Here is a 71,844-nt window from a genome sequence, read left to right as displayed (position 1 = left end):
GTACACCGGACAGTGTCCGGTGCACCAGAGGACTCCAACTTCAAACTCGCCACCTTCGGGAAATTCCAGAGGCACGCGCGCTATAATTCACCGGACTGTCCGGTGTGCACCGGACTGTCCGGTGCGCCAAGGAAGGACGGTCTCCGGAACTCGCCAGCCTCGGGTTTTCACTTCAGGTGTTCCGCTAAAATTCACCGGACTGTCCGGTGTACACCGGACTGTCCGGTGCATCCTCGGAGCAACGGCTACTTCGCGCCAACGGCTACCTGCAACGGCATTTAATGCGAGCGCAGCGCGCGCAGAAGTCAGAGTCGCCCATGCCGGCGCACCGGACAGCAAACAGTACCTGTCCGGTGTGCACCGGACACCCAGGCGGGCCCACAAGTCAGAAGCTCCAACGGTCAGAATCCAACGGCAATGATGACGTGGCAGGGGCACCGGACTGTCCGGTGTGCACCGGACTGTCCGGTGTGCACCGGACTGTCCGGTGCGCCATCAAACAGACGACCTCCTCCAACGGTCAAGTTGGTGGTTGGGGCTATAAATACCCCAACCACCCCACCATTCATTGCATCCAAGTTTTCCACTTCCCAACCACTACAAGAGCTCTAGCATTCAATTCTAGACACACCAAAGAGATCAAATCCTCTCCAATTCCACTCAAGCCTTTAGTGACTAGCGAGAGAGATTTGCCGTGTTCTTTTGAGCTCTTGCGCTTGGATCGCTTTCTTTCTTTCTCACTTGTTCTTGTGATCAAAACTCAATTGTAACCAAGGCAAGAGGCACCAATTGTGTGGTGGCCCTTGCGGGGAAGTTTTGTTCCCGTTTGATTGAGAAGAAGAGAAAGCTCACTCGATCCGTGGATCGTTTGAGAGAGGGAAGGGTTGAAAGAGACCCGGCCTTTGTGGCCTCCTCAACGGGGAGTAGGTTTGCAAGAACCGAACCTCGGTAAAACAAATCTCCGTGTCTCACTTGTTTATTCGCTTGGGATTTGTTCTCTGCCCTCTCTCGCGGACTCGTTTCTTTATTACTAACGCTAACCCCGGCTTGTAGTTGTGTTTATATTTGTAAATTTCAGTTTCGCCCTATTCACCCCCCCTCTAGGCGACTATCACAACACTGGAGCGGCCCAAGGCGAGGTACTTGGCCTGATGTAACCCTTCTCTAACATCTCATCTATCTGCTTCTTGAGTTCCACCAATTCTGGTCCAGACACTCGATAGGCTCTTTTGGAAATAGGGGCGGTACCAGGGATAAGCTCTATGGCAAATTCGACTTTTCTCTCGGGTGGCATGCCCGTTAGCTCCTCGGGAAACACATCCGGAAAGTCCGACACAACCTTGATAGCCTCGAGCGGGTTGGGCTCCTTACTATCAACTGAAATCTGGTGACAGACTCCCTCCGCTGATTTAGGCATCCTTAGCTCGGCCACTACCTCTTCTCCTGACGGGGACTTCAATGTTACGGTCCTCTTGTCACAACTAACATTTGCTTCATACTTCATTAACCAATTCATCCCTAGAATAACATCTATCCCAGGGGTGTCTATTACTATTAGATCACTGGGGAACCCTATCCCCCTTATTTCCACCATTATATTTGAGCATATTTTATCTGTTTGCACCTTGCCACCAACCGAATTAATCCTCATGGGCGGCATCATTGCCTCTACTGAGATGTTATGCAATTCTACCCATGTTGCAGTGGCAAATGAATGAGTTGCACCAGTATCAAATAGCACTTTTGCGGGATGAGATTCGACTGAGAACATACCTACTGCCACATCTGGTGCATCCTAGATTGCTTCGGCCTCCAAGTGGTTCACTTTTCCACGGTTGTACGCTTGACTACGATTGCCTGCTGTCGGCTGCAGTACACCTTGCCTTGTTGGAGCATTGGGGTTGGTCTGCTGCTGCGCCAATTTCTTTGGGCACTGCATCGCCCAGTGGCCTTGATCTCCACAGTGAAAACATCCTCTGCCTCCTCCTTGTGCTGGGGCTGCTTGGTTGCTCTGATTTGTTGCGGGGGCAGGAAGGCGAGGTGCCTGGTTGTTCTGCTTCTGATACTGATTACCTCCCTGCTGGCGGTGCTGACGATACTGTTGCTGCTGCTGTGGGTACTGCCTCTGAAACTGCTGCTGATGCGGACGCTGATTCTGATTCTGGTATCCCTGTGGATGACCAGGTCTGCCTTGCTGAGATGAACTGCCTGAGAAACGGGGACGGCTGATGCTTCCGGACTGGGGTCCACTCATCTTGCGCTTCCGATCTTCCATATCCTTACGCTTCTTCTCAGTCATAACTGCCCTATCGATCAGGTGCTGGAAGGTGGGGAAGGTGTGATTCATCAGCTGGTAATGCAGGGGATCCACCAAACCCCTCATGAACCTGTACTGCCTTTTAACATCGGTGTTGACATCCTCAGGTGCATAACGAGACAGCTGCAGAAACTTGTCTCTGTATTCACTAACAGACAGGGGTCCCTGCTTCAGAGCCAGAAACTCCTCCTTCTTCACGATCATCAGTCCCTCTGGCACATGGTACCTGCGGAAACTCTCGTTGAATTCTTCCCAGGTGATGGCTTCGGGGTCAGCATGTGTGGCGAGGTAGGACTCCCACCAGGACTGGGCTGCTCCCCTTAGCTGACGGGGACCATACAGAACCTTCTCCCTGTCGTCACATTGGGCGGTGCGCAGTTCCCTTTCCACTGCGCGCAACCAGTCTTCTGCATCCATGGGGTCAGCAGAATGGGCGAAGGTAGGAGGGAGCCCTCTCATGAACTCACCACGCTTATCCTGTGGCATCTGGGGCATCTGCACTTGCAATTGGGGTTGGGGTTGCTGTTGAGCCTGCTGCATGGCTGCCAGAGTCTGCCCAATGGCCTGCACTGCCTGAGTCTGCATCAAGAACATCTGCTCCACTGTCATTGGGGGTGGTGGGGGAGGCTGCCTCTGATGTTCCTCCTGCTGGTCGTGCTGCTCCTGCTGAGCACGCCTGTTGCATCGGCGCCTGTTGTCAGACATCTGTGGAAGACATTCGTACATCAGCATTGATCTTACAATCCTTCAGCATAAGAAAAGGGAAAACAGAATTCTTCATGACACTGAGTGAATAAAGAGCTTCACTGATCCTCATTATGATTCAACACAGCTTCTCAGATAGAAAGGAAAGTAGAAGTAAATGGTTTCCCAACTAAATAACTGACTTCATTAACATTACTAGCTAAGCCAAACTGCAGGGGAAACCCACAGGTTGGCAACAGTCATTACAAAGATTCGAATCCAGCACAAGTTCATCATAACAAGCATGGAAGCAACTGATAAGCAAACTAAGCTAAATGGAAGCAACTGATAAGCAAACTAAACTGACTACCTAAGACTGAGACATCTGACTTAAGATTTATTACAAACTCCGACGCTAACGATCTAAGGATCCAGATCTATCCTGGTCTTACAGGCAGGGGAACCATAAGTGTGGTGACCACGTGGCGGCGAGCGGTATGGGTGCTGAGTCCCAGTAGGAGCGGGGGAACCACCCTCCTGGTGATGGCGCTCTGCCAGCTCAGCACGCAACTCCGCAATCTCCGTTCGAGCCCTGCTTAGCTCGTCCAGAGAGTGATCCAGCTCAGTGTTAAGCACTGCGACTAGGTTGACTGTGCTGCTCAACCTAGGGTTAGCCTCACCAACAGGTGAGACAACCACACTCTCTGTGCTGCCAGTAGGGCGGCGGGGGTAGTACCGAAGGTTAAGACCGTCGGCCACCCCACCGAACAAAGAACAGTACTGGGAGAGTGCACGCCGTGCTGCATCCTGCATAACCGCCTCTGCAGTGTCCCTCTCGGAGATGGAGTAGTGCTCCGAAACGGCCTCCGCACCCCGGAGATCATCCTCCGGACGGCGAACTAGGCAGGTAGCCTCCCAGCGGTCCGGGTACCTCCCGCGACTGTGCTGGTAGACTACACAACGATACTCGATCGACCAGGTGTGCCGGTCGAAAGCCTGGCGCAGCAAGGTGTCGAGTGCGTCGTGGAAGTGACAACCGCGAGCGGCGTCACGGGTGATGGGTCGGGCGACCCATCCTTCCGCCTCCTGCGGCTCAGAGGACTCCGTGCTGTGGTCTGAGTCGTCGTCGTCGGGGTCTCCTCCAGGACCTCCTCCAGTAGCTCCTCCAACAGCCGGGATGTCCCGCGGTGGTGCAGGGGGCGCCTCCAGCTGGGCAACAGAGGAACGAGGCCTCACGGACTCCACCTCCTGCTGGGGTGGGGAGGAAGAGCCCTGCTGCTCTCGGTGCTGGCGCCGGCGTTCCTGCTCCTCACGCAGGCGGTGGTGCAGTCTCTCCAGGTGACTCGACTGACCGGACACGGTGCGGTGCAGAGGACGCTCCGCAAGTCGAGATGGCAGGAAAGGAATCACCGACTTACGTGCAGTGTGTCTAAGACGAGCCATCTACAAAAGACACTGTAAGCATAAGAGTAAGAGCAGAACTAATATGACAAGTGAATAAACCATAGACAGAACAAGATAAAAATTTTAACAAGGTATAATATAGTATATATATATGTAGTAAAACATAGGGTTGGTCGAGGTGACCGACTTTTGAAGTAACATCAGATGTCAAGGTGAGAGGGAAGGTCAATAGTCCTTAGTACGACCAGTGCTACTCTAGGTCAGCGGTCCTACAGTCAGCATGGCTCTGATACCACTTATGTCACACCCGGTTTCGGAAGGCAAACCGAATGCGAACTATGTACGTGCCAGGATCAGAACTCACGTACACAGCGATTACATAAATGAACATCATCACACAATGCTCGAATAATAACATAAAAGAGTATTAACTTATTACATCACAGAGTCATAGACATCCACATAGACATTGTCTTAACAGGTAAATCAAAGTACTAGCGAAACCCAGTAAAGATGAGGCCTTCACAGGCAGCTGACTGGGGGTTGCCGCCAACCCACACCTAGAATTCGTCGTAGTCTTGAAACTCTTGGAAGTCTCCTTCCACGGCTTCACCTTCTCCTGAGCAGTGGTTACAGTGCGGGCAACCTGGTGTTTTGTGGTAAAGCAAGGATGAGTACACATCAACGTACTCAGCAAATGTCCCATTTGGCTGAAGTGGACTAGCTTTATGTGGGGTTAGGCTCAAGCAGTTGCTTTTAGTTGGTCAGGTATTTATCATTAGTAGAAGCTAGATTTTAGCATTAACCAACCCGTAAACCATTTCCTCATCGAGGAACAACATCATCATAGTCGAACCAAAACCATAACATAATCCTTGTATCTCGAACCATCTGCATCTCTAATCAAAGAGGATCCCAAGGCTGCTCTTAACCGTGAGCACGGCTGATATATCAGTTTCACTACCCTCTGCAGAGGTTGCACACTTTACCCATGAGTCATGATTCCCTTTCTACCCGGGGAGAGCTAATCCCCATTGACCACTACCTAGGTGGTCCGGCAGGGCATCACTACGTAGCTTTTACAAAGATTCCCTAGAGATCGTAGCTGCCCGTTAGGTTTCTCCAGTTTGATAAACACAATACCCCTCCCCGCAGGAGAGTGACTAACAAAGAGCAAAACGAAAGAACCTCGGCACTCAGCCTCGGCAGAGCAAGCACTGTGCCTGGACCCCATTGATGGCACGACGGCTAAGCAACTACACCTCTAGTTCCTCTAATTAATTAGCTAAGGGCATCCCATTTCACCCTCATGGTTGCACTGTTATCCCGGGTGGTCTCTCAACGAACAAGTCCTTACGGAGAGGTACTCAGGAAACAGCCTGAGCCCCCTAGAGCATCACAAGATCATCAACATCATCAGGATAACAATATCATAAATAGTCACATCATGTTCATTGATTAAGTTGAGGCAATAGCAGAGTGCTAACCATAACAACCCATAAGGTCATCAAGGATAAAGTAAAATGTAAAGCTAGTCAATCCTTAGGTTTCAAGTAAGTAATGCGGGGTAGTAAGTTATAAATGAATAGGACATAATGGGACAGAGGACACCTGCCTTCACCAAACTGCTGATCAGGGACTTCCTCTGCAACCTCCTCGGGAAACACAGACTGCTCGTTGTCTACGTAAAGTAATCATTCACACTATGCACTTGGGAAGATAACAAACAAAAAGCAACATACCAAACATATGCAGCAGAGAGATCACAAGTTCATAGTAGAAAAGGGATAGGCACTCTGGTGTTCCCTAGGTCTGGGGTACAGGACTATACAAAGTGATTCATTATCCACTAATTAGGTCTAAGTCAGTGGTGGGATTAAATTATTACCTGGTTTTAAGTTCCTAAACTTAGGTGTTTAAGTCCATAAACTTAAGTACTCCAACTTTTATTAAAATCTACCAATTTCTAATTATCTCAAATAGGGTTCCAATAACCTTAATCCTACCCTAATGATTAACCATTAATTGGTACATGGAAACAGCAGGGAAACATTGTTTAAATAGATAGACAAAAACATCATGAGCATTTTGCAATTTGAAGCACCTAATTTGGAGTCCATATGACAAAGTTATGAATTTTACAAGTTTAGGGGTTAAAAATATACCCTAAATACCTATTTTGAATTAAATAAAAGGTCTGAGGACCTAACTGAGAGAAACCAGGGACGGCGGGTTTAAATTCCAGAAAACCGGGGGTCTCTTTAAGAAAACGCGCGGGCGAAGGGGTATCGGGCTCCTACGGCCGTCAGATCTCAGGCGGACGGCCAGGATTAGATCCGCGGGCGGGCGCGCGAGCGCGCGGCGGCCTGGGCGGCTGACAGGCAGGGCCGGGCGGGCAGCGCGGGCGCGGCGGCTGACAGGCGTGGCCGGGTGGGCAGCGCGGGCGCGGGCGAGCTGACAGGCGGGGCCCAAACGGCAGGGAGGCGGGGTGTGGGGGAAGCGGGCCTGGGCCGCTGGATCTCCGGCGGACGGCCAGGATTGGGCTTGGCCTAATTAAAACGGGGCCGCCCGATCTGGGACGGACGGCGGGGATCGGGTGGCCGGCCTTGGTTTCTCCTACGGCTAGCTGGGGCGGCGGCGCTCGTCCCCGCGGCGGAGGGCTCGCCGGAGACGAGGGGCGCGGGCGCTCGGCGGGTCTCTGGGGCGACCTGAGCGGCCGGGAAGGTTGGGGAGGGCACAGGGAATCGCCCGGTGGGGGCTGGGTCGGGGCAGGGACACCGGAGGGGGGCGGTTCACGGCGGAGCAGCTCGGCGGCGGCATAAAACAACTCCGGCGAGGAATTAAGCGCAGCAGAAGGCAATACACGGGTTTGGAGGGGGGCGGGAAGGTTCTTTACCTCAAGGCGGGCTCCGGGGACTCCTCGGCGGCGGCAATGGCGCGACGGTGGCCCGGGGCGACGGTGGCGGACCTCCGCGGCTGCACAGAGGACGTCGGGTGAGCGCGGGCAGAGAGAAATAGGGAGGGGGAGGGGAATTGGGGCGCGTCCCGGGTTGCGGACGTCGAGGCGGAGCTCACCGTGGCAAAGGGCACGGCGGAGCTCCAACGGCGACGGGGAAACGAGCTCGGGACGGCGGGGGTTTATGGCGGCGGCGCTCGGGCGTGCGCGCGGCGAGGGGGAGGTGGAAGAGGGGTCTGCGGGTGCGCAAATGAGGGAGGGGGAGAGGGCGAGTGGGGTCCTGGGCTCAAGTGGCCAGGGGCGGGGCGGTTGCGAGCTCCACGCGCGACGTGGGCGCGGAGAAGGCGGCCGCGCGTAGCTCGGGCGGCGGTTACGCGAGGACGACGGGGCTGACAGGCCGGGCCCGCGAGCAGAGAGAGAGGGGAAAGCGGGGGCGGGCGCGCGGAAGGCGGCCGCGCTGACGAGCGGGCCCGCCAGGGCAGAGAGAGCGGGGGGGGAGAGCGCGCGCGCGGGGGATGGGCCTAGCTGGACCGAAAGGCTGAGGGGGCGGCGGGGTTGGGCTTCTTTCCTTTTCTTTTTTATTCTGAAATTTGTTTTCTCTTTTCTTTTTATTTTCTCTATTTGATTCAAATCCAAATAAGCCACAAATTCAAATTAGACTTTCCAAGAATTATGCACCAAGCAAAAGTGAAATCTAGGGTTCAACATGATGCAACAATTCATACTCCCTTAGGGTTTAACCTATTAAACTATAATTACAAATAAAATAAGAACTTTTCTCCTATAGAAATGAGAAAGAAAAGAATGAGGAAGGATGAGAAAAGGGAAGTAACACCTGAATTTGTGAATATGAGCAAAGAAATTTTATACCCCCAAATTCAGGGTGTTACAGTCACTCGTATGGACTGATTCCTGACTTAATTGTACCCATCAGGCCTCTGCAGCTTTATGTTGATGGGGGTTACCAGCTGAGAATTAGGCGTCTTGAGGGTACCCCTAATTATGGTCCCCGACAAATACTTATCTTGGATTGTTTCGTAAGCGAAAATGAAGGGAGACTTAACAGAATTCTCCACTTCATTTTAAGCACACCAAAAGATCGCTCTATAACATTGTGTAGCGACGAGTGTGCATAGTTGAATACTTCTTTGCTCCCAATAGGTTGCCTCGCATTTTGCCATTCTGCAATGTGGTACTTCTGACCCTTAGAAGGTGCAAGGTACCCCTTTCTATTTGGATAACCTGAATCCACAAGATAGTATTTACCTGCACAAATAGAATTATACAGCTCAATAATTAAGACATAAATGAATATCGTATGTATCAAAAGTCAGCATACTTATTTACCTTCCGGTGGATGGGGGAACCTGTCCGCATAAGTTATCAAAGTATCTTGTAATACTGATAGTCGCCTAGAGGGGGGTGAATAGGGCGAAACTGAAATTTACAAATATAAACACAACTACAAGCCGGGTTAGCGTTAGAAATAAAAACGAGTCCGCGAGAGAGGGCGCAAAACAAATCCCAAGCGAATAAGCAAGTGAGACACGGAGATTTGTTTTACCGAGGTTCGGTTCTTGCAAACCTACTCCCCGTTGAGGAGGCCACAAAGGCCGGGTCTCTTTCAACCCTTCCCTCTCTCAAACGGTCCCTCGGACCGAGTGAGCTTCTCTTCTCAAATCAAAGCCGGGAATAAAACTTCCCCGCAAGGGCCACCACACAATTGGTGCCTCTTGCCTTGATTACAATGGAGTTGTGATCTCAAGAACAAGTGAGAAAGAAAAGAAGCAATCCAAGCGCAAGAGCTCAAATGAACACGGCAAATCACTCTCACTAGTCACTAGGGTTTTGTGTGGAATTGGAGAGGATTTGATCTCTTTGAATGTGTCTAGAATTGAATGCCTAGCTCTTGTAAGTGGTTGAGAAGTGGGAAAACTTGGATGCAATGAATGGTGGGGTGGTTGGGGTATTTATAGCCCCAACCACCAAACTTGACCGTTGGCTGGAGGCGTCTGCTCGATGGCGCACCGGACAGTCCGGTGCACACCGGACAGTCCGGTGCCCCTGCCACGTCATCACTGCCGTTGGATTCTGACCGTTGGAGCTTCTGACTTCTGGGCCCTCCTGGGTGTCCGGTGCACACCGGACATGTACTGTTTGATGTCCGGTGCACCGGTATGGGCATGTCTGACGTCTGCGCGCGCTGTGCGCGCATTAAATGCACCGCAGGGAGCCGTTGGCGCCGAAAAGAGCCGTTGCTCCGCTGGTACACCAGACAGTCTGGTGCACACCGGACAGTCCGGTGAATTTTAGCGGAGCGGCTGCCACGCGAACCCGAGGCTGGCGAGTTCCGGAGACCGCGCTTCCTTGGAGCACCGGACATGTCCGGTGCACACCGGACAGTCCGGTGATTTATAGCGCGCCGGCTTCCGAGAAATCCCGAGAGTGAAGAGTTTAAGTCTGAGTCCCCTGGTGCACCGGACAGGTACTGTTCACTGTCCGGTGGCACACCGGACAGTCCGGTGCGCCAGACCAGGGGTGCCTTCGGTTGCCCCTTTGCTCCTTTGTTGAATCCAAAACTTGGTCTTTTTATTGGCTGAGTGTGAACGTTTTACACCTGTATAATCTATACACTTGGGCAAACTAGTTAGTCCAAGGGTTTGTGTTGGGCAATTCAACCACCAAAATTATTTAGGAACTAGGTGTGAGCCTAATTCCCTTTCAATCTCCCCCTTTTTGGTGATTGATGCCAACACAAACCAAAGCAAACAGAGATGTGCATAATTGAACTAGTTTGCATAATGTAAGTGTAAAGGTTGCTTGGAATTGAGCCAATATAACTACTTACAAGATATGCATGGAATGTTTCTTTCTTATTTAGTATTTTGGACCACGTTTGCACCACATGTTTTGTTTTTGCCAATTCTTTTGTAAATCCTTTTCAAAGATCTTTTGCAAATAGTCAAATGTAAATGAATAGGAATAGGAGTTTTGCAAAGCATTTTCAAGATTTGAAATTTTCTCCCCCTGTTTCAAATGCTTTTCCTTTGACTAAACAAAACTTCCCCTAAAGGAGATCCACCTCTTAGTGTTCAAGAAGGTTTTGATATATCATTTTTGAAATACTACTTTCTCCCCCTTTTGAACACAATAGGATATCAATTGATAAATACTTTTGGAAAGCATTAAGTTTTTGAAATTGGTGGTGATGCGGTCCTTTTGCTTTGGGCTCATTTCTCCCCCTTTTTGGCATGAATCGCCAAAAACGGAATCATTAGAGCCCTTTTCTTGGAGCGATGGCGAAGGATGAGTTACGGAGTGGAAGCCTTTGTCTTCGCCGAAGACTCCAATTCCCTTTCAATATACCTGTGACTAGGTTTGAGATAGACTTGAAAACACATTAGTCATAGTATATAAAAGAGATATGATCAAAGGTATTCAAATGAGCTATGTGTGCAAGCTAGCAAAAGAAATTTCTAGAATCAAGAATATTGAGCTCATGCCTAAGTCTGGTAAAAGATTGTTCATCAAGAGGCTTGGTAAAGATATCGGCTAATTGATCTTTAGTGTTAATGTAAGAAATCTCGATATCTCCCTTTTGTTGGTGATCCCTAAGAAAATGATACCGGATGGCTATGTGTTTAGTGCGGCTATGCTCGACGGGGTTGTCGGCCATTTTGATTGCACTCTCATTATCACATAGCAAAGGGACTTTGGTTAATTTGTAACCGTAGTCCCGCAGGGTTTGCCTCATCCAAAGCAATTGCGCGCAACAATGACCTGCGGCAATGTACTCGGCTTCGGCGGTGGAAAGAGCGACCGAATTTTGCTTCTTTGAAGCCCATGACACCAAGGATCTTCCCAAGAACTGGCAAGTCCCCGATGTGCTCTTCCTATTAATCTTACACCCTGCCCAATCGGCATCCGAATAACCAATCAAATCAAATGTGGATCCCCGAGGGTACCAAAGCCCAAACTTAGGAGTGTAAGCCAAATATCTCAAGATTCGTTTTACGGCCGTAAGGTGTGATTCCTTAGGGTCGGATTGGAATCTTGCACACATGCATACGGAAAGCATGATGTCCGGTCGAGATGCACATAAATAAAGCAATGAACCAATCATCGACCGGTATACCTTTTGATCGACGGATTTACCTCCCGTGTCGAGGTCGAGATGCCCATTGGTTCCCATGGGTGTCTTGATGGGCTTGGCATCCTTCATTCCAAACTTGGTTAGAATGTCTTGAGTGTACTTCGTTTGGCAAATGAAGGTGCCCTCTTGGAGTTGCTTGACTTGGAATCCTAGAAAATACTTCAACTCCCGCATCATCGACATCTCGAATTTTTGTGTCATGATCCTACTAAACTCTTCACATGTAGACTCGTTAGTAGACCCAAATATAATATCATCAACATAAATTTGGCATACAAACAAGTCATTTTCAAGAGTTTTAGTAAAGAGTGTAGGATCGGCCTTGCCGACTTTGAAGCCATTAGAAATAAGGAAATCTCTTAGGCATTCATACCATGCTCTTGGGGCTTGCTTGAGCCCATAAAGCGCCTTAGAGAGCCTATAGACATGATTAGGGTACTCACTGTCTTCAAAGCCGGGAGGTTGCTCAACATAAACCTCTTCCTTGATTGGTCCATTGAGGAAGGCACTTTTCACGTCCATTTGATAAAGCTTAAAGCCATGGTAAGTAGCATAGGCTAATAATATGCGAATTGACTCAAGCCTAGCTACGGGTGCATAGGTTTCACCAAAATCCAAACCTTCGACTTGTGAATACCCCTTGGCCACGAGTCGAGCTTTGTTCCTTGTCACCACACCATGCTCGTCTTGTTTGTTGCGGAAGACCCATTTGGTTCCTACAACATTTTGGTTAGGACGTGGAACTAAATGCCATACCTCATTCCTAGTGAAGTTGTTGAGCTCCTCTTGCATCGCCACCACCCAATCCGAATCTTGAAGTGCTTCCTCTACCCTGTGTGGCTCAATAGAGGAAACAAAAGAGTAATGTTCACAAAAATGAGCAACACGAGATCTAGTAGTTACCCCCTTATGAATGTCGCCGAGGATGGTGTCGACGGGGTGATCTCTTTGTATTGCTTGGTGAACTCTTGGGTGTGGCGGCCTTGGTTCTTCCTCATCCTCCTTTTCTTGATCAATTGCATCTCCCCCTTGATCATTGCCATCATCTTGAGGTGGCTCATCTTCTTGATTTTGCCCTTCATCAACTTGAGCTTCATCCTCATTTTGAGTTGGTGGAGATGCTTGCATGGAGGAGGATGGTTGATCTTGTGCACTTGGAGGCTCTTCGGATTCCTTAGGACACACATCCCCAATGGACATGTTCCTTAGCGCTATGCATGGAGCCTCTTCATCACCTATCTCATCAAGATCAACTTGCTCTACTTGAGAGCCGTTAGTTTCATCAAACACAACGTCACATGAGACTTCAACTAGTCCAGTGGACTTGTTAAAGACCCTATATGCCCTTGTGTTTGAGTCATAACCAAGTAAAAAGCCTTCTACAGTCTTAGGAGCAAATTTAGATTTTCTACCTCTTTTAACAAGAATAAAGCATTTGCTACCAAAGACTCTAAAATATGAGATGTTGGGCTTTTTACCGATTAGGAGTTCATATGATGTCTTCTTGAGGATTCGGTGTAGATATAATCGGTTGATGGCGTAGCAGGCGGTGTTGACCGCTTCGGCCCAAAACCGGTCCGGTGTCTTGTACTCATCAAGCATGGTTCTTGCCATGTCCAATAGAGTTCGATTCTTCCTCTCCACTACACCATTTTGTTGAGGTGTGTAGGGAGAAGAGAACTCATGCTTGATGCCCTCCTCCTCAAGGAAGCCTTCGATTTGAGAGTTCTTGAACTCCGTCCCGTTGTCGCTTCTTATTTTCTTGATCCTTAAGCCGAACTCATTTTGAGCTCGTCTCAAGAATCCCTTTAAGGTCTCTTGGGTTTGAGATTTTTCCTGTAAAAAGAATACCCAAGTGAAGCGAGAATAATCATCCACAATAACAAGACAATACTTACTCCCGCCGATGCTTATGTAAGCAATCGGGCCGAATAGATCCATGTGGAGTAGCTCAAGCGGCCTGTCAGTCGTCATGATGTTCTTGTGTGGATGATGGACTCCAACTTGCTTCCCTGCCTGGCATGCGCTACAAATCCTGTCTTTCTCAAAATGAACATTTGTTAATCCTAAAATGTGCTCTCCCTTTAGAAGCTTATGAAGATTCTTCATCCCAACATGGGCTAGTCGGCGGTGCCAGAGCCAACCCATGTTAGTCTTAGCAATTAAGCATGTGTCAAGTTCAGCTCTATCAAAATCTACTAAGTACAGCTGACCCTCTAACACACCCTTAAATGCTATTGAATCATCACTTCTTCTAAAGACAGTGACACCTACATCAGTAAAAAGACAGTTGTAGCCCATTTGACATAATTGGGAAACAGAAAGCAAGTTGTAATCTAAAGAATCAACAAGAAAAACATTGGAAATAGAATGGTCAGGAGATATAGCAATTTTACCCAATCCTTTGACCAAACCTTGATTTCCATCCCCGAATGTGATAGCTCGTTGGGGATCTTGGTTTCTCTCATATGAGGAGAACATCCTTTTCTCCCCGGTCATGTGGTTTGTGCACCCGCTGTCGAGTATCCAACTTGAGCCCCCGGATGCATAAACCTACAAAACAATTTTAGTTCTTGACTTTAGGTACCCAAACTGTTTTGGGTCCTTTGGCATTAGAAACAAGAACTTTGGGTACCCAAACACAAGTCTTGGAACCCTTGTGTTTGCCCCCAACAAACTTGGCAACCACTTTGCCGGATTTGTTAGTAAGCACATAAGAAGCATCAAAAGCTTTAAATGAAATGCTATGTTCATTTGATGCATTTGGAGTTTTCTTCTTAGGCAACTTGGCACGGGTTGGTTGCCTAGAGCTAGATGTCTCACCCTTATACATAAAAGCATGATTAGGGCCAGAGTGAGACTTCCTAGAATGAATTCTCCTAATTTTGCTCTCAGGATAGCCGGCAGGGTATAAAATGTAGCCCTCGTTATCCTGAGGCATGGGAGCCTTGCCCTTAACAAAGTTAGACAAGTTCTTAGGAGGGGCATTAATTTTGACATTGTCTCCCCTTTGGAAGCCAATGCCATCCTTAATGCCAGGGCGTCTCCCATTATAAAGCATGCTACGAGCAAATTTAAATTTCTCATTTTCTAAGTTGTGCTCGGCAATTTTAGCATCTAGTTTAGCTATATGATCATTTTGTTGCTTAATTAAAATCATGTGATCATGAATAGCATTAATATCAACATTTCTACATCTAGTACAAATAGTGACATGTTCAATGGTAGATGTAGATGGTTTGCATGAATTAAGTTCAACAATCTTAGCACGAAGTATATCATTCTTATCTCTAAGATCGGCAATTGTAACTTTGCAAACATCAAAATCTTTGGCCTTAGTAATTAAATTTTCATTCTCTAATCTAAGGCTAGCAAGAGATACATTCAATTCATCAATCTTAGAAAGCGAGTCAACATTATCATCTCTAAGATTGGGAATTGAGACATTACAAACATGTGAATCAACCTTAGCATTTAAAATAGCATTTTCATTTCTAAGGTTGTCAATCATCTCACGACAAGTGCTTAGCTCACTAGATAATTTTTCACATTTCTCAATTTCAAGAGCATAAGCCTTTTTAACCTTAACATGTTTTTTGTTTTCTTTAATTAGACAATCCTCTTGGGAATCCAAAAGGTCATCCTTTTCATGAATAGCACTAACCAATTCATTCAATTTTTCTTTTTGAGCTATGTTAAGGTTGGCAAAAAGGGAACGCAAATTATCTTCCTCATCACTAGCATTGTCATCACTAGAGGATTCATATTTAGTGGAGGATTTAGATTTAACCTTCTTTTTGCCGTCCTTTGCCATGAGACACTTGTGGCCGACGTTGGGGAAGAGGAGTCCCTTGGTGACGGCGATGTTGGCGGCGTCCTCGTCGTCGGAGGAGTCGCTTGAGCTCTCGTTGGAATCCCATTCCCGACAAACATGGGCATCGCCGCCCTTCTTCTTGTAGTACCTTTTCTTCTCCTTTCTTCTCCCCTTCTTGTCGTCGCCTCGGTCACTGTCACTAGATATAGGACATTTAGCAATAAAATGACCGGGCTTACCACATTTGTAGCAAACCTTCTTGGAGCGGGACTTGTAGTCTTTCCCCCTCCTTTGTTTGAGGATTTGGCGGAAGCTCTTGATGACGAGCGCCATCTCCTCATTGTCAAGCTTGGAGGCGTCTATTGGTTGTCGACTTGGTGTAGACTCCTCCTTCTTCTCCTCTGTTGCCTTGAATGCAACGGGTTGGGCTTCGGATGAGTCGCCAAGCTCGTTGATTTTCCTCGAGCCTTCTATCATGCACTCAAAACTTACAAAATGCCCGATAACTTCCTCGGGGGTCATTTTAGTATATCTAGGATTACCACGAATCAATTGAACTTGAGTGGGATTAAGAAAAATGAGAGATCTTAAAATAACATTTACCACTTCGTGGTCATCCCACTTCTTGCTCCCGAGGTTGCGCACTTGGTTCACCAAAGTCTTGAGCCGGTTGTACATGTGTTGTGGCTCCTCCCCTTTGCGAAGCCAGAACCGACCGAGCTCCCCCTCGATCGTTTCCCACTTGGTGATCTTGGTGAGCTCATCTCCTTCGTGCGCGGTTTTGAGCACATCCCAAATCTCCTTAGCGCTCTTCAACCCTTGTACTTTGTTATACTCCTCTCTACTTAGAGAGGCGAGGAGTATTGTCGTTGCTTGTGAGTTGAAGTGCTCGATTTGGGCCACCTCATCCTCATCATAGTTCTCATCCCCTACCGACGGTACCTGTGCACCAAACTCAACAACATCCCATATACTTTTGTGGAGCGAGATTAGATGAAATCGCATTAAATCGCTCCACCTAGCGTAATCTTCACCATCAAAAGTTGGTGGTTTGCCTAATGGGACGGAAAGTAAAGGTGTATGTTTGGAAATGCGAGGGTAGCGTAGGGGGATCTTACTATACTTCTTGCGCTCTTGGCGCTTAGAAGTGACGGAGGGCGCATCGGAGTCGGAGGTCGATGTTGATGAAGTGTCGGTCTCGTAGTAGACCACCTTCCTCATCCTCTTGTGCTTGTCGCCTTTCCGATGCGGCTTGTGGGAAGAAGATTTTTCCTTCTTCTCTTTGTGGTGAGAAGAAGATTTCTTCTCCTTCCCTTTGTTGGAGGAGCTCTTCTTCTTCTCCCTCCTTTTGGTGCGGGATTCTTCCGATGAAGTGCTCCCTTGGCTTGTAGTGGGCTTTTCGCCGGTCTCCATCTCCTTCTTGGCGTGATCTCCCGACATCACTTCGAGCGGTTAGGCTCTAATGAAGCACCGGGCTCCGATACCAATTGATAGTCGCCTAGAGGGGGGTGAATAGGGCGAAACTGAAATTTACAAATATAAACACAACTACAAGCCGGGTTAGCGTTAGAAATAAAAACGAGTCCGCGAGAGAGGGCGCAAAACAAATCCCAAGCGAATAAGCAAGTGAGACACGGAGATTTGTTTTACCGAGGTTCGGTTCTTGCAAACCTACTCCCCGTTGAGGAGGCCACAAAGGCCGGGTCTCTTTCAACCCTTCCCTCTCTCAAACGGTCCCTCGGACCGAGTGAGCTTCTCTTCTCAAATCAAAGCCGGGAATAAAACTTCCCCGCAAGGGCCACCACACAATTGGTGCCTCTTGCCTTGATTACAATGGAGTTGTGATCTCAAGAACAAGTGAGAAAGAAAAGAAGCAATCCAAGCGCAAGAGCTCAAATGAACACGGCAAATCACTCTCACTAGTCACTAGGGTTTTGTGTGGAATTGGAGAGGATTTGATCTCTTTGAATGTGTCTAGAATTGAATGCCTAGCTCTTGTAAGTGGTTGAGAAGTGGGAAAACTTGGATGCAATGAATGGTGGGGTGGTTGGGGTATTTATAGCCCCAACCACCAAACTTGACCGTTGGCTGGAGGCGTCTGCTCGATGGCGCACCGGACAGTCCGGTGCACACCGGACAGTCCGGTGCCCCTGCCACGTCATCACTGCCGTTGGATTCTGACCGTTGGAGCTTCTGACTTCTAGGCCCTCCTGGGTGTCCGGTGCACACCGGACATGTACTGTTTGATGTCCGGTGCACCGGTATGGGCATGTCTGACGTCTGCGCGCGCTGTGCGCGCATTAAATGCACTGCAGGGAGCCGTTGGCGCCGAAAAGAGCCGTTGCTCCGCTGGTACACCGGACAGTCCGGTGCACACCGGACAGTCCGGTGAATTTTAGCGGAGCGGCTGCCACGCGAACCCGAGGCTGGCGAGTTCCGGAGACCGCGCTTCCTTGGAGCACCGGACATGTCCGGTGCACACCGGACAGTCCGGTGATTTATAGCGCGCCGGCTTCCGAGAAATCCCGAGAGTGAAGAGTTTAAGTCTGAGTCCCCTGGTGCACCGGACAGGTACTGTTCACTGTCCGGTGGCACACCGGACAGTCCGGTGCGCCAGACCAGGGGTGCCTTCGGTTGCCCCTTTGCTCCTTTGTTGAATCCAAAACTTGGTCTTTTTATTGGCTGAGTGTGAACCTTTTACACCTGTATAATCTATACACTTGGGCAAACTAGTTAGTCCAAGGGTTTGTGTTGGGCAATTCAACCACCAAAATTATTTAGGAACTAGGTGTGAGCCTAATTCCCTTTCAAATACTCTAGTGTCATGTACTGAACCTGGCCAACCTGTGACAACAAATGTGAACCTCATATCGAAGTCACAAACGGCCATTACATTCTGTGATGCGTAACCGTGGCGACCAATATATTTGGGTTGCTCCGAGGCCGATACAGACACTGGAAAGTGAGTACCATTAATTGCTCCTATGCAATCCTTGAAGTGGGGCCAAAATCTCCCCTCTCGCAAACGAGGATGAATCTCTATGAAATTTGAGTCTTTGGGCTTGATTACGTCAGCTGACATCTTATGTAGGGCATTAAGTACTTCACTAAACTTGCGACTAATAGTTTCCAATGAGTGACCAAACTTATTCCTTATCTGCCTAAATGATTGTGGACCCCCACATGCCCACAAGAAAATACCTAGAGCTTCCATAGTACTGACACCACGGCTTGGAAGAAGACCATAACTTTCTACCAAAGTATCATGCAATCGTCTAAAAACAGTACGTCGCATGCGAAACATGTCAAAGCAATCGTTACTATTCTCCAAAGTTCGCTCAACCCATTGAATACCTGTTTCAACCATTGTTCTTCTAGTAACCTCACTGGAAGGCCTGCCCCAAATGTCTACAGCATATACGACAACAAGAAATTCTGCATCTCCGTCGTCAGTGTCATGATCATATGTGTGTGCAGCAGGGTCACCCATCTGCATGCACACAAACAGCAGGCACATATTCATGTATAGGCACAATATATAACACACATTCATGTACCATAGGTGACACAAAGTTCACAGATTTACTTGTTCACAAACATACAACTCTGATTATTCAAATACATGTTCAACTCGAATAATTGCAAAATTGTTCAACTGGAAAATTATGTGTACGACATGTTTATTTTGTAACACGACAAGACTGATAACAGTGAGACGACTAACATGAACAGCAACATAATAGCGAACATGACCCTCTGTTGTCGGACGACCACCACTAAGTCAACTTTTTAACATGTATCTCGAAAGCACTGCGCAGCCAAGCGTTCCTTCCTTCTTTGGTCTTCAGTGTTGCAAATACATCTCTAAACTTTTTCTCAATCAACAAATGAGTGGCAAACAAATGAAGGTCGCTGCCTTCAGCTGCACCATCATCGATCACTTGTTGCAACTACACATTAACCTCGACACGGACAGGGTCGGTATCAGCAGAGGTGATGGACTTGTTAGTGGTCATTGAACGCGACTCAAAAGCCTCGACTAGGTGTTTCATGTACTCTTCTCTCATATCTTTTTTCTTCTTTGGTTTTGGAGAATCATGACGCACCTTACACGCTTCTCAGTCGCATTTGAGCATGGGTCAGGTGTGCTATTTTCACCCCCATCTAAAGTGGCTTCGACATGATCATCGGATGATGAATTTGCATCCTCGACGCTAGGAACAAGGGTTGTTTGATTTGTGCAGACAATGGGTCCAAACATAACCTTTAGCTCGTCCTCATTCTCTAGGGGGCAGTTTTGAACATAATACACCCTGACATTGCCTGCAGCAACATGGTTTTTCCTACTTTGAGAAGGCCATTACTATTGTTAATCTAAAAAATGTAAAAAAGTCTACTTACTTCATTTTGCTTAGCCCACCACTCATCTGGAGCACTGATTGAACCAGTATGAGGGTCTCGACCAAGACCTGTAGCCCTTTCATTAAGAGTTTTCCACTGTGTGAACATTCTCTTTAAGTTGTCCCACCTATTCTTCATTTGATCCCTGGTGTAAGTGCGCCCAGTGCGTTCCTTAAACTTTCTTATGAGGTTAGCATACCCTTCCGCATTTAGAAATTGTTGTGGCCTGTTCCGTGCATTGACCTCTTCTACACAAATTTCTGTGTAAATTTTTGTTGCTCTACTATCCCACTTTGCAATCACTTTGCCAGACTTGTCCATCTAGTGCAAAACATGTGTAGACAATTTGAAAATACGTACTGAAGTGAACTTACTAAGAAAACAAAATGAACAAGTACGGGACCATAATAACATAAGGTAGTATCATAAGGAGTCAGATTAAGTTTGTCATAATTACATATATAGACTGAAGAAATAGAAGTGCTGCTGGACACATGATCAGGGTACAGTATAGAACTGCTCATTAAGCAAAAGGCGGATCTATCCCTGTTAAACTACCATCTTCTTCAAAGGTTCACCATGGTCAAAGTTAAACCTCATTGTCACTAAAAGAAGGCATCTGGTCCGAGTCATATTCTAGACCCCAGAAGTTTTCAAAGTGCTCCGCAAAGTCCCAATCTGGAGTAAGGTAGTCGTCAGCTGGGGGTGGTGAGGACAAGGTTGACGGTTCGTAGCTGCTGTCACCCGGGTTGCTAACGCTGTTCACGTTGTCCAAATTCTCTTGCAACACCAGAGAGTCTTGCTCAAGCATGCAAGCAATGTCCTCCAATGCTACACAAAGTTTGGTTGCGTCAAATGAGGTCAACCCCCGTCCCGGACGGATTGTTTCCCGGGCTACGGAAAATATCTTGTCCGCAATCTCTTGCATCCTTCCAATTGCCTTGTCGGCTACGGAGTCTGTTGAATCCATCTGATGTGGATTTAGTTGGTTAGTGTACTAGACAAGGGGAGTATCTACTAACTTCCATGTTATGACATGAATTGCGTGGAAACATGGACAGACTGAGGTGCTAGCAACTAACATTCAGGTACTGACATAGACAAACTTTGAAATAAACCCAGATAAAAAATTAGGGATAAAACACATCAATGGTATCCCTTTCACCGACAAGAAAATTTGGTAACACCTCATCTATGCTCAAAGTTTTGTAACCAACAAATACATATTGACATTACCTTTCCTGCAGGGGATCTTGGAACCGAACAGGAAGAACCCGAGTTGATGGGAAAATCTGAAGTATACATTACACAACAAAATCGTTAGTACGTCGCTCGAAACAAAAGTATGTAGTGAATAAACTGGACATGATGACATTGTACTTAAATGCAGTAATTGAAACGAATTACTACCTCGGCTGCTAACAAACAAATGTATGCTTCAATTAACAAAGAAACAAATCTATGCTTCAATACAGGGGGATACTTAACCACTGCAGAGGAGATTGTGAGAGGGGCGGGATGGAGGATACAATCGGCTGCTAACAAACAAATCATTACATGGGGGACAATCGGATCCGTACTAGGTTGAGACGAGAGAGATCCAAACGACGGCGTCGGCAGAGGAGATTGTGAGAGGGGCGGGATGGAGGAGAGGAAGTACCTGCGAAGACGACGAGAGGCGATGTTGGGACGTGTCGCACCTTGACGATCCGCGGTCAAACCCCTAGAGAACTGAAAGGGTCACGGAACCGTCGAAACGACCTCCGCGGCGGAGGAGAAACAAGAGAGGGTCGCCATGGATGAGAGGAGCTTACCTGCGAAGAGGACGAGCGCAGCGGCGGGAGATGTGATGGGGGATGAGACGAGCGCCGCGGGCGTCGCGAATGAGGCCGGCTATCGGCCAACGACGAGCGCGGGGGCGGGAGATGCGACGGGGAGGAGAGCTGCGGCGGCGAGTTGCGTCGGGGACGAGAGCGTCGTGAGGGACGCGGGTTGCGAACCCTAGCCAAATGTGGTCGAAGCGCGGCGCGCAAAAGCGGGTCCAGAATTTAGGCGTTTGGGAGACGCTTCGGCTTCTGGCGGCCAGAATTCGGCCAGAAGCTGAACCAAACGGCACCGAAGTCTTGGGAACAGGTCGGGAAACGCATGGGTTTTGTGGTCCGAGATTGCTGACCGGGATCCACGTGTTTGATGTTTCCTTTTGTTGAACATTGTGACATAGCTAAAGTTCAACAGAAAAATCCTGATTGGTACATTTATCAAAAAAAATATTTTCCTTTAAACAAACAATCGGATATTTAATGCTCCATCCGTTCGATTGATTAGGACGTATAAATTCTTTGGCACCGTCTTTAAAGCAAAACTTTCATCATTTAAACCTTTCAAAGATATAATCAATAAATAAAAATAATACCATCTTAAATTACTTTTATATAAATCCAAATATATAGCATACATACACTAAAAATATATTCTTGTACTAAATTATTAGTCAAAGATTTAAAACAATGATTTTTAAAAATACATGCACGACTGAACCAATGGGATGGAAGGAGTAATTACCCTCTCTATTTAAAAAAGAGAGTGCAATTTTTGTTTTTAAGGAATCTATACATTAATTATAAAATATTTTTTATGGTAACCTATTTGAAGATATAAATGTTGATGTAATTTTCTATAATTTAGTTAACACTTTAGAAGTTGAGCTGGTTTAAATTTAGAGTTATAGTTTTAATTCTCTATAATTTAGTTAACTATATTAAATCTTATCCGTCATATCCATTATGTACCGTGCAATCTTACTTGGGGAAGACCGTCCTATAGTGTAAAATTGTAGGAATTCTTTAAAAAATAATCTGAGAGTAGGTGATATATTGAGTCTATCTCCAACAGGCTATGTAAACGGTCATGTAAAGCATTATAAATTATACTGTTTGTATATTGTAGTTTAAAATAGTGAGTAAGATATAAAGTGTGATAGTGAGCCTGATGAAGATGAAGATAGTATGAGATTGCATCTAATCATAGATGATGAATCCGTCGAACAGAATTTGGTGCTAGCATATTAGCATCAGATCATGTGGAGCGCTGAGCAGCTAGCTCGTAGTCGATTACTACATCTACATGCGGGGCGGCGAGCACGTACGCGGCGCCGTGTGCATGACCAGTCCACCAGCAGCGTCGGCGCATGCCTTCAGGGCCGGACGGTTAGTAGTCTTCTTCAGTAGCAAACACAGTTTGGTGACGCTGGGCTGCCGGACAGGGCTCTTTGATTTGTTGTTTATGTTGAATTTGTGATTTAAATTCTGAAAAAGCGATCAAGTTGACGAGCGAAGCAGAGGCCTATCACAGGCTTGGGCCAGAGCGTCCCCACGCTACGGATCATTCTCTACTCATCTTAGTGTTTCGTCTCTATAAATACACTTGTAATCCGCAGGAGATCGTCACCTTATTGTAAATCTCATGTGATTTATAACCACCCGAAAAATAGTGATATTGTTGCTGGCCGGCGTCCGTGGTTTTTTCCCATTCGCTTTGGAAGAGTTTTCCACGTTAAATCTGTGTCTTATCTGTGTTTGATCTACTTTGTGTCGTATTAATTCATAACAGTTTTTATATATATATTCTCGTTGTAGAAAAAAACTAAAGTTCCATTAATGTGTCGTATGTTCCAAACTTGCTCAAAAGGTTTGCGGATGGCACTCTAATTCACTATGAACAGCTCATCAAGCTCACACCATCTGTACGAGTCTCTCCGTTGCTTTCTCTATCGTCCCTGACTCCCTGTAACTCGTATCAGCGAAGTGTCATATTTATTTCTCTATCCCCGTAAATCTAGCGAGGATGCATGAGGTCGTCGTCGACAGTGATGTACTCACTAGGGTCATCACCACCGACGAAAACAAGGTGCAGAGGAAGAGAGCAGGCATTGCAGATAGTGGGGGTAGCGACCATTTGGACACTACACTAGCGAGCACGTGATGGAGAGAGATAGTTGGCGGTGCATAGAGTGGGATGGCAGCAGCGTCGAACATGAACTTATGGTAAGGACTTTACTTCCAGCAGGTGAGATGTGAGCTGATTTGATGGTGGACTATCATGAAGTTGGGCCTTACAACCAAGTTGGGCTGAAATATGAAGATAGGTCGGCAAGAATGATGGGCTGATATTAGAAGAAGGGTATTATGGAATTGATGTTAGTACCTCCCAAAGGCTTGTGTCTCATCCACAGGTGCCCACTGGTTTTAGTTTTTGACGTCACGATTTGGGTGTCAAATACAAATTTTATCTCTATAGGTCTACATCCGATCCGCAAAATGATGGATTAGTGCTGTGTGAGACTTTACTAACTTCAAGTCCTTGTTTACACATGATTTTGGTCTAGCTAAAAACCTAGGTCATCTACTAATCTTTACTTCTTTGAAAGGTGGATTCATATTGCATCATATATTATATGCTTCTAAATAATTATATATGTATTTCTCTTGCTATCTATGGTACTTTTGTTTAACTATTTGTCATTGTTGATCACCTAGTGGATATCCAGGGGGTACACGTGCGGGTGTAAAAATCCACCCATTAAGACTGATTTGGTGGTCAGGGATCCCAAGGGGATCCATGGGGAAGGAATCCCCTTGTTATTCAAAATTGAATTGCAAGAGGATTTCTCCCCCTTGGGATCCCTGATCACCAAATCAGCACTTAGGCATTATGGGTGCGGTGTAGCTTAATTAATAATGTGCCAGATAACAGCATGGGTGGATGGTTGCTCCACACTCACACTACACCTACACATTGCCATTCCTATATATCCTCTTCCTACTCACTGCATTCTGTCGCAACATGCAATAGTTCAATTCACGACGATCGCCTCTATCTTGTGAAACATATTTAAGAAAAGCCGGAATGCAATGACTTTCAAGACATCAGCGTTGTCCAAATTATCAGGAATGCAAAGAACTTGAAGACATCAGCATTGGTACTCGACCATGCTAATCGACGTTAGCAACTTCTTCTGCCATTAAATGTGGACGACGATCCTTGAGAATGTAACGGGACGAAAACGTTTTTCTGCTCCAAAAATAGTCCGTATCCTTTTATTTATACTACCAAAACGCCCGTACGTTGATACTATTTATTCTTTTATTTATACTATACTAAAGTGACCCTACATTGATATGATTTCTATCTATGTTTGAATAAGTATAAAATAGAAAGACATATATGTTATGTTGGCTAGGTGAGCGAGTATTTGAAACATAAAGACATATTTGCTCCATTTTTTTTGCAATATGCGCATTTTATAAAAAAATAAAGACTGATAAAATAGAATATTATTTGTCGGTATAATGAGGTATACGGATTGGGAGTAGCCAATCTGGTTATTAAGAACATTTGTTTATTGAGTAAGTAGTTTTTTAAGTTGTTAAATGAAGATGATACATGGCAATGAATTCTAAAAAATAATTAATTATAGTCCAAACCATATATTTAAGTCACGAGAAAATAGAAGACCCACACTTCTAGGTTGGTCTCATGAATATTAAAGAAGAATTATGGGATGGAGGAAGTTTTAAGTAGGCCATAGTCAAACCACCAGGTTCTAAGTCGAGCAGATGGATCATGAATAGACCACTTAAGGCCTTTTTCTAAACCCTTTTAACATTGTGCGTATAAAGAATGCTTTAGTCAAAGATATTATGAATGAAAAATTTACCAAACCTAATTTTTCGCAGAGCTATTGTTGGGATAAAACCTATCGAGTGGCATAATTTGTTAAATTTATTGGTAATTGATTTTTGGGTCGAGAGACAAATTCCTCTAGGAGGCCCACCGAAAATGGAATCTACTCGATTTACTCAATGTGTTGCCTTTTAATAGATACTCCCTCGTTAAATCACATATGTTGCTTTAAAAACTAAAACTCTCTCTCAAAATTATAATTTCTTGTGGTATTTAGGGATGAGTGTTATTCTCGTAGCTAAACGCGGTCGAAAAGGTAGTATAGAATGCTACTTCTGTAATCAAAATGATACTATTCATCATCTATTTATTGATTATAACCTTACTGGAAATATTTAGAGAATTTTTTACTTTGCTTTATAAACAGAGAGAACCAACAATGTTAATTATTAATTATGATTTGGATAGCTAAAATCTAACAAGGGAACATCACATAGGAAAAAAAACTTCTAATTGGGATGGTAACAATGTTTTGGTTTATTTGGCTTTGTCAGAATGATGTCGCCTTTACTTTTAAACTAATGTCATCAATTATGCAGGTTAGAGAACATAGAGAATGACGCAGAAAAGAAGATGCTCACCATAAGATTCGTAGGGGATGTCGATCTTTAGAATGGTGGCTTTAGAGATCTTTGTAAGATATGGTTGAAGTTCGAACGCAAACTAGACTTTATACTCGCCTATAACTCACTGTAAAAAATAAAAACGATGCAATTCACGGAGTGAGTACCTCTCAAATCTCGTACAAAAAAAATGCTCAAAAAGAAGTTTCGAGTCGATGGCAGTGGGTATACCACCGGAGCACGACACGGCCAGCAGACCCTGCCCCGGTTCAACTGCCGTGGCCGTCTCGTCCCCGTCCAGTCCACCTTTCCCTCTTCATCTCCGACTCCGCCGGCGGCGGAACCCCAACCGGCGAGGATGGGGAACATCTTCGTGAAGAAGCCCAAGATCACCGAAGTGGACAGGGCCATCCTCACCCTCAAGACGCAGCGCCGCAAGCTCGCCCAGTTCCAGCAGCAGGTCCGCCTCCCCTTCCGCGGCACCCTGTCCTAACCTGAGCTACGGATGGCCCGACGCCCTCGCCCGTGTCGAGTTCCGGCCGTCTCTCTGCCTCCTCGCTGTGGGATCGTATCAGATTCGGTGTCCGTCTCGCGCCGTCGCGCGGAAGCGGGTGTGTGTGTGTGTGTGGCAATTGGGATCTGGAGTTGGATCGAAGTAACTCGCGAGTTTCTAGTTTTGCAGGGATCGATTAACGTGTATCAATTGGCTGCTTTCGCATAGGGCGCCCTGGTTAGAGTCGTGTCACAGCACCGATCCAGGTCGACATATCTGGCTGGCGATCAGGAGTGGAGAAAAAATCTCTCCTAATTCCATGCTATAGTCCAGTATTCATTGTGAACGTTAGAACTGCTAATTTTGTTCGTCCAAACATCAATACACCAGTTTCTGGCGCGCATTCCGGAAATTGTGTTTGCTTTGGCCACACGTTAGTGTATTCCAATAATCGGTGCTGCATTTTGTTGAATTTGCTCGCTATTAGAGGCATTTTAACTTAATGTACTTTGGATGGTATACTTCGTATTTTGATTCTAGCTTAACACAACCGGTGGTCCTGTCAGCAGGTGCTGACTATTCGGATTAGATGTTTATTATCCTGAGTTCCTCATATTTAATCATTTCAATATCACATTGTTAGCACTACGGAGAGGAGAGGAGGATGGAACAGGTAGCAGCAGCGTGAGGAAGAAGAAATGAGTAGTGATGGGATTATGGGAAGATAAACTGTTGTGTTTGTTCTGAATATCGATACCCTCTCCTCACACTTACATCAATATATAAATGTCTTCCCTTACATGGGCCTGCACAACACTAATTCACCCACGACTGCCCAAACACCTTTGCATTGTGCTTCGTCGTCCTGTCCGAGCTTGTCAGCATCCCAGCAGCACGCAGGCTGTTGCCTCTCCTGCACTTCCAACATTACCATAGCCTTGGATCCTCACACACATCTGCTAAAAGTATCGAAGGAGTGTGTTTATGTATGCTTCTCTTCCCTTCCAGCTTGAGAAGGTAATTGAAGCAGAAAAGGAAGCTGCACGGCAGTTGGTTCAACAGAAGAAGAGAGACAGAGCTTTGATTGCACTGAAGAAGAAGAAAGCTCAGGAAGAGCTGTTGAAACAAGTTGACACATGGCAAATGAATGTTGAACAACAGGTTTGTAGTTCATTCAAATAATTGTTCTTCGATACCAATTAATATTGTCGTGTAGGGCTGGAGTTCTACATTTCTTATTGAAGCTAAGGAGCACAGAGTTTTGTAATTTGATGTATGATAACCTGAAAGTATTTTCGTCTGCTTGGTTTAGCTCTCAGATATTGAACTAGCAAGTAAACAAAAGGCTGTATTTGAAAGCCTGAAGGCTGGAAACGCTGCCCTTAAGTCTATACAGAATGAGATAAACATTGATGATGTCCAAAAGCTGATGGATGACACAGCCGAGGCTAAGGCTTATCAAGATGTAAGTATAATTAACTCTACCTGTACATTCATTCTAATATTTGATCATTTCTATAGGGGTGCTATGCACTTTGGGTTCATCCGCTGTCAATCACTTTGGGATTGTCTCTTCTAAGCACCTTCATTTGCAGCATTTTTATTAAGATACATACAATCGGACGTTGTGAATATCGCCTTTGATTTTTTTCGCCAGCAACTTGTCATACTGTATAGTCATTGTGATAGCAACACGCCAGAATGAAATTATGAGTGCATCCATATCCTGTCTGAAAATATAAGTGTTGCCTATTTCAATCCAGTCACTTGTGGCAACTATGATTGTGTGCCTATTTCCAGATTTTCATCATAAATAGTTTTGAGCATTGTTGTAATGTTGTATGTGGGTAGTAAATGACTAAATATGATTGGGACTGCTATTTATCACCCTTGTGAAAAATGTGACCTGTATACAAGTAGTTCTATATTCTGCTTTTCTTTTAGGGCCTCATAAAAAGCATACCTTCTGTTGAATTGTTGTGATGTTGCCCCAACGGCAAAAGAATGTGCCTATTTTTTATCTGTGACCAATCACTGCCGATTTCAGGAAATAAATGCTGTTCTGGGTGAGCAGCTCTCGGCTGAGGATGAAGAAGCTGTTATGGCTGAGTTTGAAAACCTAGAAGCTCAGGTTTGTCCAATAAAGCATCTGGAGTTCTTTTCTGTTGAGAAGGAACCCAAAATTATGCCATTTATACAAATGAGTCTGAAAATTCAAAATTTCCCCTTATACCAGATCTATGTTTCACTCTTGGTTATAAATCCTCTTGTGATATATAAATATTGTTTTTGCTCGCGCGGAACCCGAAAGAAGGCCCATGAAATCATGAATTATGTGTAACGACCTGATTCCATATGAATGCTAACGTCACAAACACATTTAAAAGCTTCAGAATCTGAAGTGAGATTTAGACGGTTCTGTACTTCTGTTTCCGCCTTGCTAGTTTGAAGTCTTAGTTCTAACATCGCCTTTCTTTGCAGCTTGCCGTCGAGTCTTTGCCAGACACTCCTGTTACTGAAGTAAGACCTGAAGAGAAAATGAAAGCTCCGGCTGACACAGAAGCTGTGCCTGAGGACATAGATGAGGCTATTGAGCTCCCTGATGTGCCTATGAAAGCGCCAGAGAGGCCTGAAGCTCCAGAAAAAACCAAAGGTTTCTGTCTCGCGTAATCACCTCGTTATATATTTTTATTAGGCACCCTTAGTTTTGTATGATATGCTTTTGCAGTCAGTTTTGTTTATATATATGGTGCATTGATGATATGCTTTTTGCCGACAGTTTTGGAGGAGCCACTGCCTGCTTAGTGGATGAAACTGAGATTAGTAGGACACACTTAGTTTGCAGGAATTGTAACATACCCACTATTTCATTGTACTATCTTATTTTCAGCCATATCAGAATTTTATTGTGTACAGCAAGAAAATTTGGTGTTTTTGCACCATCAACTATCACTAGTTTGGATTTCTCAGTGCCAATTTATAGTCACATTCTACGGGTGGGGGGTAAGCATAATATTTTCATTGCGTTTATTTGAAGGCAGAAATGCTGAAGTTTGCAGGCGCATACCTCGTTCCGTATGAACACACGTATGTTTTTGCCAAAGCTGTAAAATATACGCCATTTGTAGGTGCTACTTGTTGCTTGAATTTTTTTATGGGGCGTGTACAATAAAATATTCAAACATGTATGCGGTTCTGGCACTCAATCAGAGCAGTCTGTATCGAGTAAGGTGCTAATTTTTTGCCGTTCTTTTCACCCATCTCTTTGGGTCAATATATGTATCATAGTGCACAATTTCATTTCGTTAAACAAAAAACAAATCTGGTTTGCACCAGGCATGCAGGTCATAGAACCAAAGCATTTTCTGTATATGGATTACAGATTACTTGTGTTCAGAAGCATTTTAGCGAACTTTAAATTCCGCATACGCTCTAGCGTGTTATCTGGATGGAACGGTCCAACCGGGAACGTGTTGCACTTTTGCGAACGATTACGAGTGTACAGATCGGAACTAAGTTGAAGAAAAATATTCAGAAGAAAACCGCAAAATCGTAGGTCACCAAGTACTGTTCTATCTGTCATACGTCATACTAATTACGTTTTTAATATTTGTCGTCCACTAATTCATTTTTAAACTAAAATATGACAAATAAAAAAGAACGGAAGAAATATATGTTAATTGCTGATTGGATATAATACTTTGGGTATATGTTGCAGCTGCTTTTTCTTCAGGTGTTGGATACAAGGAGCTACAAACTGAGTTAGTTTGCATCCGGCTTCGGATATTTCAAATTTGAATTAGAAGTCACTCGAATAATAGAAAACAGTGAATGCAAAAAATAATATTCGCATTATTGAGTATAAGTTGAGGTCTTATTTAGGAACAAAACAGAAATTTCGAACATCATATTCACGAAACATGATCACGAATTTGTAATGTAACTGTTTCTAATTTGTATAAAACACAAACGAAGTAAAAAATTATAAAATTTGTCGAGATGTCATGATATCATATGTAGAGACTGTGATAAAAGTTTGGCAATGTTTTACGTGAAGGATGACATGTCTTTTCATATTTCACCTGGCCACTTGGGAGTTAGGACACTTGTGATCTTTCATTAGTTTAGCTTAATTAAGATAAACCCACTAATGTGAAGATCAAGATGTCTCTTGTATTTATCACTATATAATATTTGCTGCTGAACTCTCGAGATAATTGGTATATTTTGATATCAATGGCTAGATTATATTGGAATTTTACATTTCATGACTAGACTAGATCTGATGTCTCTTTTCTCAGGTACCATATGCTATGGATTATCTTCTAGCTGACTTCAACATCTGCATGGTGTAATGTAAGTTTATAATTAACTTAATATATTTAACTTTGTTTATTTTCTAGCTCTCATAGCAGACGTGATGAGGAAAACACCCAAAACATTTATGTACTGCTCAGAACTATTTTTAATGTTGGTTTTCTCGAATACAATAATTTCTAATGTATTTTTGGGTACTGGATGAAGCAGATGTATGGACCGGGATGTATTATGTTAAGATTTAGATTTTCAAATGATACCTGTAATTTCTTAGGCACAATCACGGAATAGGGAACAGACTGAAACGTTACCACGAAGGAAATGGGCAACTGAAGAGCACTGAAAGAGTGAAAGTTATATGTCAAACTATATGCTGCAATGATTTCGGAGTAAAGTTCTTTTCTCACGTGATTGTCATTTTCCCCCTAAATTATAGGTTGTTTTGGTTTTTGAGATATATAATAAAAAATATGTTTTAGAAAAATCAAAATGACCAATAAATTAGAACGAATCGGTGTATAATCTAAATCTATGGTCCAACAAACTAATTAACCAGTCAGCCAACTGATGAACCAGTGGAACCAGCCTACTACACTGTGGAAAGGATCCAATTAATCCACTTATTAGGTCCGTGCACATTGATTCTGTTGGGGTGATGGTTCTAGTTATTCTGTTACAATTTCATTCATTTCATTAAAGTTCCAATCATTTTGTTATAGTTTCATCCATCCACTTATTCAGTCAATCCATTGCAATTTTGGTCATTCCGTTACGGTTTTAGTCATTTCATTACAGTCTCATGTTACGGTTTCAGTAATTCCATTACAGATTTAGTCATCTCATTATAGTTTCAGTCGTTTCGTTACAGTTTCATTTATTCCATTACAATTCGTGTTACTCATTCTAATACAATATCAGCCGATGATTCCAACAACTGATAGTCACATCGTCCCAACATCAAATGGCCGGATGGCTCATTTTTCTCTTGGTTTGAATTTTCTGTACTATTCCATGGCAATTGTTGAACATATACAACAGCACACCTTTAGCGCTCAATTTACATGTCAAGCAGGCACCAAGAGGCTAGTCATAATAAGCTTACAAGGCAGATACAAAGCTGCATACACAAGTACTAAGCAGCAATATTTTATTAACATTCCAGTGAAGGTTACATTCACAAATCGAGTTGCACAGAACATGGAACTGCATTCTGAAGGAGATATAACCTTACTTCAGAATGGTCCTCCTTCGCACGGCAATGAGCCAACCTTCATGCCTTTTTTCTGAGCGATTGCCTTCAATTCCTCCGACATCGCGCTCTCCTCGATGATCACATGATTCAACCTAGCGGCGCGCTGGGCAAAGAGCTCAACGTTACCTACAGCAATGCCCGGACAGCGGGAGATGTCAAGGATCTCCAGTGACTGCCCACAGTGCCTAAGCAGCGAGAGGAGCGAGCCTCCCGTCAGGCCCCGGCACCCCCTGAGCCTGATGTCGATGAGATTCCGGCAGGATGAAAGCATGGCGCCGATCACCTTGTCGTTCAGTGTCTCATTGTAAGACAGGTTAAGTCGACGGAGCCGCGGCATGCTCTGACTGAGGAATGTCAGCAACCCGGGCTCCCGCTCCACCACGTCGCAACTCACCAAGGCGAGCTCTTCTATGCCGGCTCCGGCGGCTGTGCGTGCCAGGGACCGGAGGCCGTCCCCTGTGATAAGGACGCAGCTCTGGAGGCGAAGTGAAGCTAGGCCATGTGTAGCATTGTGAACTGAGTCAGCTCCAATGGCGAGGAGATGATCGTTGTGCAGGTCAAGCGGGAGGCGAAGGTCCAAGGTGTGCAGACCAGCAGCACGCTGCTGGATGAACCGGTGAAGGGCCTCGCTGCCGCCGCCGTCATAGACCAGGAGGGACGTTAGCGTGCGGCAATGGTCGGCTGCAAGGAGGAGTACACGGTCGGCGACAGCACGGCAAGCACGAAGCTCAAGCGCGAGCAAGCCAGCAAGGCAACCCGCGAAGGCCAGCGACGCGGGCCCGTCCCCGGTACCGTCGCAGGCGCGCAGCTGCAACCACTTGAGGCTCCCGCACCGCCGCCACAGCCACCCAAGCCCGCGGTCGCCGGAGCGGATGCCGCAAAGTGACAGCTTCTCCAGCGGCAATGTCCCTGCGACGTCCTCGGCCTCGCCGTCGGCGTCATCCGAGCTCGAGCCCGCGGAGTCAACGGTGGCGGCGGAGTTGACAAGGGCGAACGACTTGAGGCGCGGCAACAGCTTGAGCCAGCGGAAAGATAGGGGGCGGACAGCGGTGAGGTGGAGCGACGTCAGACCGGCGAGTGCAGGGCAGACCGTGAGCAGCGCGGCGGGGGAGACCGCCCAATCGGGCAAGAGCCGCAGCGTGGAGAGCCGGGAAGCGGCCGGCGCGGCCGCGACAGCGAGCAGCACGGCGTCGGCGTCGTGGACCGGCGTACCAGCGGAGACCACGGTCAGGGCGGCGAGGAAGGGGTAGTGAGACAGCAGGGCGGCGAGGGTCGCCGCCGAGGAGGCAGGCAGGCGGAGGCTGAGGGACGACGTCGCGGCCCTGAGGAGTGCGAGCCAGCGGCGGGAGACGAGGGACACGGCCGGTGCAGCGGAGGGCGGTAGAAGGCCGAACACCACCTGCAGCAGGTCGTCGCAGAGCGCGGTGTCCATGCTGCCGCCGTAGCAGCCAGCGCGACGAGCGCCGCCGCCGCCAGCGGCGGCGGCGGCGTGACGGGAGCTTGTCGGCGCCGTCGGTGCGTTGTGGGACCAGTCAAGCCATCGGATTGGGGCACCCGGCCGGACGCGCGGGTGGGGGAGAGGTGGGGAAGCGGTGGGATGGGGAATGGAATTGCTGCGGATTGGGGAAGGTGGGGGGTAGTTCTTGTGCTTTTGTCGAGCCGTGCTGAAGTTTCACGTTTCCAGAGTCTTCAGTCCGGGCCCCACCGGCCTCCCGTTGCACCAATTGCAAACGCAACGGGGATAACGCTCCACAGCTACAACCGCGGCGGGACCTTCCTCTGGCCTGGAACTGGAAGCAAGCACATCAACAACAAAAAATGGCAGCGCCACCTCTCGGCCTCGCTTGCAGGGTCGCCGGCGCCTTCACCACCCCGGCCGTGGCGCATTCCGGCTTCCTCCCCCGACACCTTGCCCGTGGTCTCCTCCCTTCAAAGGTTGGGGCTTTTACTTGAGCATCTCCCTCTCGTTGGCTGTGCTCTGTTCATTCATGGCCCTGTGTGTCCACTGTCCAGAGATGGAGCGGGGTGGTGAGGATGGGGGCGGTGGTCGGAGGAGGAAAGGAGGGGGAAGAGGACGAGGAGCTGAGACAGACCAAGGAGCAGGCTGCCGCCAGGAGGCGGTGGGAGGCCCTGGTGAGGTTCTTTCACCTCGTTTGTAACCCTGCTCATTTTATTTGCAGTGCAAATTTATCCTCAAGTTACTCTCAGCTCGAAACTGCAGTACTGCTGGAATGCTTTTTTCCTTCTATTTTTTTCGTGTAAATGCAATGTGTGCTTGAATTTAGCACCAGCACATTATATTATATGATGTCTGTGTCAGCAATGGAGATACTGGGAATGGTGAAACGGAAGAAGCAGGAGAAGACAACGTGAAGCAGAGGCTTTCCAAGCGTACACGCAGGCCAAATGTGCTTGTTACTGGGCCAATGTGGGCCAAATAGGCTGCTAGACGTTGGCTAAGACCTATTATATATGCTGCTCTATTGTAATGTGGGATGAACTTTTGGAAGAAAATACTACTGAATATACGAGACGCCGTCTGGCTCTCGTGTCCCTCCGTATTCCCTCTTGTTCTTCCCCTTGCACATGCTATAACAATCCGATCCCCTTCCCTGATCTTAACATCTGGTATCAGAGCCTACACCCTGGATCTCACGGTTCCGATTCCGCGTCGACCACGTTCAGCCGCCATGGCACCAGCCGAGACCTCCGTCTCCAAGGTGCTGGAGGAGTTGCAGCAAATGGAAATCCGTCTGACGAGCGCCATCGAAGGGCGTTGTGGCCTTCTCGAGCGCAACTTCGACGATCGCTGCGTCGCCCTCGGTCGCCACCTCGAGCAATGCTACGACGACCTCGCGCACCGCGTCGACGACGCGGAACAACGTGCGACCGCGCGTTTCATCACTGTCGAGATGGCACAAGCAGAGTTCGAGCAGTGGACTCCCACAATTGAGAAGCGCGTCGCCGATCTGTCCTTGGAGGTGACACGGGCTACGCGATTCCTCGAACGCGAGCACCGGACTCCCGCTTTCCACCAGCCGGGTCTCTTCGGCCAACATGAGTCGGCCGCCGGGCGCCCACCTCACGGAATCAATGCCGACGGGCCGTTAGGCCACCGCGACAACAAACATCACCGGGATCGCGAGTTTGGGTTCCGATCCCAAACGCGTGACCCGGTCAAGGGTACGAACCATTCCCCACCACTTAACTCAGATCAGTTCTACTCCAATGAATTCCATGAGCAGCATCGGGGGGGTTTTGGTCGATTACCTATGATTAATTTTCCTCGATTTGACGGTAACCAACCACAGCTATGGAAATCCAAATGTGAAAGCTATTTTGATATGTATGAGGTCCATTACAGTGTCTGGGTGCGGGTGGCGATTATGCATTTTGATGGTCGCGCATCCCGTTGGTTACAGTCTGTGGAACGTAGGATTCGTCAACTGTCATGGCTCGAATTTTGCTCACTTGTCCATGACCGCTTTGGTCGTGAGCAACACGAGTCCTTAATTCGCCAATTATTTCATATCAAGCAACTTGGTTCGGTAGCAGACTATGTCGAACAATTTTCGTCTCTGGTTGATGAGTTGGCTGCTTATGAATCTAGAACAGATCCCTTGTATTACACCATGCGATTTATTGATGGGTTACGTTCAGACATTAAACCAGTGGTCATGGTTCAGCGTCCTTCCGATCTAGACACTGCCTGTGCGCTTGCTTTGGTGCAGGAGGAAGCGGCTGATGCTACACGCCCTCGACGACATGAGCCATCGTTCCACCGGACGGCTCACAGGACTTATCAATCATCCTCTGATGACATCAAGCATGAGGGAGCTTCTTCAGATGCTAAGTCTGGCCATATGAGTAAACCCACATCTCAAGGTGATAAACTGGCATCTCTGCGAAGTTATAGAAGAGCAAGGGGCTTGTGTGATAGGTGTGCTGAGAAGTGGTCATATGGACACAAATGTGCTTCTTCGGTTCAGTTACATGCTCTCGAAGAAGTACTGGAATTAATCAGTAACCACAGTGACTCAGAACATCAAGAAACTGAACCTCCACATATCATGATGGCTCTTTCCCAGGCTGCCTGGTCAGGTGCTGCTGGACACCACACATTGAAGTTCAGAGGCTCGATTCAGTCTATACCTCTACTCATCTTAGTGGACTCAGGTAGCTCCCATACTTTCCTCAGCTCCATATTATTGTCCTCTCTGCAAGGAATTTCAGATATGCCACGACCAATGTCAGTTCAAGTGGCAAATGGGGAGGTTCTCTCTTGTCAACACCAATTATTGCAAATGGAGTGGTTTATCCAGGATTATAGTTTTGTCTCGGATATCGTGTTGTTACCATTATCCAAATATGATTTAGTAGTGGGAATGGATTGGTTGGAGACCTTTAGTCCTATGAAAGTTGATTGGGCTAGTAAATGGATGGCCATTCCGTACAAGGGCACTACTGTTCTATTACATGGGCTACCATCTGCAGTTCCAGCTGGCACTACTGTTCAAGTCATGTTATTGTCATCGCCATCTGTCGACACTCAACCTTCGGTTGCTACAAACCCTATGCCACCTGCCATTGTTCAAATTTTGGAAGACTTTACTGCAGTCTTTGCTGATCCGGTGGGTTTACCTCCTAGCCGTGACTGTGACCATGCAATTCCGCTCATTCAAGGTGCTCAGCCATTTTCAGTAAGACCATATCGGTACCCACCAGTTTTGAAAGATGAAATCGAACGTCAAGTGGCTGATATGCTGTCTCAGGGAGTGATACAGAAGAGCCAAAGCCCATTCGCTTCTCCGGTGCTGCTAGTTAAGAAGAAAGATGGGACATGGCGTTTTTGCGTGGACTATCGCCATCTTAATGCCTTAACTCTGAAAAGCAAGTATCCAGTACCAATTTTCGATCAGTTGATGGATGAGTTAACTCATGCTCGGTGGTTTAGCAAATTGGACCTCAAAGCTGGCTACCATCAAATCCTTTTGCAGCAAGGCGAGGAGTATAAAACAGCCTTTCAGACCCACACAGGACACTTCGAGTTCCGAGTCATGGCATTTGGTCTCTCGGGCGCACCCAACACATTTTTAAGAGCAATGAACGAGACCTTGGCCCCAGTTCTAAGGAAATCAGCACTGGTTTTCTTCGATGACATACTTATATATAGTTCTACTTTTGATGAACACTTGCAACACCTGAGACAAACTCTCCAGCTACTGCAAAAGGACCAGTGGAAGGTGAAACTTTCCAAGTGTGAATTTGCCAAAACTGAAATTTCATATCTGGGCCATGTCATTAGCCATGAGGGAATTGCAACAGACTCTTCTAAAATCACGGCTATTTCCAACTGGCAAACACCAACATCAGTTAAAGAACTACGCAGTTTCTTGGGACTCGCTGGGTTTTACAGAAAATTCGTTAGACATTTCGGTATTATCAGTCGACCATTGTTTGATCTTCTCAAAAAACACACACTGTTCATATGGACAACTGACCACCAGCAAGCTTTTGACACCCTGAAACAAGCCCTGATATCTGCCCCAGTTTTAGCCCTACCGGACTTCAACTTGCCCTTTGCGATTTGCACAGATGCTTGTACAAACGGTGTAGGTGCAGTGCTCATGCAAAATGGTCATCCACTGGCATATTTAAGTCGACCACTGGGACCAAAGACACAAGGCCTTTCCATTTATGAAAAAGAATACATGGCAATTGTCTTGGCAGTAGCTCATTGGAGATCCTATTTGCAACTCGCTGAATTTCTTATTTTCACAGATCATAAGAGTTTGACTCAACTTAATGAGCAGAGGCTGCATACCCTATGGCAACAGAAGGCTTACTCCAAGTTGGCTGGTCTACAATACAAAATCATCTACAAGAAAGGCTCTGATAATGCTGCTGCAGATGCTCTCTCCCGTCGGTCTCATTCAGCAGAATGTTTAACCTTGTCTCAGTGCACACCTACTTGGGTTCAAGAGGTTATACAGGGATATGCTACAGACCCCACTGCTCAAGAGTTGTTGTCCAAATTGGCTCTTCAAACTGGCCAATCCACCAATTATTCATTGAAGGATGGTCTGATCAGATATAAAGGTCGAGTGTGGCTGGGAAATAATCGAGTGATGCAGAATAAAGTCATCGATGCCCTTCATGCCTCAGCCATAGGCGGACACTCTGGAGTACCTGTAACCTACAGCCGGCTGAAACAACTCTTCTACTGGCCTGGCATCAAACAAGCAGTGCACAACTATGTCAAAGCATGCCAAATCTGTCAGCAGGCAAAACCTGAGAGGACCAAATACCCAGGTCTCCTTATGCCACTTCCCATTCCACCGCACGCTTGGCACACTGTCTCCATGGATTTTATCGAGGGACTGCCATTGTCCACCACTTACAACTGCATTATGGTCATTGTAGATAAATGGTCCAAATATAGTCATTTTGTGCCCCTGGCTCACCCCTTCACCGCAGCAAAAGTGGCCAAACTTTTTCTCGACAACATTTACAAGTTACATGGTCTTCCATCAGTGATAGTTTCCGACCGTGACAAGATATTCACCAGCTCCTTCTGGCAGCAACTCTTTCAGTTAACTGACACCAAGCTGAGTATGTCCTCGGCTTACCACCCACAGTCCGATGGTCAAACGGAGCGAGTGAATCAGTGTTTGGAGACCTTCCTTCGATGTTTTGTCCATGCGTGTCCAAAGAAATGGTCTCTATGGCTCTCAGTTGCCGAATTTTGGTACAACACTTGCACCCACACAGCCCTGGGCAGATCACCGTTTGAAGTCATGTATGGATATCCACCACGCCACTTCGGTATCACCACTCAAACAGCTATCTCAGTACCTGATCTAGCATCTTGGATTCAGGAGCGCGAGTTGATGCAAAAGCTAATCAAACAGCATCTACTCCGGGCTCAAGACCGCATGAAGAAGCAGGCTGATAAGAATCGCTCGGAGCGAGTGTTTGCTGTCAACGATTGGGTATTCTTGAAGCTCCAACCGTATGTTCAGACGTCAGTGGCTACACGTGCTCATCATAAATTGTCATTCAAATTTTTTGGACCCTACAAAATCATCGAGAAAATCAGCCCTGTTGCCTACAAGCTCCAGCTGCCAGCAGACTCAGCCATCCACCCTGTGTTCCATGTCTCACAACTCAAAGCAGCAATTGGAGCCACCCAGATTCCTATACCATCGCTCCCAAATGAAGCTGATCACCTGCAGATACCTGTCCGCATCCTTAAACGACGACTGGTACAGAGAGGTGGCGCAATGGTGGCACAGGTCAAGGTGGTTTGGTCTGGGATGGATGCAGCGTTGGCGACTTGGGAAGACGCTACTGCTCTCCGTGATCGTTTTCCACGAGCACCTGCTTGGGGACAAGCAGGTCCTGAAGCCCCGGCGGATGTCAGCAATGGAGATACTGGGAATGGTGAAACGGAAGAAGCAGGAGAAGACAACGTGAAGCAGAGGCTTTCCAAGCGTACACGCAGGCCAAATGTGCTTGTTACTGGGCCAATGTGGGCCAAATAGGCTGCTAGACGTTGGCTAAGACCTATTATATATGCTGCTCTATTGTAATGTGGGATGAACTTTTGGAAGAAAATACTACTGAATATACGAGACGCCGTCTGGCTCTCGTGTCCCTCCGTATTCCCTCTTGTTCTTCCCCTTGCACATGCTATAACAATCCGATCCCCTTCCCTGATCTTAACAGTCTGATTCTTTGGTCATTTGCCAAACTGTGGGATGCTCTGCCTGAAGATTAGGGAGCAGAAAATTAAAACCCTTACACCGAGGGAAGCTGGCTATACGTTCAAACTGACGGACAAGGTTCTTTTGGATGTTAGGCCCTCAAACGAGCGTCAAAAGGTAATATTGTTTCTGGTGTGTAATACTATAAAACACTTCCCATAAAAATATAGGAAAAATATACAAAAAACTTGTTTCTGGTGTATATTGTTTTGTCTTTATCCTTGTTGATTCCAGAACTGGCGTGTTGCAGGCTTGGGTGAAAGGCTCTACCTGGATTCCTATATTTGATGTGGATGCATCGGTTGATCTGGGCGGACTTAGCAAAAAAGTCAGCAACTTTGTAATGGGTATGCCACTATTACCGTCTAAATGGGGTCCTGACTCTTGCACATTGTGTTGGATTCTGCATCCAAATATACCTTTTTTTTCTTTTTCTAGATTAATAATTGATCTCTCTTTAATACAAAGATACACAGTTCTCCTGCATGTGTTCGCGAAAAAAGATTACTGATTGAAGATTGTTTAGTCAACTAAATTCTCGCATTATTGTTGCATAGGTGGCTGGTGGAGTGGCAGCTCAACATTGTCCTTGAATAAGTATGATTCACATCAACTGAAGTTGAACTAGCTTGTTCTGATCCTAGCAGGGTAATTGAGACTGATTGTAGACGAAATTGGCAGGAACTTTGTACAGCAGGTTGAGGAGAAGTTTTCAAAAGATACAGATATAATGCTAGTGTGCCAGAAAGGACTTAGGTGATTTCTTGTTCTCTCACTGAAGCTGGATTCTTATTCATGTGAAGCAGCCAAAATACATTTATATTTTTCAGCTTGCTTTCATTTCGATAGCACATTCAGTAATGGGCCTTTTTAGAGAGTACTGTCTTGTTGTTTCAGTGTTTCTGGATCCTTGTGGAAAACCATCTATTGTTTTTCTTTTACATATGTTCATACATTTGTACATCTTCAGGTGAATTGTTTATGCTGGCAGTTTTTTATTTGTGTTGACAAGTTCATCCTATCACTCTTCCTGGGAAGATCTCATGTTATCTGTGCTATTGGTACTTCGCATTCTACCATCTAGCATGTAGATGTACAAACTAAGAAATATCGCAGAATAAACGAGAGCCTATGTGCATCATTTTTTAATGGTTGTTTCAATATTACAATTCCCTCCAAAATGTGGCCAGATCACTTGCCGCCTGTGAACAGCTGTACAATGCTGGTTTTGAAAATTTGTTCTGGGTACAAGGAGGCCTTGAAGCTGCCGAAGAGGAGGTTGTGACTCGTACCTTCCAAAAAGAAATCACCTATTGACCCCTTCATATATTTCTTGCTTGTTTTTTATCATATACTGAATCTGTCTTTCTTTTCTTTTAGGATTTTGAAAGGGAAGGTTCCCAGCCTTTCAAGCTTGCTGCAATTGGAGGGATTTCTGAATTCTTTGGGTAAGTTCCATGACCTGAGTTGTATGTCAGCTGTTGTACTTTGAACAAAATGAGCACTGTTTTTAAAGGAGGATGGCCATCTGCTTTTAGGAAAGCAACGTAACAAGTATCAGATACATCAAGATGGGGTTGCCAGCGACAAAAGAGCACAAACCACTAGACCCTCCGGGACTGACACAGACTTAAGCTAGCAATAGCAACAAAAGAACACAGACCACTACACACTCCAGAACTATGATAGACTTAAGTCTCCATGACATCTGATGGCACCAGCGTAGACGGGTGAAAGTTCTTCATCCAGCAGAGAACTTCATATTTCAGTTGAATCACGTGCTCCATGTCCACGTCCTTAAGAAGAATACTCCACTTCTGCAACATTGATAGAACAGTGTATATAACATCAGTTGGAGCATGGGGAAACTTTTTTTCTATAGCCATCTTGTTCCTTGTGGTTCAAATAGCCCACACAAATCCTGCAAAAAAGAACATTAAAACTTTTAAAGTCTACTAGGCAAGGGCCCCTTGCCCTGAAGCCAACTTGCAATGAAGTCCAGCGCAAAAGGAGTGTGATCTCTCTTGAACACTTCTCTCAGAATTCCCCAAGACAAATAGCTAGATGGCAATGAAATAAAACATGATCAATTGTTTCAAAATTCCCACATAATCAACATTTACCATTCTCCTTCCAGCTCCTCTTGACTAAACATTGAGCCACTTGGAGGCTGTTATTGAAGACTTGCCGAAGAAAGAACTTACTTTTCAAAGGAATTTTGCACTTCCACAAAATCCCAACTATCCTGCTGGTTAGACCCATATCAGTCAGGAACCTATCGAGCTCGAGCACCGAAGATATAGAATCAGGCCTATTCGCTAAAGATATTGGCTGAAGATCATTGACTAAGCCCAGCCAATTCTGTCATTCGTGGGGTGACAGGGATCTCCTAAAATCAACATCCCAGCCATCAGTGGTCCAACAACCTCTAACAGAACAACTAGAATCTCTAACCATCCTGTAGAGACCTTCATATAGAATCTTTAAAGGAACTTCATGAAGCCAACAGTCATCCGAAAACTTACAAGTTCTCCCATTACGAATATGAAAGACTGCTCCCACTTGAAGAGATGTTTGACTTTATGTACCCCACTACAGAATCGTGACCCCCCTTTAGCATTAGAAGGGAATAAATTTTCCCCTTCAACAATTAATAGCGTGTTTGGTTTGAGGATTGAGGAAGTGTATCATCTTGTCACTCCTCACTTTATAGTTTGGTTTGTGGAATGGAATGAGTTGATCCATCACCATTTCAATCCTTCTAGGCTAATAATTAATAATAATATGAAGAATGAGTTCATTCCACTAAATTTGTGGAATGGACTCATGATGCATCACCTCATCTAGAATTGATTGATTCTTTAAACCAAACACCCCCTAAGTCTAGCTCCTCTATCCTCCTATTTAGCTGTAACTTCTGCTCTTTCTGCATACTCCCGACCCCTGAGATATTTCCTTAAAACTTGCAGGCAACCATGCCACCTATCTAGAAAGTAACCATGGACTAATTTACTCTTCTGAACTCTAGCCATTTCTCCTAGACCATGCCAATAAAACCTTCATTCTGGCACCACTGGTCTTCAAAAAAGAAATATCTTGGCCCGAAGGCTCCTTGCTCTCCAGTATACAAAATAAGAGGAGTATGATCAGAGCCAATCCTAGTCTTGAACCAGGCAAAGCATGTGGTATACTTCTCCCAATTATCAGTACAAAGGATTCTGTCAAGTTTAACCAAAGTGGGAGATTTATGCTTATTAGACCATGTAAATTTGCTGGCACAGACAAAAAAAACTCAGCTCATGCTACAGACAAAAAAAAATCCCTGAGCTAAAAATAACCTATAAGGAGAATAGAATTGGTGTAATTGGATGGATCTATTGCATTGAGTCCTTAGGCGGTTTATATAGAGTACATGACTTTGAATATAAGGCAACCCACGTATACACATGCCAGTCTACGAGACACAATATCTAAACTAACAAATATACTCTAACACACATGACAGTCTACGAGACACAATATTTAAACTACAAAATATACTCTAACATCCCCCGCAATCGTAGCGGGAGCATCGCAGACGGTCGGACTTTAGAAGAAGTCGATAAACTAACATTCCCCTGCAGTCATGATGCTATCGCAGTGCAGATGCAATGGCTAGAGAAGAAACCGACGACTAGCTCATGTAGACGATAGTCATTTGTGTTGATGTCAAGGTAGTCAAGTATGAGGACGGGCAGTTGTTGTCGATATGTCGTGTGAAGGATAGTTGTGATCGATGGAAGTTGTCGAGGTCGCCAAAAAGTTAGAGCCACCCAAGTCGCGGGCATGCTAGAAGTGTGGTGGCGCACAGGAGGAAGCGCCATAGACGAAGATGGCGACGCAGTCGATGAAGAAGGTTGATGCCAAAGTCGACATTGTCGAACCATCACGGTTGAGGCGTGTGCTAGGTTTGCCAAGCCTGAGAACACGTTGGGGATGAAGGCACACACCGGTGTTGCCATTACTTGACGTACTAGATGGACGGACCCAACCATGTGTCAGCGTCTGAAGGGACTAGCGGAGAAGGTTGTGCACTAAAGAATGACGAGGCAGAAGGTGTCAATCTAGTCGGCGGTTGTCGGACTGGACAAAGTAGACGAGGACGAGAGGACAACACTGGTGATGAGGTTGTGCTAGATGAAGTCGAAGAAGTGATGGGTGACACATCTAGGATTCTGGAGTTGCAGCTGTGAGAGAGCCGCACCACACAAGGAGAGACGCGATGGTGCTAGAGTGTTGAGATAGTTGTACTCGAAGAAGGTGAAGAGCACGAACAGTTGGGGTAGTCCATGTGTGAGAGGCACACAACGAAGTAGTTGACGACAATGTAGGGGCAACGACTAGGATGGCAACAAGCAGTAACGACGTTGCTTCTTGAGGAGGTGACACAACGACAACCCTTGTACTTGGAGAGGCATGCAGTAGACAACATACGTCATGGGAGGATGGTCGCACATAATTGATTGATTAGGTCGAGAGCGTGCGAGGCAGAGACGATGATGGTGAAGGCAATGTCGAAGGTGGAGCCTCTCGATCGGTGGTGGTGAGGATGAGTTGGTGTAGGTCGTCGTGCAGGCCTTGAGGTATGGCACACACGTGCGTTTCAGGTACGTCGCAGGGCACGATGCAGCATAGTCGAAGAAGATGAAGATGATGGTGTTGTCGATGCTAATGTTTAAGATGCATGTGGTCGATGGGCAGTGGGCGACGCAAGTCCGATCACCAATCGAAAAAACAAAAGGACTTCGAACGACAATATATTTGGGTACATCACCAGGTAACCGTAGCCAATCCATTCTTCCAACTCACCTCAGTCAAAAAGACAGAGAAAGAAACACACTGCGAGCACAAAGGCTCGACCTGGCTAATAGGCAGGGGGCGCATGACCCAGCCTACCTGCCGCCGCGTCAGGTACGATTGCACCCTGAGCGAGCGGGAGCCAGGGTGCAGAGGTCCGGTGACGGTGCTGGCGTCTGCGATCCATCGCATAGAGGTCGTCAGCGACACAAGAGCCGTGTGCACCACTGGGTGGAGGTTAGCGGCACAGGGGCCCACGCCCCATGGCGGAGGGACGCCCGCCATGCGTGGCCTGGTAGCGGCGTAGCGGGCTGCTGCCACCTTCGACTGTGATGGAGTCACACCCTCTCCAGAATCGTCACCATGACGACGCGTGGAGGGGAGGCATGGATGTCGTGGCCACGACGGTGTGCAGAAGGGACAAGGCATGATCCAACAGGTATGAGAGCCCAAACAGCCACCGGGACGCGTCAAGAAACCGGTGAGTCCCTAATTTATTGAAGCTTAACGATGACGATGGGTGTGACATATTAGAAGGGTCGATCGTGCATCTAACTACGAGACCGAGCCCCCAGCGGAGATTGATCTCCCTGGGGCGACACGACGGCGTAGCGGAATGGGAAGCTTAGGTCGTAACCTAAACTTGTGATATCATGATGGAGAATAGAATTATTGTAATTGGATGGATGTATTCCAATGAGCCATATGCGATTTATATAGAGTACATGACTTAGAAGATAAGGTAACCCACCGATACATATGGTAGTCTACGAGATACAACATCTAAACTACTAAATGTACTCTAACATATATCATTGTACAAGACACAATATCTAAAATACCAAATATACTCTAACACTATAAAGTCATTGAACAAATTCATAATGCAATCTACAATACAAAGCAGCATTTTTCATGACCATATGCACAATCTATTGGAGACAATCAGACAGCCTTACTGCCCTTACACATGTTTTGAAAACTGAAACTGCAGTTAATATATGAGATTGCTACTGACTCTGAATCCGACAGACTGACCGGTCAGATTATAGTCAGTGTACACCATATTACACTTGTTGTTGAGCGCGATAGCGACTTCAAACCTGACAGCAGTTAATATGTCTCAGCATTATAGAACAGCTATTACAATAGCCCCATTTAACTACTAAACATAGAGCAGTAAGCAAATCGTTTGGAAATCTCTCCCCTGCAGGTGGACGGACCAGCAACGCGCGCAGGCTGCAAGGGAAGGGCTGGGATACCGGCTCGTCTTCACTGGTCGCTTGGTAATTAAAATCTCAAGGAGACGGCCACTCGAACTAATAGCTTTGCAGGGGAGAGGGGATTGAGTGATTGACGTCTTCTTTGTTTCTCCTGTAACTTCAGGTCGGAGCATTGGTGCTACTTGACGCTTTGTTTCTAGGCGCCCAAAGGATCGGCCCTATGCTCCAAGAAATGCAACCGCGTTGATCTCCTCCGCAGAACGTTTCTGTAGCCAAGGGTAGCTCTGCAAACGCTTGGGTTTTCTGCGTCGTAGCCCTAATCATGCTGTCCGCTGTGCAAGTGTACATGTATGTTCGCAGCTGGGTCTTCTCGGCTGCGGACAGGCGGTGCGTAGTAGATTGGCTTTGTTGTAGGCTTACGCCATTTTTTTGTGTATGCACATGGCAAAAACAAACAAACAAAAATGTTTATGCACCGGAGCAGATTCTATTTCTACTCCACTCTCGTAAAATAGTTGACTTTATAGGATTCAAATTTTGTTCTAAATTAATGGTTATTCTCACCTCTCAATGCAATTTTATCTTTTTCTAATACATATTTTACTTTTTCCAATGTATCTCTACCTCGATTTCTCTCTTCTGTAGCTGCTTTGACTTCTGCGCGAATTGTCTGTGCACTGTAGCGTTGCAGGCGACCGTTGCAGTCGAGCGTTGCCCTGGCTAACCATTGCTCCGCTGGTGCACCGGACAGTTCGGTGAATTATAGCGGAGCGGCGCTTCTGAAACCCGAAGGTGAAGAGTTTGAAGTCGTACGGTCCTGGTGCACCGGACACTGTCACACCGGACAGTCCGGTGCGCCAGACCAGAGTTCTCTTCGGTTTCTTTTACTCCTTTCTTTTTGAACCCTAACTTGATCTTTATATTGGTTTGTGTTGAACCTTTAGCACCTGTAGAATATATGATCTAGACCAAACTAGTTAGTCTAATTATTTGTGTTGGACATTCAACCACCAAAATCATTTATAGGAAAAGGTTAAACCTTATTTCCCTTTCAATCTCCCCCTTTTTGGTGATTTATGCCAACACAAATCAAAACAAATATATAAGTACATAATTGAACTAGTTTTCATAAGGTAAGTGCAAAAGGTTGCTTGGAGTTAAACCAATTTATACTTCTATTAGATATGCATGGTTGGTTTTGTTTTTGGACCACGCTTGCACCACTTGTTTTGTTTTTGCAAATTCTTTTGGAAAATCTTTTCAAAGCCTTTTTGCAAATAGTCAAAGGTATATGAACAAGATTTCGAGAAGCATTTTCAAGATTTGAAATTTTCTCCCCCTGTTTCAAATGTTTTTCCTTTGACTAAACAAAACTCCCCCTAAATAAAATTCTCCTCTTAGCTTTCAAGACGGTTTTACTAATTTTTTGTAAATACCAATTGAAGAAAGATCAAATACATTTAGATACCAATTTGAGAAATTCTTAAAAATTTTGACATTGGTGGTGGTGCGGTCCTTTTGCTTTGGGCTTAATATTTCTTCCTCTTTGGCATTAATCGCTAAAAACGGAGACTTTGGATAGCCCTATTTATTTTCTTCCCATTGGTACAAATAAGTATTAGTGGAAGATTATATCAATTTGGAGTGCGGAGTAACGACGAAGGATAAAAGATACCGATAGAGTGGAGTGGAAGCCTTGTCTTCATCGAATACTCCATTTCCCTTTCAATCTACGACTTGGCATAGAAATGCACTTGAAAGTACATTAGTCGTAGGCATAAAGGAGATATGATCAAAGGTATATAAATGAGCTATGTGTGCAATGTTTCAATCAAAGTTCCGAGAATCAAGTATATTTAGCTCATTCCTAAGTTTGCTAAAAGTTTTCTCATCTAATGGTTTGGTAAAGATATCAGCTAATTGTTCTTTGGTGCTAACATAAGCTATCTCAATATCCCCCCTTTGTTGGTGATCCCTCAAAAAGTGATAACGAATGTCTATGTGCTTAGTGCGGCTGTGTTCAATGGGATTATCTGCCATGCAGATTGCACTCTCATTGTCACATAGGAGAGGGACTTTGCTCAATTTGTAGCCATAGTCCCTGAGGGTTTGCCTCATCCAAAGTAATTGCGCACAGCAATGGCCTGCGGCAATGTACTCGACTTCGGCGGTGGAAAGAGCTACTGAGTTTTGTTTCTTTGAAGCCCAAGACACCAGGGATCTCCCGAGAAACTGACAAGTCCCTGATGTGCTCTTCCTATCAATTTTACACCCTACCTAATCAGCATCTGAATATCCTATTAAGTCAAAAGTGGATCCCTTGGGGTACCAAAGACCAAACTTAAGAGTGTAAACTAAATATCTCATGATTTTTTTCCCGGTCCTAAGGTGAACTTCCTTAGGATCGGCTTGGAACCTTGCACACATGCATACGAAAAAGCATAATATCCGGTCGAGATGCACATAAATAGAGTAAAGATCATACCATCGACCGATATACCTTTTGATCTACGGATTTACCTCCTGTGTCGAGGTCGAGATGCCCATATGTTCCCATGGGTGTCTTGATGGGCTTGGCATCCTTCATTCCAAACTTGTTGAGTATGTCTTGAATGTACTTCGTTTGGCTGATGAAGGTGCCCTCTTAGAGTTGCTTGACTTGAAATCCAAGAAAATACTTCAACTCCCCCATCATAGACATCTCGAATTTTTGAATCATAATCCTACTAAACTCTTCACATGTAGAATTGTTAGTAGACCCAAATATGATATCATCAACATAAATTTGGCATACAAACAAATCCTTTGCAATAGTTTTAGTAAAGAGTGTAGGATCGGCTTTACCGACTTTGAAGCCATTAGTGATAAGAAAATCTCTTAGGCATTCATACCATGCTCTTGGGGCTTGCTTGAGCCCATAAAGCGCCTTTGAGAGTTTATACACATGGTTAGGGTACTCACTATCTTCAAAGCCGGGAGGTTGCTCAACATAGACCTCTTCCTTAATTGATCCATTGAGGAAGGCACTTTTCACGTCTATTTGATAAAGCTTAAAGCCATAGCATAGGCAAGTAATATACAAATTGACTCAAGCCTAGCTACGGGTGCATAGGTTTCACCAAAATCCAAACCTTCGACTTGTGAATAACCTTTGGCAACAAGTCAGGCTTTGTTCCTTGTCACCATACCATGCTCATCTTGTTTGTTGCGGAATACCCACTTGGTTCCTACAACATTTTGGTTAGGACGTGAAACTAAATGTCATACCTCATTCCTCGTGAAGTTGTTGAGTTCCTCTTGCATTGCCAACACCCAAACCGAAACTCTTAATGCATCCTCTACCATGTAAGGTTCAATAGAGGAAACAAAAGAGTAATGTTCACAAAAATGAGCGACCCGAGATCGAGTTGTTACTGAAAGGGAATTAGGCTTACACCTTTTTCCTAATTGATTTTGGTGGTTGAATTGCCCAACACAAATAATTGGACTAACTAGTTTGCTCTAGTCTATAAGTTTTCTCTAGTCTATAAGTTTTCTCTAGCCGTACACCTTTTTCCTAATTGATTTTGGCCGTCTTTAACCCTTGCACCTTATTATATTCCTCTCGACACAAGGAGGCAAGGAGTATAGTTGTGGCTTGGGAGTTAAAATGCCAAATTTGGTCGGCCTCGTCCGAATCATAGTCCTTGTCCCCAACCTTCAGTACCTGCGCTCCATACTAAACAATATTCCATATGCTTTTGTGGAGTGAGGTTAGATGATGCCTCATTTTATCACTCCACATACAATAATCCTCACCATCAAAAATGGTGGTTTGCCTAGGGAAACGGAAAGTAATGGAGTGCATTTAGAAATGCGAGGATAGCGGAGGGGCATCTTACTATACTTTTTGCGCTCATGGCGCTTAGAAGTTACTGAAAGGGAAATGTGCCCTTGGGCCATTTCTAAGTATTTTGGTGATTTAGTGTCCAACACAAGTGCCTAAGTGTAAAATGGTGGACAAAGTGCAAATCAAGGATAAAGCCAAGAATCTGCTCAGTCTGGGAGCACCGGACTGTCCGGTGTGCACCGGACAGTGTCCGGTGCGCCAGGCTGGTTTGAGCAAAGTGGATGCTCTCGGGACTTCGACGGCGGTGTACGGCTAAAATTCACCGGACTGTCCGGTGTGCACCGGACTGTACGGTGAGCCAACGGTCGGCAGGGCCAACGGTCGGCCGCGCAATCTGCGCGGGACACGTGGCCGAGCCAACGGCTAGAAGAAGGCACCGGACTGTCCGGTGTGCACCGGACATGTCCGGTGCGCCAACGGCTCTCTGGCCGCCAACGGTCGACTGCGACGTTTATGGAAAGAAATCGGGCACCGGACAGTGTCCGGTGTGCACCGGACTGTCCGGTGCACCAGTCGACAGAAGGCAAGATCAGCCTTCCAAGATTGCTCTCAACGGCTCCTAGCTGCCTTGGGGCTATAAAAGGGACCCCTAGGCGCATGGAGGAGGACACCAAGCATTCCTACAACATTCATAAGCACCAAGACATCGATTTCGCGCATTCGTTTCATTGTAATAGCATATAGAGCTCTAGTGGAGTTGTGAACTCATTGAGTTGTGTTGCGAGCTCTTGTTGCGACTTGTGTGCGTGTTGACACTTTGACTCTTGTGTCTTGTGTGCGTTGCTAATCCCTCCCTTGCTCCGTGTTCTTGGTGAATTTCAAGTGTAAGGGCGAGAGGCTCCAAGTTGTGGAGATTCCTCGCAAACGGGATTGAGTTAAAGCAAGCAAAACACTGTGGTATTCAAGTGGGTCTTTGGACCGCTTGAGAGGGGTTGATTGCAACCCTCGTCCGTTGGGACGCCACAACGTGGAGTAGGCAAGCGTTGGTCTTGGCCGAACCACGGGATAACCACCGTGCCATCTCTGTGATTGATCCTTGTTGGTTATTGTGTTTTGTTGAGGATTCCTCTCTAGCCACTTGGCAATTATTGTGCTAACGATTAACCAAGTTTTGTGGCTTAAGTTTTCAAGTTTCACAGGATCACCTATTCACCCCCCCTCTAGGTGCTCTCAATTGGTATCGGAGCCGTTCTCTTCACAAAGGGACTAACCGCCCGAAGAGATGGATCCTAAGGGGAAGGGTATCGTGATCAACGATAAAGAGAAGGAATCCTTCGTCAACGAGCCAAAGGACGACAAGCCTACCGACTCCGGCTCGGGCCATAGACGGAAGGAAGGGAAGAAGAAGAAGACGAGGCGCATCAAGGAGATCGTCTACTACGACGACAGCGATGAGTCTACTTCTTCCCAAAAGGACGACGACCACAACGACTACGAGAGAAGGAAACCGGTTAATTCGAACTTTTCTTTTGACTACTCTCGTATTCCGCAAAGTTCAAATTCACATTTGCTCTCCATTCCTCTCGGCAAGCCTCCACACTTTGATGGGGAGGACTATGGATTTTGGAGCCACAAAATGCGTAGTCACCTATTCTCTCTCCATCCTAGTATATGGGAGATTGTAGAGAGTGGAATGCACTTTAATAGTTCGGATAGTCCCATGTTCATTAATGAACAAATTCATAAGAATGCACAAGCTACTACTGTTCTTCTAGCTTCATTGTGCAGGGATGAATACCACAAAGTGAGCGGCTTGGATAACGCCAAGCAGATCTAGGACACCCTCAAGATTTCTCATGAGGGGAACGACGTCACCTTGCTCACCAAGATGGAGTTGGTGGAGGGCGAGCTTGGACGGTTCGCGATGATAAGGGGTGAGGAGCCGACACAAACATACAACCGGCTCAAGACCCTTATCAACAAAATAAGGAGCTACAGAAGCACGCGATGGACGGACCACGACGTCGTCCGACTGATGCTAAGGTCCTTTACCGTTCTTGATCCTCATTTGGTGAATAATATTCGTGAGAATCCTAGGTACACCAAAATGTCGCCCGAAGAAGTCCTTGGAAAATTCGTTAGCGGGCGGATGATGATCAAGGAGGCGAGGTACGTGGACGACGCCTTGAATGGTCCGATCAACGAGCCGCAACCCCTTGCTCTCAAGGCAACAAGAAGCAAGGAGGCGCTACCTAGTAAGGTGGCACAAATTGAGGCAGCCGGACTTAATGATGAAGAGATGGCCCTCATCATCAAGAGATTCAAGACGGCGCTTAAGGGTCGCAAGGGACAGCCAAGCAAGACCAAAGCCAAGGGGAAGCGCTCATGCTTCAAATGCGGTAAGCTTGGTCATTTTATTGCTAACTGTCCCGACAATGATAGTGATCAGGACCAAGGGAACAAGAGGGAGAATAAGAAGAATTATAAGAAGGCAAAGGGCGAGGCTCATCTTGGCAAGGAGTGGGATTCGGACTGCTCCTCGTCCGACTCCGACAATGAAGGACTCGCCGCCACCGCCTTCAACAAGTCATCCCTCTTCCCCAACGAGCGTCACACATGCCTTATGGCTAGGGAGAAGAAGGTATGTACTCGAGACTCTACTTATGCTTCTTCAAGTGAAGACGAATCTAGTGATGAGGAAATAGATTACTCTAGCTTGTTCAAGGGATTGGATAGAAATAAAATTGATAAAATCAATGAATTGATTGATGCCTTGAATGAAAAGGATAGGCTTTTAGAAAAGCAAGAGGATTTGTTGTATGATGAACATGACAAATTTGTAGAGGCACAAAAATCCTATGCTTTAGAAGTTAAAAGAAATGAAATGCTTTCTTGTGAACTATCTACGTGTCATGAAACCATTTCTACTTTACAAAGTGTTAACAATGATTTAAATGCTAAATTAGAAGTAGCAAATAAATCTAATTCTTGTGTAGAACATGTTATGATTTGCACTAGGTGTAAGGATTTTGATATTGATGCCTGTAATGGACACCTAGTTTCAATTTCGAGATTAAATGATGAAGTAGCTAGTCTTAATGCCCAACTTAAGACTAGCAAAAGTGATTTCGATAAGCTAAAATTTGCAAGGGATGCCTACACGATTGGTAGACACCCGTCAATTAAGGATGGACTTGGCTTCAAGAGGGAAGCCAAGGACTTAACAAGCCATAAGGCTCCCATCTCCGCCAAGGAGAAAGGGAAGGCCCCTATGGCAAGTAGTAATAAAAAGAACCATGCTTTTATGTACAATGATAGAAGACAGTCTCATAGGAGTTGTAATGATTTTGATTCACATACCTATGATTCCTATGCTATGTATGCTTCAAGTTCTTCCTATATGCATTGTAGAGATATGCCTAGGAAAAATATTCATCATGTGCCTAGAAAGAATTTTGTTCATGCTCCTAGGAAAGTTATGAATGGACCCTCTACAATTTATCATGCCTTAAATGCTTCCTTTGCTATTTGTAGAAAGGATAGGAAGATAATTGCTAGAAAATTAGGGGCAAAATGCAAGGGTGATAAAACTTGCATTTGGGTCCCTAAGGAAATTGTGACTAACCTTGTAGGACCCAACAAGAGTTGGGTACCTAAGACCCAAGCCTAAATTTGCCTTGCAGGTTTATGCATCCGGGGGTTCAAGCTGGATTATCGACAGCGGATGCACAAACCATATGACGGGGGAGAAGAAGATGTTCACCTCCTACGTCAAGAATAAGGATTCCCAAGATTCAATCATATTCGGTGATGGGAACCAAGGCAAGGTAAAAGGTTTAGGCAAGATTGCAATATCAAATGAGCATTCTATATCTAATGTGTTTTTAGTGGAGAGTCTTGGATATAATTTACTATCTGTTAGTCAATTATGTAATATGGGATATAACTGTTTATTTACAAATGTAGATGTGTCTGTCTTTAGAAGATGTGATGGTTCACTAGCTTTTAAGGGTGTACTAGACGGCAAACTTTACTTAGTTGATTTTGCAAAAGAAGAGGCCAGTCTAGATGCATGCTTAATGGCTAAGACTTGCATGGGCTGGTTGTGGCATCGCCGCTTAGCACATGTGGGGATGAAGAACCTCCACAAGCTTCTAAAGGGAGAACACGTGATAGGTCTAACCAATGTTCATTTCGAAAAAAATAGACCTTGTGCAGCTTGTCAAGCAGGTAAACAAGTGGGAGGAGCACATCACAGCAAGAATGTGATGACCACGTCAAGACCTCTGGAGCTGCTGCATATGGACCTCTTCGGACCCGTCGCCTATCTGAGCATAGGAGGAAGTAAGTATGGTCTAGTTATTGTTGATGACTTTTCTCGCTTCACTTGGGTGTTCTTTTTGCAGGATAAGTCTGAAACCCAAGGGACCCTCAAGCGCTTCCTCAGGAGAGCTCAAAATGAGTTTGAGCTCAAGGTAAAGAAGATAAGGAGCGACAACGGGTCCGAATTCAAGAATCTTCAAGTGGAGGAGTTCCTTGAGGAGGAGGGGATCAAGCACGAGTTCTCCGCTCCCTACACACCTCAGCAAAATGGTGTAGTAGAGAGGAAGAACAGGACACTCATAGATATGGCGAGGACTATGCTTGGAGAGTTCAAGACCCCCGAGTGCTTTTGGTCGGAAGCCGTGAACACGGCTTGCCACGCCATCAACAGGGTCTACCTTCACCGCCTCCTCAAGAAGACTTCATATGAGCTGTTGACTGGTAACAAACCCAATGTATCGTACTTTCGTGTATTTGGGAGTAAATGCTACATTCTAGTGAAGAAGGGTAGGACTTCCAAATTTGCTCCCAAAGCCGTAGAAGGGTTTTTATTAGGTTATGATTCAAATACAAAGGCGTATAGGGTCTTCAACAAATCATCGGGTTTGGTTGAAGTCTCTAGCGACGTTGTATTTGATGAGACTAATGGCTCTCCAAGAGAGCAAGTTGTTGATCTTGATGATGTAGATGAAGAAGACGTTCCAACGGCGCGATACGCACCATGGCGATTGGAGATGTACGGCCTCAGGAACAATTGGAGAAAGATCAACCGTCTTCCTCAACTATGGTGCATTCCCCAGCCAAAGATGACGAACAGGTACCTCAAGTGGAGGCACATGATCAAGGGGGAGCACAGGATGTTCAAGTTGAAGAGGAAGAAGCACCTCAGGCACCTCCAACCCAAGTTCGAGCGACGATTCAAAAGGATCATCCCGTCGACCAGATATTGGGTGATATTAGCAAGGGAGTAACTACTCGTTCAAGATTAGTTAATTTTTGTGAGCATTACTCTTTTGTCTCTTCTATTGAGCCTTTCAGGGTAGAAGAGGCCTTGCTAGATCCGGACTGGGTGTTGGCCATGCAGGAAGAACTCAACAATTTCAAGCGCAATGAAGTTTGGACACTGGTGCCTCGCCCCAAGCAAAATGTTGTGGGAACCAAGTGGGTGTTCCGCAACAAACAGGACGAGCACGGGGTGGTGACAAGGAACAAGGCTCGGCTTGTGGCAAAAGGTTATGCCCAAGTCGCAGGTTTGGACTTTGAGGAGACTTTTGCTCCTGTGGCTAGGCTAGAATCAATTCGTATCTTGCTAGCATATGCCGCTCACCATTCTTTCAGGTTGTACCAAATGGATGTGAAGAGCGCTTTCCTCAACGGGCCGATCAAGGAGGAAGTGTATGTAGAGCAACCCCCTGGCTTCGAGGATGAACGGTACCCCGACCACGTGTGTAAGCTCTCTAAGGCGCTCTATGGACTTAAGCAAGCCCCAAGAGCATGGTATGAATGCCTTAGAGACTTTTTAATTGCTAACGCTTTCAAGGTCGGGAAAGCCGATCCAACTCTTTTTACTAAGACTTGCGATGGTGATCTTTTTGTATGCCAAATTTATGTCGATGACATAATATTTGGTTCTACTAATCAAAAGTCTTGTGAAGAGTTTAGCAGGGTGATGACGCAGAAATTCGAGATGTCGATGATGGGCAAGTTGAACTACTTCCTTGGGTTCCAAGTGAAGCAACTCAAGGACGGCACTTTCATCTCCCAAACAAAGTACACGCAAGACTTGCTAAAGCGGTTTGGGATGAAGGATGCCAAGCCCGCAAAGACGCCGATGGGAACTGACGGACACACCGACCTCAACAAAGGAGGTAAGTCCGTTGATCAAAAAGCATACCGGTCCATGATAGGTTCTTTGCTTTATTTATGTGCTAGTAGACCGGATATTATGCTTAGCGTATGCATGTGTGCTAGATTTCAATCTGATTCTAAGGAGTGTCACTTAGTGGCTGTGAAGCGAATTCTTAGATATTTAGTCGCTACGCCTTGCTTCGGGATCTGGTATCCAAAGGGGTCTAACTTTGACTTGATTGGGTACTCGGATTCCGACTATGCTGGATGTAAGGTCGATAGGAAGAGTACATCGGGGACGTGCCAATTCTTAGGAAGGTCCCTGGTGTCATGGAACTCTAAGAAACAAACTTCCGTTGCCCTATCCACCGCTGAGGCCGAGTATGTTGCCGCAGGACAGTGTTGCGCGCAACTACTTTGGATGAGGCAAACCCTCCGGGACTTTGGCTACAATCTGAGCAAAGTCCCACTCCTATGTGACAATGAGAGTGCTATCCGAATAGCGGAAAATCCTGTTGAGCACAGCCGCACAAAGCACATTGACATCCGGCATCACTTTTTGAGAGACCACCAGCAAAAGGGGGATATCGAAGTGTTTCATGTTAGCACGGAGAACCAGCTAGCCGATATCTTTACCAAGCCTCTAGATGAGAAGACCTTTTGCAGGCTACGTAGTGAGCTCAATATCTTAGATTCGCGGAACTTGGATTGAATTGTAGCATACATGTGTTTATGCCTTTGATCATGTTCATTCTGCATTTTGTTGCTTATTGTGGTGCTCAAGTTGTACAAACACTCCCTGGACCTCACAAGTCCTTTTTGCAAGTGATGCACATATTTAGGGGGAGCTGTGCTACAACTTGACCCTTTGAGACTAACCATATGCTTGAGTTTGCTTATTTTAGTCTCAAAGGAGGTGTGAAAGGGAAAAGGTGGACTTGGACCATGAAAGACTTCCACTGCACTCCGATGAGAGGGTAACTTATTCCAAGTTCATCTAATGTACTCTTATTGCCTTTGTGTTCTTATTGGAAGATTTTGGTGAGGCAATGAGGTTTAAAAGGGCCAAGATTGATCCCGTTTTGGTGCTTGATGCCAAAGGGGGAGAAAATAAAGGCCAAAGCAATAAATGGATCAGCTACCACTTGAGGAATTTTGAAAATAGTAGATTAGAGCTGTTGGTTTGTCAAAACTCTTTTATTGTCTCTTATGTCAAAAGTTGGCCTCTTGTGGGGAGAAGTGTTGATTATGGGAAAAAGGGGGAGTTTTTGAAATCCTTGATCAAATCTCTTTGGAAAACCTCTCTTTATGTCTCTACAAGTGGATTTGACTTAGAGATAGGAATTTGAGTTTGATTTGCAAAAACAAACCAAGTGGTGGCATAGAGTGATCCATATATGTCAAATTTGATTCAAAACAACTTTGAGTTCTTAGTTGAATTGATTTTGTACTTGTTCTACTTGCTTTATGTTGTGTTGGCATAAATCACCAAAAAGGGGGAGATTGAAAGGGAAATGTGCCCTTGGGCCATTTCTAAGTATTTTGGTGATTTAGTGTCCAACACAAGTGCCTAAGTGTAAAATGGTGGACAAAGTGCAAATCAAGGATAAAGCCAAGAATCTGCTCAGTCTGGGAGCACCGGACTGTCCGGTGTGCACCGGACTGTCCGGTGTGCACCGGACAGTGTCCGGTGCGCCAGGCTGGTTTGAGCAAAGTGGATGCTCTCGGGACTTCGACGGCGGTGTACGGCTAAAATTCACCGGACTGTCCGGTGTGCACCGGACTGTCCGGTGAGCCAACGGTCGGCAGGGCCAACGGTCGGCCGCGCAATCTGCGCGGGACACGTGGCCGAGCCAACGGCTAGAAGAAGGCACCGGACTGTCCGATGTGCACCGGACATGTCCGGTGCGCCAACGGCTCTCTGGCCGCCAACGGTCGACTGCGACATTTATGGAAAGAAATCGGGCACCGGACAGTGTCCGGTGTGCACCGGACTGTCCGGTGCACCAGTCGACAGAAGGCAAGATCAGCCTTCCAAGATTGCTCTCAACGGCTCCTAGCTGCCTTGGGGCTATAAAAGGGACCCCTAGGCGCATGGAGGAGGACACCAAGCATTCCTACAACATTCATAAGCACCAAGACATCGATTTCGCGCATTCGTTTCATTGTAATAGCATATAGAGCTCTAGTGGAGTTGTGAACTCATTGAGTTGTGTTGCGAGCTCTTGTTGCGACTTGTGTGCGTGTTGACACTTTGACTCTTGTGTCTTGTGTGCGTTGCTAATCCCTCCCTTGCTCTGTGTTCTTGGTGAATTTCAAGTGTAAGGGTGAGAGGCTCCAAGTTGTGGAGATTCCTCGCAAACGAGATTGAGTTAAAGCAAGCAAAACACTGTGGTATTCAAGTGGGTCTTTGGACCGCTTGAGAGGGGTTGATTGCAACCCTCGTCCGTTGGGACGCCACAACGTGGAGTAGGCAAGCGTTGGTCTTGGTCGAACCACGGGATAACCACCGTGACATCTCTGTGATTGATCCTTGTTGGTTATTGTGTTTTGTTGAGGATTCCTCTCTAGCCACTTGGCAATTATTGTGCTAACGATTAACCAAGTTTTGTGGCTTAAGTTTTCAAGTTTCACAGGATCACCTATTCACCCCCCCCTCTAGGTGCTCTCAAGTCTTCCAACGGCCATTTTTGGTGGTTGGGGCTATAAATACCCCAACCACCCCACATTCAATGGCATCCAAGTTTTCGACCTTCAACACATTACAAGAGTTATAGCATTCAATTCTAGACACTCCAAAGAGATCAAATCCTCTCCCAAGTCTGGAATCGCTCCAAATCAAATAGTGACTAGAGAGAGCGACATTTGTGTTCATTTGAGCTCTTGCGCTTGGATCGCTTCTTTTCTTTCTCATTCTTCTTGTGATCTAACTCAATTGTAACCAAGGCAAGAGACACCAATTGTGTGGTGGTCCTTGCGGGAACTTTGTGTTCCGTTTGATTGAGAAGAGAAGCTCACTCGGTCTAAGTGACCGTTTGAGAGAGGGAAAGGGTTGAAAGAGACCCGGTCTTTGTGACCACCTCAATGGGGAGTAGGTTTGCAAGAACCAAACCTCGGTAAAACAAATCATCGTGTCTCACTCTTTATCTGCTCACGATTTGTTTTGCGCCCTCTCTCTCGAACTCGTTCATATTTCTAACGCTAACCCGGCTTGTAGTTGTGCTTAAGTTTATAAACTTCAGATTCGCCCTATTCACCCCCCTCTAGGCGACTTTCAATTGGTATCAGAGCCCTGTGCTTCATTAGAGCTTAACCGCTCGAAGTGATGTCAGGAGCATCCGCCAAGAGGGAGTTCGAGACCGGCGAGAAGCCCGCCACAATCCATGGGAAGGCTCCATCCGGGGAGTCCGCCAACAAGGTGAAGGGATCCCCTTCACACAACAAGTCGCGTCGGAGCGGTGACAAGAAGAAGAAGATGAGAAAGGTGGTCTACTACGAGACCGACTCTTCATCGCCATCCACCTCCGGCTCCGACACGCCGTCCGTAACTTCTAAGCGCCATGAGCGCAAGAAGTTTAGTAAGATTCCCCTACGCTACCCTCGCATTTCCAAACGTACTCCATTACTTTCCGTCCCATTAGGCAAACCACCTATGTTTGATGGTGAAGATTATAATATGTGGAGTGATAAAATGAGGCATCACCTAACCTCACTCCACACTAGCATTTGGGATGTTGTTGAGATTGGAGTACAGCTACCATCATCGGGGGATGAAGACTATGATTCGGACGAGGTCGCCCAAATCCGGCACTTCAACTCTCAAGCCACCACTATACTCCTCGCCTCTCTAAGTCGAGAGGAGTATAACAAGGTGCAAGGACTAAAGAGCGCCAAGGAGATTTGGGACGTACTCAAGACCGCGCACGAAGGAGACGAGGTGACCAAGATCACCAAGCGGGAGACGATCGAGGGGGAGCTCGTTCGCTTCCGGCTTCGCTAAGGGGAGGAGCCACAAGACAGTACAACCGCTTAAAGACCTTGGTGAACCAAGTGCGCGACCTCGGGAGCACCAAATGGGATGACCATGAAATGGTCAAGGTTATTCTAAGATCCCTCGTTTTCCTTAACCCTACGCAAGTTCAATTAATTTGAGGTAATCCTAGATATACACTAATGTCTCCCGAGGAAGTAATAGGAAACTTTGTGAGCTTTGAGTTGATGACCAAAGGCTCAAAGAAAATCATCGAGCTAGATGGCCCCTCCACGTCCGAAGCACAACCGGTTGCATTCAAAGCAACGGAGGAGAAAAGGAGGAGTCTACATCAAGTAGACAACCCATCGACGCCTCTAAGCTCAACAATGAGGAGATGGCGCTCATCATCAAGAGTTTCCGCCAAATCCTCAAGCAAAGGAGGGGGAAGGATTACAAGCCCCGCTCCAATAAAGTGTGCTACAAATGTGGTAAGCCCGGTCATTTTATTGCAAAATGTCCACTATCTAGTGACAGTGACAGGGGCGACGACAAGAAGGGCAAGAGGAGAGAAAAGAAAATGTACTACAAGAAGAAGGGTGGCGATGCCCATGTGTGTCGCGAGTGGGACTCTGACGAGAGCTCCTCTGACTCTTCCTCCGATGAGGACGCCGCCAACATCGTCATCACCAAGGGACTCCTCTTCCCCAACGTCGGCCACAAGTGCCTCATGGCAAAGGACGACAAAAGGAAGAAGGTAAAATCAAGATCCTCCACTAAATATGCTTTCTCTAGTGATGAAGATAATTCTAGTGAAAATGAGGAGGATAATTTGCGCATTCTTTTTGCCAACCTAAACATGCAACAAAAAGAAAAAATTAAATGAACTAATTAGTGCTATTCATGAGAAGGATGAACTCTTGGACTCCCAAGAGAACTTCCTAATTAAGAAAATAAGAAGCATGTTAAGGTTAAAAATGCTTACGCTCTAGAAATAGAAAAATGTGAAAAACTATCTAGTGAGCTAAGCACTTGCCATGATGTTATTACCAACCTTAGAAATGAGAATGCTAGTTTAATTGCTAAGGTTGATTCAAATGTTTGTGGTGATTCAATTTCCAATCTTAGAGATGATAATGCTAATTTGCTTGCTAGGATTGAAAAAATGAATGATTCTCTTGTTAGCCTTAGAGATGAGAATGAAAAATTGATTGCTAAGGCTAAAGAATTAGATGTTTGCAATGCTTCCATTTCTGATCTTAGAGATAACAATGATATTTTACGTGCTAAGATTGTTGAACTTAATTCTTGCAAACCCTCTACATCTACCATTGAGCATGTCACTATTTGCACTAGATGTAGAGATATTAACATTGATGCTATTCATGATCATATGGCTTTAATTAAACAACAAAATGATCATATAGCAAAATTAGATGCTAAAATTGCCGAGCATGACTTAGAAAATAAAAAATTTAAATTTGCTAGAAGCATGCTCTATAGTGGGAGACGCCCTGGCATCAAGGATGGCATTGGCTTCCAAAAGGGGGACAATGTCAAACTTAATGCCCCTCCTAAAAGATTGTCTAACTTTGTTAAGGGCAAGGATCCCATGCCTGAGGATAACGAGGGTTACATTTTGTACCCTGTCGGTTATCCCGAGAGCAAAATTAGGAGAATTCATTCTAGGAAGTATCACTCTGGCCCTAATCATGCTTTTATGTATAAGGGTGAGACATCTAGCTCTAGGCAATCAACCCGTGCAAAATTGCCTAAGAAGAAAACTCCTACTGCATCAAATGATCATAACATTTCTTTTAAAACTTTTGATGCATCTTATGTGCTAACCAACAAATCAGGCAAGATAGTTGCCAAGTATGTTGGGAACAAACACAAGGGCACCAAGACTTGTGTTTGGGTACCCAAAGTTCTTGTATCTATTGCCAAAGGACCCAAAACCGTTTGGGTACCTAAAATCAAGAACTAAACTTGTTTTGTAGGTTTATGCATCTAGGGGCTCAAGTTGGATCATCGATAGCTGGTACACAAACTATATGACAGGGGAGAAGAAGATGTTCTCCTCCTACGAGAAAACCCAAGATCCCCAAAAAGCGATCACATTCAGGGATGGAAACCAAGGTTTGGTCAAAGGATTGGGTAAAATTGCTATATCACCTGACCATTCCATTTCCAATGTTTTTCTTGTAGACTCTTTAGATTATAACTTGCTTTCAGTTTCACAATTATGTAAAATGGGCTACAACTGTCTTTTTACAGATATAGGTGTTACTGTCTTTAGAAGAAGTGATGATTCAATATCATTTAAGGGAGTGTTAGAGGGTCAGTTATACTTAGTAGATTTTGATAGAGCTGAACTCGACACTTGCTTAATTGCTAAGACTAACATGGGCTGGCTCTGGCATCGCCGACTAGCACATGTTGGAATGAAGAATCTTCACAAGCTTCTAAAGGGAGAACACATTTTGGGACTAATAAATGTTCATTTTGAGAAAGACAGGGTTTGTAGCGCATGTCAGGCAGGGAAGCAAGTTGGTACTCATCATCCACACAAGAACATCATGACGACTGACATGCCACTTGAGCTCCTACACATGGACCTATTCGGCCCGATAGCTTACATAAGCATCGGCGAGAGTAAGTACTGTCTAGTTATTGTGGATGACTATTCTCGCTTCACTTGGGTGTTCTTTTTGCAGGAAAAGTCTCATACCCAAGAGACCTTAAAGGGATTCTTGAGACAGGCTCAAAACGAGTTTGAAAGGGAATTAGGCTTACACCTAGTTCCTAAATAATTTTGATGGTTGAATTGCCCAACACAAATATTGGACTGACTAGTTTGCTCTAGTGTATAAGTTATACAGGTGCAAAAGGTTCACATCTAGCCAATAAAAAGACCAAGTGTTGGATTCAACAAAGGAGCAATAAGGCAACCGAGGGCACCTCTGGCTGGAGGCACCGGACTGTCCGGTGTGCACCGGACAGTGTCCGGTGCGCCCGTAGACTTCGCTTTCTACCCTTCGCCAGAGGACTTCGACTTCAACCCTTCACCCTCGGGAATTCGCGGAGGCCGGCGCGCTATAATTCACCGGACTGTCCGGTGTGCACCGGACATGTCCGGTGCTCCAAGGAAGCTCGGCCTCCGGAACTCGCCAGCCTCGGGTTCGCGCGGCAGCCGCTCCGCTAAAATTCACCGGACTGTCCGGTGTGCACCGGACTGTCCGGTGAACCACGGAGCAACGGCTACTTCCGCGCCAACGGTCACCTGCAAGCGCATTTAATGCGCGCTCTGCGCGCGCAGTCGGCAGGCGCGCCCATACCGATGCACCGGACAATGAACAGTTCATGTCCGGTGTACACCGGACATCCAGGCGGGGCCACATGTCAGAGCTCCAACGGTCAGAATCCAACGGCAACGATGACGTGGCAGGGGGCACCGGACTGTCCGGTGTACACCGGACTGTCCGGTGCGCCATCGAACAGAGAGCTCCCAGCAACGGCCACATTTGGTGGTTGGGGCTATAAATACCCCAACCACCCCACCATTCATTGCATCCAAGTTTTCCACTTCTCAACCACTTACAAGAGCTAGGCATTCAATTCTAGACACATTCAAAGAGATCAAATCCTCTCCAATTCCACACGAAACCCTAGTGACTAGTGAGAGTGATTTGCCGTGTTCATTTGAGCTCTTGCGCTTGGATTGCTTCTTTTCTTTCTCACTTGTTCTTGAGATCACACTCCATTGTAATCAAGGCAAGAGGCACCAATTGTGTGGTGGCCCTTGCGGGGAAGTTTTGTTCCCGGCTTTGATTAGAGAAGAGAAGCTCACTCGGTCCGAGGGACCGTTTGAGAGAGGGAAGGGTTGAAAGAGACCCGGCCTTTGTGGCCTCCTCAACGGGGAGTAGGTTTGCAAGAACCGAACCTCGGTAAAACAAATCTCCGTGTCTATCTTGCTTATTCGCTTGGGATTTGTTTTGCGCCCTCTCTCTCGGACTCATTTATATTTCTAACGCTAACCCGGCTTGTAGTTGCGTTTATATTTGTGAATTTCAGTTTCGCCCTATTCACCCCCCCCTCTAGGCGACTATCAATTGGTATCAAAGCCCGGTGCTTCATTAGAGCCTAACCGCTCGAAGTGATGTCGGGAGATCACGCCAAGAAGGAGATGGAGACCGGCGAAAAGCCCACTACAAGCTACGGGAGCACTTCATCGGAAGAGTCCCGCACCAAAAGGAGGGAGAAGAAGAAGAGCTCCTCCAACAAAGGGAAGGAGAAGAAATCTTCTTCTCACCACAAAGAGAAGAAGGAAAAATCTTCTTCCCACAAGCCGCATCGGAAAGGCGACAAGCACAAGAGGATGAGGAAGGTGGTCTACTACGAGACCGACACTTCATCAACATCGACCTCCGACTCCGATGCGCCCTCCGTCACTTCTAAGCGCCAAGAGCGCAAGAAGTATAGTAAGATCCCCCTACGCTACCCTCGCATTCCTAAACATACACCTTTACTTTCCGTCCCATTAGGCAAACCACCAACTTTTAATGGTGAAGATTATGCTATGTGGAGTAATTTGATGCGATTTCATCTAACCTCTCTCCACAAAAGAATATGGGATGTTGTTGAGTATGGTGTACAGGTACCATCAATAGGGGATGAGGACTATGACACGGACGAAGTGGCCCAAATCGAGCACTTCAACTCCCAAGCCGCAACCATCCTCCTTGCCTCCCTAAGCAAGGAGGAATACAACAAAGTACAAGGATTGAAGAACGCCAAGGAAATTTGGGACCTACTCAAGACGGCGCACGAGGGTGATGAACTCACCAAGATCACCAAGCGGGAAACGATCGAGGGGGAGCTCGGTCGCTTCCGTCTTCGCCAAGGGGAGGAGCCACAAGACATGTACAACCGGCTCAAGACCTTGGTGAACCAAGTGCGCAACCTCGGGAGCACAAAATGGGATGACCACGAAGTGGTTAAGGTTATTCTAAGAGCTCTTATTTTCCTTAACCCCACTCAAGTACAATTAATTCGTGGGAATCCTAGATATCCACTAATGACCCCCGAGGAAGTTATCGGGAATTTTGTGAGTTTTGAATGCATGATTAAGGGCTCCAAGAAGATCAACGAGCTTGACGAGCCTTCCACCTCCGAGGCGCAACCGGTGGCCTTCAAGGCAACGGAGGAGAAGAAGGAGGAGTCTACACCAAGTAGACAACCAATTGACGCCTCCAAGCTCGACAACGAGGAGATGGCCCTAATCATCAAAAGCTTTCGGCAAATTCTCAAGCAACGGAAGGGGAAGGACTACAAACCCCGTTCCAAGAAGGTTTGCTACAAGTGTGGTAAGCCCGGTCACTTTATTGCAAAATGTCCTATGTCTAGTGACAGTGACAGGGGCGACGACAAGAAGGGAAGAAGAAAGGAGAAGAAGAAGTATTACAAGAAGAAGGGCGGCGATGCCCATGTTTGTCGGGAGTGGGACTCCGACGAAAGCTCAAGCGACTCCTCCTCCGACGAGGACGCCGCCAACATCGCCGTCACCAAGGGCCTTCTCTTCCCCAACGTCGGCCACAAGTGTCTCATGGCCAAGGACGGCAAAAAGAAGGTAAAATCAAGGTCCTCCACTAAATATGAAACATCTAGTGATGAGGATGATGATAAAAATGAGGAGGATAACTTGCGCATTCTTTTTGCTAACCTTAACATGGAACAAAAGGAAAAATTAAATGAACTAATTAGTGCCATCCATGAAAAGGATGATCTCTTGGACTCCCAAGAGGACTTCCTAATCAAAGAGAATAAGAAACATGTTAAGGTTAAAAATGCTTATGCTCTAGAAGTAGAAAAATGTAACAAATTATCTAGTGAGCTAAGCATGTGCCATGACACTATTGCCAACCTTAGAAATGAAAATGCTAAATTAATTACTAAGGTAGATTCTCATGTTTGCATTGATCCTAGAAATGATAATGTTGATTTGCTTGCTAGGATTGATGAGTTAAATGTTTCCATTGATAGCCTTAGAAATGAGAATGAGAAACTAATTGCTAAGGCTAAGGATTTTGATGTTTGCAATGCTACTATTTCCGACCTTAGAACTAAAAATGATATGTTGCATACTAAGGTTGTTGAACTAAAATCTTGCAAACCCTCTACATCTAATGTTGAGCATATTTCCATTTGTACTAGATGTAGAGATATTAATGTTGATGCTATCCATGATCACCTAGCCTTAATTAAAAAACAAAATGATCACATAGCTCAACTAAATGCCAAGATTAGAGAGCATGACTTAGAAAATGAAAAATTTAAATTGGCTAGAAGCATGCTCTATAATGGGAGACGCCCTGGCATCAAGGATGGCATTGGCTTCCAAAGGGGAGACAATGTCAAACTTAATGCCCCTCCAAAGAACTTATCTAACTTTGTTAAGGGCAAGGCTCCCATGCCTCAGGATAACGAAGGTTACATTTTGTACCCTGCCGGTTATCCCGAGAGCAAAATTAGGAGAATTCACTCTAGGAAGTCTCACTCTGGCCCTAACCATGCTTTTATGTATAAGGGTGAGACATCTAGCTCTAGGCAACCAACCCGTGCCAAGTTGCCTAGAAAGAAAACTCCTGATGCATCAAATGATCATGCCATTTCATTTAAAACTTTTGATGCATCTTATGTGCTTACTAGCAAATCCGGCAAGGTAGTTGCCAAATTTGTTGGGGGCAAACACAAGGGTTCCAAGACTTGTGTTTGGGTACCCAAAGTTCTTGTTTCTAATGCCAAAGGACCCAAAACAGTTTGGGTACCTAAAGTCAAGAACTAAATTTGTTTTGTAGGTTTATGCATCCGGGGGCTCAAGTTGGATACTCGACAGCGGGTGCACAAACCACATGACCGGGGAGAAAAGAATGTTCTCCTCATATGAGAAAAACCAAGATCCCCAACGAGCTATCACATTCGGGGATGGAAATCAAGGTTTGGTCAAAGGTCTTGGTAAAATTGCTATATCTCCTGACCATTCCATTTCCAATGTTTTTCTTGTAGATTCCTTAGATTACAACTTGCTTTCCGTTTCTCAATTATGTCAAATGGGCTACAACTGTCTATTCACTGATGTTGGTGTCACTGTCTTTAGAAGAAGTGATGATTCAATAGCATTTAAGGGAGTGTTAGAGGGTCAGCTATACTTGGTAGATTTTGATAGAGCTGAACTCGACACTTGCTTAATTGCTAAGACTAACATGGGTTGGCTCTGGCATCGTCGACTAGCCCATGTTGGGATGAAGAATCTTCATAAGCTTCTAAAGGGAGAGCACATTTTAGGATTAACAAATGTTCATTTTGAGAAAGACAGAATTTGTAGCGCATGCCAGGCAGGGAAGCAAGTTGGGGTCCATCACCCACACAAGAACATCATGACGACCGACAGGCCGCTTGAGCTACTCCACATGGATCTATTCGGCCCGATTGCTTACATAAGCATCGGCGGGAGTAAGTATTGTCTTGTTATTGTGGATGATTATTCTCGCTTCACTTGGGTATTCTTTTTACAGGAAAAATCTCAAACCCAAGAGACCTTAAAGGGATTCTTGAGACGAGCTCAAAATGAGTTCGGCTTAAGGATCAAGAAAATAAGAAGCGACAACGGGACGGAGTTCAAGAACTCTCAAATTGAAGGCTTCCTTGAGGAGGAGGGCATCAAGCATGAGTTCTCCTCTCCCTACACGCCCCAACAAAATGGTGTAGTGGAGAGGAAGAATCGAACTCTATTGGACATGGCAAGAACCATGCTTGATGAGTACAAGACACCGGACCGGTTTTGGGCCGAAGCGGTCAACACCGCCTGCTACGCCATCAACCGGTTATATCTTCACCGAATCCTCAAGAAGACATCATATGAACTCCTAACCGGTAAAAAGCCCAACATTTCATATTTTAGAGTTTTTGGTAGCAAATGCTTCATTCTTATTAAAAGAGGTAGAAAATCTAAATTTGCTCCTAAAACTGTAGAAGGCTTTTTACTTGGTTATGACTCAAACACAAGGGCATATAGGGTCTTTAACAAGTCCACTGGACTAGTTGAAGTCTCTTGTGACGTTGTGTTTGATGAAACTAACGGCTCTCAAGTAGAGCAAGTTGATCTTGATGAGATAGGTGAAGAACAGGCTCCATGCATCGTGCTAAGGAACATGTCCATCGGGGATGTGTGTCCTAAGGAATCCGAAGAGCCTCCAAGTACACAAGATCAACCATCCTCCTCCATGCAAGCATCTCCACCAACTCAAAATGAGGATGAGGCTCAAAATGATGAAGAGCAAAATCAAGAAGACGAGCCACCTCAAGATGATAGCAATGACCAAGGGGGAGATACAAATGATCAAGAAAAGGAGGATGAGGAAGAACCAAGACCGCCACACCCAAGAGTCCACCAAGCAATCCAACGAGATCGCCCCGTCGACACCATCCTCGGCGACATTCATAAGGGGGTAACTACTCGATCTCGGGTTGCTCATTTTTGTGAACATTACTCTTTTGTTTCCTCTATTGAGCCACACAGGGTAGAGGAAGCTCTCCAAGATTCGGATTGGGTGGTGGCGATGCAAGAGGAGCTCAACAATTTCACGAGGAATGAGGTCTGGCATTTAGTTCCACGTCCTAACCAAAATGTTGTAGGAACCAAATGGGTCTTCCGCAACAAGCAAGATGAGCATGGTGTGGTGACAAGGAACAAAGCTCGACTCGTAGCCAAAGGGTATTCACAAGTCGAAGGTTTGGATTTCGGTGAAACCTATGCACCCGTAGCTAGGCTTGAGTCAATTCGCATATTATTGGCCTATGCTACTTACCATGGCTTCAAGCTTTATCAAATGGACGTGAAGAGTGCCTTCCTCAATGGACCAATCAAGGAAGAGGTCTATGTTGAGCAACCTCCCGGCTTTGAAGACAGTGAGTACCCTAACCATGTCTATAGGCTCTCTAAGGCGCTTTATGGGCTCAAGCAAGCCCCAAGAGCATGATATGAATGCCTAAGAAATTTCCTTATTGCTAATGGCTTCAAAGTTGGCAAGGCCGATCCTACACTCTTTACTAAAACTCTTGAAAATGACTTGTTTGTATGCCAAATTTATGTTGATGATATTATATTTGGGTCTACTAACGAGTCTACATGTGAAGAGTTTAGTAGGATCATGACACAGAAATTCGAGATGTCGATGATGGGGGAGTTGAAGTATTTTCTAGGATTCCAAGTCAAGCAACTCCAAGAGGGCACCTTCATTAGCCAAACGAAGTACACTCAAGACATTCTTGCTAAGTTTGGGATGAAGGATGCCAAACCCATCAAGACACCCATGGGAACTAATGGGCATCTCGACCTCGACACGGGAGGTAAGTCCGTGGATCAAAAGGTATACCGGTCGATGATAGGTTCTTTACTTTATTTATGTGCATCTCGACCGGATATTATGCTTTCCGTATGCATGTGTGCAAGATTCCAATCCGACCCTAAGGAATCCCACCTTACGGCCGTAAAACGAATCTTGAGATATTTGGCTTATACCCCTAAGTTTGGGCTTTGGTACCCTCGGGGATCCACATTTGATTTGATTGGTTATTCGGATGCCGATTGGGCGGGGTGCAAAATTAATAGGAAGAGCACATCAGGGACTTGCCAGTTCTTGGGAAGATCCTTGGTGTCTTGGGCTTCAAAGAAGCAAAATTCGGTCGCTCTTTCCACCGCCGAAGCCGAGTACATTGCCGCAGGACATTGTTGCGCGCAATTGCTTTGGATGAGGCAAACCCTGCGGGACTACAGTTACAAATTAACCAAAGTCCCTTTGCTATGTGATAATGAGAGTGCAATCAAAATGGCCGACAATCCCGTCGAGCATAGCCGCACTAAGCACATAGCTATTCGGTATCATTTTCTTAGGGATCACCAACAAAAGGGGGATATCGAGATTTCTTACATTAATACTAAAGATCAATTAGCCGATATTTTTACCAAGCCACTTGATGAACAATCTTTTACCAAACTTAGGCATGAGCTCAATATTCTTGATTCTAGAAATTTCTTTTGCTAAGCTTGCACACATAGCTCATTTGAATACCTTTGATCATATCTCTTCTATATGCTATGACTAATGTGTTTTCAAGTCTATTTCAAACCAAGTCATAGGTATATTGAAAGGGAATTGGAGTCTTCGGCGAAGACAAAGGCTTCCACTCCGTAACTCATGCTTCGCCATCACTCCGAGCAACTCTCTATTCCTTGGGGAGAAATGAGCATCAAAGAAAAGGACTTCATCCTTGGGGGAGAGAGTAAAAGCTCAAAAGCAAAAGGACCGAACTTCGTCTTTGGTATAATCTTAACTCATTCATTTATGACCAAAGAGGAAGAACTTACTTCAAGGGCTCTAATGATTCCGTTTTTGGCGATTCATGCCAAAAAGGGGGAGAAATGAGCCCAAAGCAAAAGGACCGCACCACCACCACCAAATTCAAAAACTTAGTGCTTTCCAAAAGTCTTTATCATTTGGTATCCTATTGTGTTCAAAAGGGGGAGAAAGTAGTATTTCAAAAATGGTATATCAAAACCCTCTTGAACACTAAGAGGTGGATCTCTTTTAGGGGGAGTTTTGTTTAGTCAAAGGAAAAGCATTTGAAATAGGGGGAGACAATTTCAAATCTTGAAAATGCTTTGCAAACTCTTATTCATGTACCTTTGACTATTTGCAAAAGATCTTTGAAATGGATTTACAAAAAGAATTTGCAAAAACAAAACATGTGGTGCAAACGTGGTCCAAAATGTTATATAAGAAAGAAACATTCCTTGCATATCCTGTAAGTAGTTATATTGGCTCAATTCCAAGTAACCTTTGCACTTACATTATGTAAACTAGTTCAATTATGCACTTCTATATTTGCTTTGGTTTGTGTTGGCATCAATCACCAAAAAGGGGGAGATTGAAAGGGAATTAGGCTTACACCTAGTTCCTAAATAATTTTGATGGTTGAATTGCCCAACACAAATATTGGACTGACTAGTTTGCTCTAGTGTATAAGTTATACAGGTGCAAAAGGTTCACATCTAGCCAATAAAAAGACCAAGTGTTGGATTCAACAAAGGAGCAATAAGGCAACCGAGGGCACCTCTGGCTGGAGGCACCGGACTGTCCGGTGTGCACCGGACAGTGTCCGGTGCGCCCGTAGACTTCGCTTTCTACCCTTCGCCAGAGGACTTCGACTTCAACCCTTCGCCCTCGGGAATTCGCGGAGGCCGGCGCGCTATAATTCACCGGACTGTCCGGTGTGCACCGGACATGTCCGGTGCTCCAAGGAAGCTCGGCCTCCGGAACTCGCCAGCCTCGGGTTCGCGCGGCAGCCGCTCCGCTAAAATTCACCGGACTGTCCGGTGTGCACCGGACTGTCCGGTGAACCACGGAGCAACGGCTACTTCCGCGCCAACGGTCACCTGCAAGCGCATTTAATGCGCGCTCTGCGCGCGCAGTCGGCAGGCGCGCCCATACCGATGCACCGGACAATGAACAGTTCATGTCCGGTGTACACCGGACATCCAGGCGGGGCCACATGTCAGAGCTCCAACGGTCAGAATCCAACGGCAACGATGACGTGGCAGGGGGCACCGGACTGTCCGGTGTACACCGGACTGTCCGGTGCGCCATCGAACAGAGAGCTCCCAGCAACGGCCACATTTGGTGGTTGGGGCTATAAATACCCCAACCACCCCACCATTCATTGCATCCAAGTTTTCCACTTCTCAACCACTTACAAGAGCTAGGCATTCAATTCTAGACACATTCAAAGAGATCAAATCCTCTCCAATTCCACACGAAACCCTAGTGACTAGTGAGAGTGATTTGCCGTGTTCATTTGAGCTCTTGCGCTTGGATTGCTTCTTTTCTTTCTCACT

General features: G+C 45.8%; 3 protein-coding genes across 5 annotated transcripts; 2 read left to right on the top strand and 1 right to left on the bottom strand.

The window, feature by feature from the left end:
* The first annotated feature begins 26,249 nt into the window (after positions 1–26,249).
* On the top strand, positions 26,250–29,475 carry LOC100272755 (uncharacterized). Its single transcript, NM_001360607.1, has 6 exons — positions 26,250–26,494; positions 27,536–27,688; positions 27,840–27,992; positions 28,575–28,658; positions 29,009–29,180; positions 29,307–29,475. The coding sequence occupies exons 1-6, from the start codon at positions 26,393–26,395 to the stop codon at positions 29,330–29,332; spliced, it is 690 nt and encodes a 229-aa protein (NP_001347536.1). The 5' UTR covers positions 26,250–26,392; the 3' UTR covers positions 29,333–29,475.
* A 301-nt stretch (positions 29,476–29,776) lies between these two features.
* LOC100274541 (uncharacterized) lies at positions 29,777–46,497 on the top strand. 3 transcript variants are annotated; one of them, NM_001360606.1, is made up of 10 exons: positions 33,859–34,031; positions 34,110–34,229; positions 39,872–39,979; positions 40,113–40,209; positions 40,420–40,459; positions 40,544–40,618; positions 41,053–41,140; positions 41,243–41,310; positions 45,912–45,984; positions 46,085–46,416. In NM_001360606.1, exons 1-10 carry the CDS (start codon positions 33,915–33,917, stop codon positions 46,166–46,168), a joined length of 870 nt encoding a protein of 289 aa, NP_001347535.1. In that variant the 5' UTR covers positions 33,859–33,914; the 3' UTR covers positions 46,169–46,416. The 3 variants fall into 3 exon arrangements, with proteins under 3 accessions (XP_035823742.1, XP_035823743.1, NP_001347535.1); XM_035967850.1 differs by lacking the exon at positions 39,872–39,979 and having other exon boundaries at positions 33,856–34,031; positions 46,085–46,497; XM_035967849.1 differs by lacking the exons at positions 39,872–39,979; positions 40,113–40,209; positions 40,420–40,459; ... (3 more) ...; positions 45,912–45,984; positions 46,085–46,416 and adding exons at positions 29,777–30,883; positions 34,417–39,760 and having other exon boundaries at positions 33,781–34,031.
* LOC100278330 (uncharacterized) lies at positions 31,830–33,665 on the bottom strand. The gene has a single exon (NM_001151641.2). The coding sequence runs from the start codon at positions 33,526–33,528 to the stop codon at positions 32,077–32,079; it is 1,452 nt and encodes a 483-aa protein (NP_001145113.2). The 5' UTR covers positions 33,529–33,665; the 3' UTR covers positions 31,830–32,076.
* Positions 46,498–71,844: the final 25,347 nt, after the last annotated feature.

The sequence above is a fragment of the Zea mays genome, chromosome 5 (genome assembly GCF_902167145.1).
Source record: "Zea mays cultivar B73 chromosome 5, Zm-B73-REFERENCE-NAM-5.0, whole genome shotgun sequence".
In the NCBI taxonomy this organism is placed as follows: Eukaryota; Viridiplantae; Streptophyta; class Magnoliopsida; order Poales; family Poaceae; genus Zea; species Zea mays.
The sequence above is the reverse complement of the archived record's forward strand: the minus strand, read 5'-3'. Positions and strand labels throughout refer to the sequence as shown.

Excerpts from the sequence above, each read along its gene's own strand:
- LOC100278330 (NM_001151641.2), bottom strand. The coding sequence starts at position 33,528 with ATGGACACCGCGCTCTGCGACGACCTGCTGCAGGTGGTGTTCGGCCTT.
- LOC100274541 (XM_035967849.1), top strand. The coding sequence starts at position 34,592 with ATGAACTTTTGGAAGAAAATACTACTGAATATACGAGACGCCGTCTGG.
- LOC100272755 (NM_001360607.1), top strand. The coding sequence starts at position 26,393 with ATGGGGAACATCTTCGTGAAGAAGCCCAAGATCACCGAAGTGGACAGG. Across the intron at positions 27,689-27,839 it reads AAATGAATGTTGAACAACAG|CTCTCAGATATTGAACTAGC; the intron begins GTTTGTAGTTCA and ends TGCTTGGTTTAG. Across the intron at positions 28,659-29,008 it reads TTGAAAACCTAGAAGCTCAG|CTTGCCGTCGAGTCTTTGCC; the intron begins GTTTGTCCAATA and ends CTTTCTTTGCAG.